General features: G+C 38.6%; 1 protein-coding gene across 1 annotated transcript; it reads right to left on the reverse strand.

Annotated features, from left to right (window-relative positions):
• Positions 1–15,140: 15,140 nt before the first annotated feature.
• On the reverse strand, positions 15,141–38,995 carry LOC135482371 (neuromedin-K receptor-like). The gene is made up of 4 exons (XM_064762321.1): positions 38,111–38,995; positions 21,417–21,517; positions 17,502–17,592; positions 15,141–15,952 (listed from the first exon to the last, which is right to left on the reverse strand). Exons 1-4 carry the CDS (start codon positions 38,930–38,932, stop codon positions 15,728–15,730), a joined length of 1,239 nt encoding a protein of 412 aa, XP_064618391.1. The 5' UTR covers positions 38,933–38,995; the 3' UTR covers positions 15,141–15,727.
• Between the last annotated feature and the right edge of the window lie 33,094 nt (positions 38,996–72,089).

Consider the following 72,089-nt stretch of genomic DNA (forward strand, 5'->3'; position numbering starts at 1 on the left):
TCGTAAATCGTTTTTATTGACACGTTTTTATTGATATGTTTTAAAACAAATCTTATCTAGGCGAAGGTACTTGACCTCTCAAACAATCTGCATTCTATTTCAGGTTTAAAGGTATTGAGATAAACACGATGTGGAAAATTTATCATCACTGAGGGTTTGCTATTCACACTATAAAAATGGATTTTTAGGCGGATCTGTTCTTACCTAATCTTTAAAGTGGGGATTTTTTGAGCACATCCACACCTTTTGAGCACATCCACACCTATTGCACTGAAAATACCGTTGTGTTTGCTGAAATGGATCTCACTGGTATTGACGTTGTTTTGGGTTTCCTTTTACTCATAATAAATGAACAGCCAGAAACCACTGGACAAGACAGGAAGGTTATAATGACGTCACATATATGGTTTATTGCATCATTGAACATGAAACTAGAATTGAACGAAGACAGTTCTTAAACGGTTTATCTAGATTATGAAATTTATCTATATACAGCAAGAATGTTTCTGAGTTCCTTTCCGGTTGATCCAGAGAACATTTAATGACAGCTACTCCCGCTGGCGTCTTTTATGTGTACTTACGCAATAGTCCTCTTTCTTGAGACAATGATTTCCGTCTGTCAGACTCCCCAGACCTTTTCCGCCCACGAACTAAGCAGCCAGGTAATTTCCATTTTCTCCAGTAGTAACCTGGAGCAAACAGAAAAGTGACACTGCTCGTGGTCGCTCTCTAATATCCAATAACAAAGACACTTGCTAACCTCACCCCAACGACAGCGTACCGATATCAATCCCCATGCAGCTGCTCAACTACGCTTCCCCTTTCTTACCTTACCCATTTTGCAGCATTGGCCAAAACGTAAAGGGGGACAATGGTAGATTTTGGATTTATATTGCCGTGAAGCGGAGTTTTCTAATATTTATTTACTTTTTTGGTGTTTAATACCATACTCAAGGGTATTTCACTTATACAACGGCGGTCAGCATTATGGTACGAGAAATCCCGCGATGTCTGTACGAGTAAAGAATGAAGCCTCGAGTAATATGACAAGCGCCTGCTTTTTGCCAATACGACAAAGTAAGAACAAAATGATGTCCTTATATGTCGCCTATTAACTTTTGGATGCCAAAATAAATCACATATGATGCTTTCTACGAAGAAAACTGTGGATTTGTACAGCGTTCATACCCAGCCACAAATAAACATTGCTCTGAGATAAAGCTATTCGCTATGCAAATTACAACAGTCATGAAGTTTTGAAGAATTTGCCCTCCCTAAAACCTAATGATGTTATGTACAAAGCTGAACTTCAATTACAAACCTTTCCACCATATTTTGGCATGTGAAAATTACAACACAATACACAACCTCTTTAAAGTTCAAAAGTTCAACATTTTTAATACTACCAAACATTACCGGAAGATACTTCTGATACCATTTTGTGAACGCTTTGAAAAATAGGATTATGCTCTATATCCCAGTCTATATCGCCACCGTTGACTTTAAAATGTATTGTTATGTACGTATACCCCGTCCTATTTCCTCTATACTGTTTTGGTTGTACGGTCGTGAACTTAGTTTTTGATTGAAAATAGATCTTCTTAGTATTTGTCTGACACGCCCATTATGACTGACCATTGGTGTATGAATGATTGCCACAAGGCCTGGATTTCCTGCAGTGTTTTGCAGGTGTCACAGCAATACATGTCTTCAACTGTGGTTGATTAAAGTCATAAATCCAGCTGAGACGATTTAATTAGCTTTAACTCCTAGATGACAATTTTAACTAAAGCGTTGAACTATAAGGATAAAGATTCAGAAATATTACCTATATCTAAAGACCTCGATGACTGCCTGTCTCGCTACCCGGCTTCCTGGTTACATCCTGGCTAATTTGCTGTCTCCCCACCTCATTGTCTGCCTGCTTCGCTGCCTCGCCACCTTGCTGCCTTGCTGCCACGCTGTCTCGTGGCCTTGCTACATTGTTATCTGTCGAGGTGGCAAAAGGTAACAAACAGGAAAACAGGATCTACATCAAACTAACTAAACGTTAGCGAAACTCTGAGCCTGGTCATACAAGAGATAACAAAATTCGACACTTGATCATCACAAATTTAGTGGAAGTAGACCATGTAAATCATTTATTAAAATACATTAGAAGTATCTCTATAAATTTGTTTTGTCTTTGCTAAAATGACCTTTTTCTGGATATTTGGTCATGGCTGATTTGTCGCAAAGCTGGTACAGCCGAATTGAAATAGATTCAGTCATTAGTTCACGATTCATTCATTAACAACAGTTGAGTTCAAGTAAAGATCGAGGAATCGAGGCATTGTTCTTGTTTGTAGACAATATGCCATCTGGACACTGCGCCCAACAAAACAGCCCCACACATTAACAGATCGGGAATTTCGAGGTATGTTTTATGTGCTTCTAATATCCTCTACGGGGTCAATTAATCTTTGATAAAGCAAAAAAAAATAATAATAAAGCTACACACCGACACAGTAACACGGTCCTCTCGTTTGAAAGGTACTGAAAAGCACTCAAGTAAAAGAAGTATATATTAAACTGTAATTGTCTGGTCTGTAATACGATACATTAAATCGTATACAAGTATATCCATTTGTACAATTAAACGTTGTTAACAGCAGATGTTCCTCATTCAAGGATCAAGTGGCAGACGACAGCTCTGTCATCACATTTATCATTCTGATAGTTTGATTGGCTGCCGACAAGATGCTACCCATCAAATACTTAACCAAGTATAAGTTTTTATACTGATAAAACGCCACATACCTGTTTACGGTGATTAAAACAATTTAATAGTTTTTCTTGTGTATTATTTGTTTTCATATATTACTGACACAGCCGACAAATAAATTATAATGAATTTTTTTTTACTAAATAGGGGCCTCCTTGGTCAAGGGAGTTAGCACGCCTGCGCGGCGCAATGACACAGGAACCTCCCACCAATTCGGTCGCTGTGAGTTCAAGTCCAGCTCATGCTGGCTTCCTGTCCGGCCGTACGTGGGAAAGTCTGGCAGCAACCTTCGGGTCGTCGTGGGTTTCCCAAGGACTGTCCGGTTTCCTCCTACTGGCAGCTATCGTATAATTCAAATATTCTTGAGTATAGCGTAAAAAAATTAAATAAATATATAAATATTCACAAAATATTGGAGTAATTTTTAACAAAAAGAGACTGACAATGAAGAAAAATGTTTCACACCGTACGATTTTCGACAACACAAACAAGACCAAAGATTGTGGTGAATTTATATCCTCAAATGCAAAAGAAATATAGAGAAAAATTAAGACATGATCGGAAGAAGTCAGGTATGACAGCCAATAAAATAGGGGTGGGAAAAAATAGTAGGGTTGTGTGTGGGTTTGTAATTAATGATTGAGATTAAGCAGAAATCAACTCTGCCTTGAGCGTCACAAGCCGATTACCATTACCCTACAGATTTCGTCCGTCACTGACTACTGTTTGGTCTAATTTTGGATCCAACCCCAACGATGTAGGTTTGACATTGGCTAAATATCCATAACGCTGGTGCTGGGAAAAGCGCTGGTGGCAACATTGGATGATTTGTAATCAGGCTTACCTCAGAGTTCGTGTCCCGCCATCCTGTACACTATTTATTTACAGAGAGCCAAGGGCAACTGTCGGCTTACAGACACAGTTAGCATCAGGACTAGCCTCCGTCATTTACTCACCGTGGTATCACAGGCTTGGATCAACTAAGTGGATAAGTCGACCTGATGATAGCCTAGGGTCAGAATCTGGGCGTTCTCTTGTAATTAAGTTACCCTTGAAAAGGTACAGAGACCAGCAACGATCGCTCTCTGGTCTGACCATCTTATACCACCACAAAACTCATGACGCTACTTATTAACCATGGCTTAAATAACTAACATCTTACCACTCTTATACCTCCTGAGGCCAATTCCCAACGCAACAGAACAATAAATGTACAGCAATATATAAAACATGTCTAGTAGAATCGTAGTTCTACTATTTCATGTGTGAGCAGGGATAAGTATACATATGTATATAACACGGTATCCTTTGTCATCGCTGTTTCGGAAGGAACCCATGTGCTGGACTATGCGCACATAATTGAATTTGTAATTCAACATTCAACAAGAAGTGTCTTGAATCCTCACTGCACCTTGAAAGAAGCCTAACGATTGATCCCCACTAAAATTTAAGCGATCCATGAGTTGTAAGACTGTAGCTGTATTCTCACCGATCACGCGTGACCACTTGCCAACTGTCACACCTTTGTCGCTGCTCTCGTTTTATTATATACTTTAGTATTTTATATCTATGACAAATGCATGTATATATAATCACTCTGGCCGTCTATCGCCTACGGTGTACAAGAGCAATTAAATAAGTGAAACCCTTTGGATGTATTGTTATAAAACGTCGGGGTCATAAATACATCTTTATGAAGGACTGCTGTAGTAGAACTCAGAAGATGGATTGCTCTGATATTTACGTGCCTCAAAGATACTGTACGTTGTACTATCCTGAACAGAAAGATTATTTATGAGTTGTATCAGATTTTTAAGCGTTGCATACTTGACCCTCGGTGTTATAAGAGAAAGACATATCATTAATCGGGATCAAGCTGCCCAAGGTCATCTGAATTTGCTTCTATGTTCAGTTTATTAAGTTTATCATGTGCTTACTTGAGTTCTAACTAAATGCTCGTTCTGTTCAATTGTCTGCCAGGAAGACAGTGGAGACGTGAATCTTATATAAATCTTATCAAGGAAGATAACGCTTTCATTAAGTTCACAGTTGCGACATGACGTTACCGGCCGATCGATCACTCATCGGCAGACTTCGTACCTCGGGGCATTGGAGGTACTTCTGGGGCGCCAGCAGGCTGTTCCATGCACTAACCTTCGTGTCACACAACCGAATATTTTCCCAGTACGGTGTTGGAGTGTTTGGTTTGTACACCCTTGCATCTTTTCTGAGTAACTAACTTATTTTTGAGTTAACAAATGCATTTCTGGGAGACTTATTTACCTTTCCCGCCTTTGGCAATAGTAGAGTTGTAAAAAAACGACCACTGGTGTATATTCAAGGCCAGTGCTCAAATAGAGGTTAATATTTACCGGTGAAAAAGACTACTGTGGAAATTTTTATCATTTTCTTTTTATTCATCACACGAAATCAGTACGTGAAAGCAGAGAGCGTGGTGAGCTATTCTTTGAGTTGTGGTACATCCCAGATTGGTCTGAAAGCCGATATTTTCAACAGATATACAAAAGCAGTTATGTGTATGATCATTTTTATACGTCAAAAGTCACGTGTAGGCTGGTCGATGATGTTTACCACCTATAATGCTTGTACAATTCTTCCTTGTGTATCTTTGATTGTTACTCCTATTTGTAGTACTCCCAAACTTTCTTGTTTGATGGTACAGTGAGCGGGGAGAAGGCATTATAGCAAGCCTACGCAATGCAAGCAACTAGATCATTTTATAGAACATATATCATAATGATAAGATTTGATAAACACATGCAAACTGGCATATATAATAAAAAGCTTCAAAACCTATATTTATGGTTTCAGTACCGAAATACTTTAAAACTATTTTAGCTTCAGTCTGTGTCATTTGTTTTACAAATAAATTCACCTGGTGGATTGGATGAGCATGCTTTGGGTGATACAATGTTGTCAGAGAGGACATACAAATACACGATAACATTTACTTAATGAACATAAGGAAGGCGACATTGATGCCTTATGATCTTTGGCAGATACCTGGAAAACGTCCCCCAGGGGTCACCACTTCTATTCCGACTGCTGAATAGTGTTTATGTTTCCAACAAGGATATACAGACTTTTTCAACTCATTTCACCAATGAGGCTGTATTTTCCAACATATCCCCCAAAACATTGCCTTAAGAACCGACCATGGCAAGATGTAATGTATACTAATTCGTGATGTACACGCTGAAAAAAACTTTTCAGTACTTTCATCTTTATGTTTAACTCCGCCAGCCTTGAGGCTAAATATAAAATATTCTATTGATCTTTGCCTTGGTCAAGGTCTGAGGCAAAATATTAGCTCTTCAAATAAAAGCAATTTTGGTTTTACGTGTACATAGCGGTTTGTACAATTTGCCTTCCAGCAAAACCATAAGAATTTTTTTATAGAAACTCAATTGTATACCATTTCGTCAATTTACATTTTCATTGAAACATTCAAAACTGTGAACTGGCAAATGAGTTCCATTTACTAAACAATTGGCATAACTCCGAGAATTGGAATCTATACCAGCTAGCGGTAAAATGTTCATGTCGCCATCATGTGTACAACAAAGAATGCATAGACTTCTGTACATGTAGGTGTTAAAGTGCAAAGTGCATACGGGGACAAAACAATGCACAGTAAGATGACAGAAACGCAGACAAAAGTGAGGAAGAATTACATGCTATTAGCATGTGTTGAACCAGTTTGATTCTGCCTGGATTGAAGCTGTCAAAATGAAATTAAATACCGTGATACTTTCTCAGAGTTAAATTAAATTTTTATTTAAACAGTTCCTCACGAAGAATACAATATAAAAGCATTTTTATTGACAGCCTCGCTGAATGTCTTTAGCTTGTGTGGCACACATTCCTATCTATTCCATTTATTACAAAGATCAGCGTACCTTGCTTTCTCAAGAGGATGTTAAATCAATAAAATTCCAGCAGGCATGGCTTTTGGTAATGTGGCACTTCTTCGTTCACTTCAAATTTAGCCCTTATAGATCCGTAGCTTTTAAAATTCATAAACTGTTTTATTGTATTGTGGAGTTTCATCTTAAAATATGAACTATTCGTCTTTTTATCGGAAAGCACATTTTAAAATAACATTTGAACTGTCGATTGTTCACAGATTTTAAATCACCCTCAACCTCCGTCGCTCGGTGTTGATTATTCATTGCACACGAAGACGCAAAAGCGTAATTCACAAATTAACTGCATGATCAGCTGTACATCTTTAAGGGGAAAACAAGACCATAATTATATCGTGGCATAGAAAACTCATGTTTTGTGATTACAGCGGGCATATTGAGACAAATACTTCCTCGGTGACACATCTTCTGGATACCTACAAGTGTAACAACATTAACCCAGCTGTCATTCCTTATTTTCCGATTGTATATACACCAGGGAGGTTTTCTTCCAGTATATTCCCAATCCTTTGTCATCTGGATTCGTTTTCCTTTGTTGTCACTTTTCACACCTCCTATTCCCCGTCATTGTTGAACATAAACCTAACCAATTCCAGCCCCATCTATAAATCAATGTAAAAAAAAACAACCAATTTTTATCATCGCGTCACAGAACTGAGTGGTAAATGCGCAGACGATCACGGATCTACATGACAATTATCATCAGCTGAGCTTTCCCATGAATCTATGCCTCGAAGAGAGTCATGTATCAGCCGTAAACAAAAACGTACGTTCCGGATCAATAATCGCAAAACGACGTTTAGCTCAAACCACCAAAGAACTAAGGGTGTATATTAAGTACAAAATTAGGACGGAATGATGCAAAGAGAAGTAGTCGACAGGCCAGGAATATTCTAGGAAAATGAATAAAATCAGTATCTAAATCTTGTACCATGGTAGTATATAGGCCTAAGTTGTTGATAATCCAAATATGTATCTCAGCTGCGTTTTAATTGCAACTGGTCATATATCCAAGGTGGCAATCTAATTTAACTCGATGAATATAAAGCCCCTAGCCTCGGGTTATGCGGAATTATACTCAGTAAGCAGAGTACCACAGACTTTGGATGCTCTGTCCATATATGCTTACAAAAGAGTTATACTTACTGTAAAACTGTAAGAAACTTAGAGTGAAAGGCGTTTGAGGGAATGACACACCAGTTTTCTTCCAGTAACAGCTTGTGACGTTGGTTGAAATTGTCACATAACACACAGAATTTAACAAATGGTATAAGACGAGATATGTACACTCTATATTCAGGGCCCTTCAGTATACTGCTATCCAGGTAAGGATAATTTACAATGTGAAAACTGAAGTCTGCGAGTCAGGAAACCGTCTTGGTGTTTGTACAAATACAAGTCCAGATAAAAGAGTATATCACTTTCTACATCATTTCGCATATTTTTATCTCGAAGCAGACCGATGCCAGTACGAATATATCTATATCCCTGCATCACAGGAAAATCGTGCTGATGAAACGTCAAAGCAGTATGCTCTAAAATATTTCGCATATATAATGGAGGTTAGGACTATGGGCGGCGTGAGCAGAATGTGGCCAACAGAAAACAATCACATGTCTCGAGGTACACTGTAGATCTCCCATTGTGTAGTCACAGACAAATTACGTGTATCAAGATTACCTGTTTCATTTTCCTGTTTTTAATATCCTATATTTGCTATTCCCCTGCGTCATGCGCTTTGGGGTATCCGGGGAGGAAATAGTAGGGCCTCAACTCTATATACAAGCTTGTGGGCTTGGTGAACAGAATAGGCTCTTCAGCGTCAAATGCCATGTTATAAATGAATAGTAAAATGAATGAATAAATGATTGCTTGGGGTTTAACGCCGTACTTACCAATTTTTCAGTCATATGACGAAGGGGAGTCATTAGGTGTGTTTACACCTATTGTGTCTTCTTGTGGCACAGCGAGTCCATGACGCCAAAGTGCTGCCGCCACTGAAATGCCATACAGAAGACACCAGACATGACACCCCAACCAGTAAAATTATACTGAAACCGGGCCAACCAGTCCTGTTTGCTCCAAGCTCTCAGTGATGAGCCGACCGGTGTTTGATCCCGGGTCTCCCGACTTCGAAAATTAGGCCTCTAAATTAGGCCACCGAAGCGGTCAGCTATAAAAGCCTTCTCTGTTTTCTGCATTCTCGTTCCGAAAGCCTTAGGTGTTTCCTGATTCTAATATTGTCTCGTCACGATATGGCTCATTTCTTCAATTATGGCTTTATTTATTTATTTATTTGATTGGTGTTTTACGCCTACTCACTTATATGACAACGGTCAGCATTATGATGGGAGGAAACCGGGCAGAGCCCGGGGGAAACCCACGACCATCCACAGGTTGTTGACAGACAATATGGCGTTAAGCTCTGACCATTCTTCGTTCATGTACTCATTCCTGTAAAGCCATTGTATAAGTGTGAAACACTAATAAAATAATTAAATAAATTGAAAGTTTTGGAGTAGATATCGCAATTTTTTTTCTTTAATAAATACGTTCATGTAATGTGCAGTCACTTCGGCGGGCAGATTATTAACGCGTATTCAGGATTTGTAGAAAACATTTTTGAAAGCCCTTAAGAGCGTGTAAGCCTTAAAAAATGTTTTCATCAACGAATTTTTTCACCAAATTTCACCGATTTTTATCACTTCAGGAGGGATTCTAATTTAATTACCTCGATGTTCACCAGAGTGTTTTAAACTAAAAATTACCGCTTATACAAGGCAATCCAAGGTGAAATAGACCTATTTGTCAAACATAATTAAGTGTATCAACTTATGTAAGCTGTAGAAAAATAAGTAATAATATTTAATGTACTGTATAAAGTACCAATAATCAGCAGACCATTTTGCCAGCGTATTGTCAGGATATTGGCCGAATTGTTACTGTTTGACAGGAATGTTGGTCACACCATTTACACAACTTCTAGCTCGGCACTTCATTTATTTTATGGAGTTAGCTAACTCAAGCAGAGGCTCAATTGTGTTTTTGTCAATAGATTGATCAAAACAAATTTCGTGAAACCGTCCATGCTATCTGAGGAAACGGATGTGGACAGAGTGTCGCCAACGTGAGAATAAATATCATTACTGAGCAATGATCGCAGGACTTTAATTTATTTCTTACAGCCAATCAGGGCCACTTTCATAAGGTTTCGTAAGCGTACTTCTAAATATTGGCGATACTTCATGTCACCTTTTAACTGAGAACCGCAATGCATACAAGTCTTTTGCTTAAAAAATGGAAAAGGAAAGCTCCTCGGAAACAAATCCTGAACATCCAGTAAAATCTTTAGAGGCCCGAATGACAACCATTGCAATTTTGGTGTAAATATACTAAATATGTATGAGTCGTGATTGTGACAATTCGTGCCGAAGTTCGAACACAATGAACACAATTCGTCCCATTTGTGTTGACAGAAGTAAACAGATTTAACTCCTTTTTCGAATTACTTTCAATGAGGTCCTTTACCATTTCTATATCACATTTAATGTTCATTACATTTGATGACAAAAGGGAATTTTGTGTAATCTAGACAAGTGATCAGTATTTGCCATGTACTTCCAAACATAGTCATCTGCACACTGCTACGCTGGCTGTCTGACAGGTGGTGGTGTTGTACCGTGTCTCTCAGCACATGGGGGTTTTACGCATGTCAGCGCCCGGTTTGTTACTTACGGGAATAGGCTTAACCCAATATCCCCATTTGCCTGCCATGGATTCAACCCCGACTTCTTCGTAAGTTTTACAGCTAACTGTTTCCGAAAAAGTTGCGGAAATACGGTACACACACATCGTTGTCATTTGACTGAAAATTGTTAAGTACGACCTTTAACCGAAACATTCATTCATTCATTCGTCGCTGCTGTTGGTTTGTTCTTGACGCTGTAGTCTTTTATATGTAGTGAGACAGCCCTCATTCATGTTCAAACCCCGACATGTGGTATGGCCTCTCATTACGGTGTTTTGCTTGTAAAATGACACCTTTGGACATTCATCGACTCTCTTCCTTTCGTTTATCACGGTGAATCGTTAACTTAGCATTTTCTTAATCCCCACTGCAGAAATATTGTAGGAGAACAGAAAACAACAATGACACCATTGAATTACTATAAGCCTAAATTTAAACGTTTAAACATAAAATGTTTAAATGATGAAGATTAATTTAAGTTTAAAGCAATTTATTGCAAAGGAAGATACAATGATAATAATATGAGCATAAGTGAATGAATTGGAGGGAAGTGTGATTTTATGAAATGAGTGTTGCACAGAAAATGTTATTAAATAGTTATAACTACACTGGCTTTCAGCTAATACTTACTAATAAATAGGAAAATAAAACACAGTATATTCATGTTAAATTGGAAACTGAAGAGCACGATAACCAGAAAGAACAATAAAAGAATTTCTGCCTGAAGCAAATCTAGGGAGTGTTACGGACAGACATACAGAGTAATTCCTGTATAATACAAAAATGGATCTTTCAGTATTTATCTACTGACTACATCCAATTTAACTAATATTCCATTAAGATTCTATATATTTTGAAGACGTATTTTATCAGTTACACTTGTCCTTGGGAATTTGACTTTGAATATTGTTTTATGGGTTGACGTCCTAAACTGTGATTTATTGATACTTTGCTCAGACATACCATCTAACTTCGCTGTGCAGGGCATAATAGATTAGTAAATAAATAACTTTAGTGTCTGTACTCCACACTATTACCATTTTCACCATGTGATACTTATGGCCGGTAGGCAAACACGTTGTATGTCTATTTAGTGCTTAGATTCCCAGAACATCATGCTTATACTCACGATGGAGTTTACCAGAAACTACAGTTGGTACGGCGCTTAATACGCTACCTCAAAGCTCACTTAAAATCAGTGTTTATGAAATTGATAAAATTTAGGCATAGTTCACAAAGTTCGTGTGATTTAGAACAGATCTTGTCTTTGTCTGGGAGTATCAGTTTAACGGTGATATTTATTTCCTGTCTGAGAGTAAAATTTAAATAAGATTTGATCTGTTGATTGATCGCCGATTTTAAACCAGCTTACGCGTATGGTTGATTTGACAATTGCCCGGTATTGGTTATTCATTGCTTATTGAAGTACAGAAAGACATAAAGGCCTGGTTGCCTTGACTTCACGATCAGCTATAAACCTTCTAGGCAGACAAGATGAAAAAAACAAGACGAAACGCATATCCACCCACAGAAAAATCATCCGTTTTTTGGCAAATTCGCAAAGCTTTTATATTATTGAGATGAAATTAATGCGGAGGATTGGTCGTCCCTTGTGGCACATGTTTCGGCTACCCAGGGGTATAACACCATCAACTCCAGCTGTTAGTCTTCATTTTTAGATTTGTATATATCAGGGAGGCTTTTTATCAAGAATATTGCGAATCCTTTTCCCACCCAGATTTACTTTCCTTTCCTATCAATTTCCATAGCTCCTTTTCCCCGTCATCGCTCAACCTACACCTAAGAAATTTCTAACCCATCTATAAATCAATTTTGGAACCAGCCATTTTGATAGCGTCAGGGTATAGCGCCCGCAGACCTGAATATTTACAGCTTTGACGATCATGGCTCTACATGACAATACATATGAACCGTGGTTCATCTGGTACACCGGTACAACATTAATTTTAAAGTGCTGAGAGATTTTTGCGTTGCTTTTGGTTACTATGCATATTTCCATTTAACTGGCTTTGGTGTCGTTCCTTACGAAGGGCCAAAACGATGGCCACTCCCTTTTTTACTGCAGTTATCACAACTCATACCCAGTGAATGAATTAAGTCTTAAATATGAATGATTATGGCTTAACGCCATAATCATTCTTTATGGCTTTTTCAGTTATATTTCTTAAATAATGATTGTCCAATACACACTGTGTTCAGACCACTCTCGAGGTGCCTTGTTATGCATATATGTATTTATTTATTTGATAGGTGTTTTACGCCATATTATGGTGGGAGGAAACCTGGCAGAGCCCGGGGAAAATCCACGATTATTATGTAGGCTTATATGGTATGATGCACTGTTTGTACCCGACCTAGTCTGAGACCGTTGCAAAGGTCTAGGTTTCATTTTATACATCGTCTCTCTCCACGATTAGTCCAGCTCACACCGGCTTCCTCTCTGTCAGCAACATGCAAGTGGTCGTGGGTTTCCCCCGGGCCCTCTCTGATTTCGTCTTACCACAATCCTGGCCGCCGCCGTATAAGTGAAACATCCTTGAGTACGGTGTTCCACACCAGTCAAAAAAATAAATAAATTCAATCAGCTGTCTTGACAGGCGTTGGATGATGTTACATGATGTTGATATACATGCGTTAAATTTATCTGTTTCTCTCTATAACATCGATGTACAGACTAGCTGTGGAAGTGCACATTAACAAAAACTAAATTCCAGAACATTCCAATTGTTTGTGTCAATTTATAGACGATTCTTCTCTCATATATTAAACGGGACGGTCAGTTTACCCTTCATTTACAGTGCACTTTCACAATTCAATTGAAATTTGAATTGTCCATTTCATTAATGGGAGAAGACCATGCGTCTTTCTGTGGGCTCGAGAAATATTCTGGTTCACAGTGGAACGTTACGTACCACTATAAGGTATTTGTGGACTGAAGTCAGTTGTGTTTGGATTCATTTTATGGATATACCTGGGGTACCCACTGAGTTTCAAGAGCCGACTATCACCAATGTTCGTAAATCATTCTTCCGCAACTGTCCTCGTAAATCACGTCCCCTTATTGTGCTTTGACCCAAGAAAAACTCAGAATTGTGAGATACAATGAATTATGAAAGTGGCCAAATAAGTTCTTATTTGTTACAATACGATGTCAAGTGACCGGAAGGTAAAATCTCCGATTTTCATGCCAGTGTTGGAACGTATAAGAGCGTGCCTTTTATGTATCTGGCTTTACAAGAGACAGGCCTCTTCTGTCTTAGGTATTTAGCAACTTATGTAAGCTACAGAAAGGCTGGTGTTTCCACTGCCTTCCACAATTCAAGTGACTAGCGTGCCATATTTGCCAGCGTATTGTCGACAATATTGACTGGATTATTAGTGTTTGGGTGGAAATGAAGTCACGTCACACAAAATCTTGCTCAACACTTCATAATGTACTGTAAAAAAACACTAGGTTTTATTTTATGCAGTACACGACCTCAACCGCGTGCATTGTGGTGTTGGTGATAGATTGATTAAAGCCAGTTTTACTGAGCCGTTTCCATTGTCTACCATCATGGACGCTGCAAGATTTCAGTTCTTGCAAAGAGCCGTCCAGATGATTTGAATAGCACAAAGCTCACGAAGTTCTTACAGCCAATCTAGACCAACTTTTTCAAGGATTCGTAAGCGTACTTTTTTGTGTTCCCTTCAAATCATGGCGTGTAATACGTGGACAGAAATGCGTACAAAGACTATAAAAAAATGGAATAAACAAGCTCTTTCAAAGCGATTCCCAAGCTTCCACTCAATACTTAGAACATGTGGCAATTCTTTCTCCGGAGTAGCGAGTGCCGATCTTTCCAATTTTCCGCCTGAATATACGCTTTGTGTAAATCGTTTGGGAAATCGTGGGGAAATTCCAGACTTTAACTTTTGGTTAGTTCCTGTATACTTGGAACAGTAAACAAATGCGGCAATACGTTGTCTGTCTCGAAAACAAAAGCGAACCTGTCCTTGAATGTGAAGAAAAGTGAGCTCTATTTTATGTTTTCATTGAGTTTAAAGCCTAAAATGTTAGACATTTACTTATCTATTTATTTAATTGGTGTTTTACGTCGTACGACGAATATTTCACTTATACGACGGAGGCCAGCATTACGGTAGGAGGAAACCGGGCAGAGCCAGAGGGAAACCAACCACCATGCGCAGGTTGCTGACAAACCTTCCCACGTACGGCCAGAGAAGAAGACAGCATGAGCTGGACATGGATTCACAGCAGCCGCATTGGTGTGAGGCTCCTGGGTCATTGCGCCGTGTTGGCGTGCTACCCCCCTCGGCACGGATTACCTTCCCCCTCCAAACGTTTGATAAACAATACTGTTTGGGAAGGAAACAAATTTGACAAAAATCAGAACCGGCATAAGTGTAAGGCCTTACAAAGCTCTCATAGCCTTACATACATGTACATGTAACTACGATGGTGGCAACCGTTTGTATGTATAACGTCGCTATGATTACGTGTACGTGACATGTATCGTGGATGTTGTAAGATTGACGAGTATCAAAACATTTCAATTCAATCAAAGAAACAACAACATGTTTTCGCTATATTCATAATTACGATAACGACAAATCAACATCTCATAACATATTTACAATTCATTATTTTTTACCTTAGTTAACTGCTAACGAAATAAATGATCATAATTTCATTTAAAAACAACTGCAATAAAAGAGCGAACCCCGCCTAAAACCGTTTTGATAATTCCTTGAAAATAAAGACGGTTAACACCATCATATTTCTATATATACATACATATTATTTTCTTGTTACATTGGAAAGTCAGAGGGTAACCAAAATAATTAAGTTGAATGTTGCTCATAAGTTTGTTCACAAACAAGCAAAACAGAGATCTTCCAATGATATTTAACGCAATGACATGCCTTTGTGTCTTTCATGAAAAAGCTGTCTGTTAGCTGTCTGTATAAACTGAGTTCATTTCGTTCAATGTAACCAGGCCATATGACCTCATTTACGAAGAAAGATCTGCACAACGCATAAAAAACGGCCACTTTATCTGCAAACACAACATCGAACATAAACGTTGGGTTGTTGGCCGAAGAGTGTGATGTCTTCGATCAACAGATACTCATTGGCGGTGATGGAGGCTACTGAGATCCTAACTTATTGTTAGGACTTCGAAAATAGTGAACAGGGGTGCAAGACTTTGTCACATTTAGTCTGTCCATGCGTGTCTTCACGAACTACAGCAAACTCTGCTCCGTTATGCTGGTTGCGCACACGTGTTTGGCTCCACCAATTCGGTAACGTCTGGCTCGGGATCTCGCGAGACGCGACTCGTCGCACGTGGCACAACGTCGTGACGCGCTGAGACTGTCCTCGGAATATTCCCAGATGTCCTTCTCTTTGTGACAACAGCCACATGGGCAGATGCTGAGCAGAAGAAGGAACTCGCTCTTAAACTTTTCCTGAAAAGATACACAAATAACCCCATTAAATTGCGGAAATTCAAGAAAATTTAAACACATTTGATTGATACTAAGAGCGATGGGTATCTACCTTAATATTATAATCAAACAAGGTTCCGCTAGCATCAGTAAGCATCACGGATTGGTGTGTAAAGATGATTTGCTAGAGCTTTTGGCAAACCGGAAGTAGCCAAGACGATAATGTACTTGGATTCAGTTAATGAAATCTCAGTTTGCTGCACCATGGCGTCCATTTGCTTTTATCCCTATGCCTATATGTGGTTTGTGATTACCTTGAGTCTCCTAAGCACAGTGTCGTTTTAAGGTTAGTTGTTTCTACACCCTACAGCATATAAAAGAATCTCAAAGAAGAATCGAGTTAACTTAATGGGTTTTCGGAGGACACCTCCATCGAAGATCGGTTTAAAAGAAACAAAGTACTAATACATCATTCAGCGGGTTCCTTTTAGTATTTTAGTATCCATATCATCAATCGATTACAACACAGAACAGGCCTGCAAGCATGAGCTCATCAAGTTTAACAGTCGGTCATCTGGTCTACACAGTTTACTGTCTGACTGTGGGGAAATGTTTCAGGCTCCCAGCATAAAATTATCTGCCGAAATCGTGATCCAGTTGATCTTCTCAGTTATTATCAGCTAGGCCTTCATGTATTTATGTTTTCTCTCAAGGAAACTGTTCCGAGAGGCATTATTGTAAGGCATGCAACACAGCCTTGACTTAAAGGGACGGCAACCATCGATGATCAGACCTGACAGGTTTAAGAATCGATTACACGACGTCTGGCGACTCACACGAAAGGGTACGGATATCATCTGCGTCATAGGTTGTACTTACTTCTCAGTTTCAAAGTCTTGTTTTCTTTAGAGACTAATTTTTGTACTGAATCTTACATTAGAGTAGTGTCGTATTACCTCTTCAATGCAGAGCATCCTGAACGGGAACATGGTTTGTACTAGGGTCTTAACCAAGAAACAACTGAGTGACGCCAAACGCCTGAGTGTTATTGAAATAAATCTGGCTTCTCTAGTCCGCTCTGAATGGCTACAGTCAAAAGAGCCACAGAGTACGGAAAGCAATATTTCCTTCTTATATATACCTCTACTTTGTCGTCACCTGCACGCCAGATCTAAGCGATAGGTGTCACAACAAACTCTACAGAATCAAGGTAGTTAAAATATGTATATGTATATAAATGGTCTCCGTTTTTATTCATCAAAGTTGTATGATACATAGTTCTTTATCAAAGATTAACAAGTCATATTTGTGAAGATAGAGGGCGACTGCAATGTAAGATTTATATCATCGAACGAACAGGTCTTTTTAAACGCAATAAATAAAGTGCTTAAAATATTTGTTTATGACTTCGTAAAAGTAAAATTTGCCGACATAAACTATTATATATGTTTTATTAACAAACAGCAGATAGATTCCGATAAAAAAGGACACATAACTGTTAGCACTAAGTAACGACACTTCTCTATATTTAATGGTCATGAATGTAGAAGTGTGAAAAAAATCTACTTACGTTTAACAATCCGTATATAAATGGATTGTAACAGGAGTTACTCATCGCCAGCCAGTTGGAACAGAACCATATGATGTTGATGTAAGGGTATCTGTTAGTAAATGAGATACATTTATTTATTTGACTATGCAGCACTAAAGATTTTTTTTCACTTAAAAATTAAAAAGAGGTAGAGACAGCCGTCATACGTGGAGTAAACCTCTGGCCTCTGGCAAATAACTGGCTAACTTGCACAATTGCAATACAGAGATTTTTAGCTGGAGGATAGCCCATTGTACAGGCCATATTGGAGGAGGACATTTGATCACCAACTAATCATTTAACACTGTACCTAAACAACCTTATGGGCTCGCGGACACTATGTCCTAAGCTGGCACTGAACACACAATTCGTTTGTCCTCGTGATTAAAAAAACAAGCGCGGCTCCCACCCAATAATACATAATATGTCATACTTCCATGTACATTATAAACTCAGTGCAAACACATGAGCAGTTAAGATAAACCTGAAATGAGTGGAACTGGCAAATAACAGTCTATACAGTCGTTGCAATAGTAATGGTCTCCGCCTAATGAAATGCTTGCAACAACAACAGAACGCCCTTCAGCAAAATTTTAAAATCGTAACAGCAACACACATTTTTCGCAGTTCCACAAAGGCTGACATTACCCTACAATGAACAACAACAGATTAACACCGATATGCCATTTGTTCAACGCTTTTTTTCCCTCTCCATTCTCATATATTTTTTATTCTCATATAGCGCCTGATACATACTGCCTTCTCGTCTTTTTCAACAAATCTGTGAACAGTATTGCTTCGCCAGTATGCTAGTTCAGTAAGACACCTCATGAACAAAGGAGCAACCAGAGAGTTGTAAGCCCTATGGATCACGTTTTATAACTATCCCAGCCCCATTTATTGCCGAAAGTCCTTAATACATCTGCTTAGGTAAATCCTTTTAACCCGGGAAGGAAAAAAATGCGAAGTAAATCAGTGGATAAGGCAAAGCATTGTGCGTGAAAGAAAATGATGTCGTATTGATGCGCCCCCACGACCCAGGAGAACCTCTTTTACCACTCTGTTTGACGCGCGAAATGGACGAAAGCTTCATCCAGATTACTCGCTTCCGTCTAGAGCCATCAATTCCGTCCACCAGGGTTCCGGTTAAGTTTATGACTGCCGTTAAAGATTGGGCAAGAGGCATAAGATAGGTATTAGGATATCTGCGGAGTTCCAAGATTAAAGACTTCTTGGTCGATGGCGGTATACCACGTGAACCGTGCGACCCAGCACCCAGACTATCGGCCGTTCTAATGAGCTACTCTAACACAGACCTTACAGACTTGTGAATATCTCCTTGATCAGCTCATGCCTTGAAAGACTTCGTCTGGCTACTAAGTTACGGTACCTGGCGAAAAGTATAGTGATAATCTAAGAAAACAGAAAATGAAATTAGCTTCTTTATTGGATTAAGCGCCTTGATCTATTCCTCTACAAGGCCAGTACCTTAATGGTGGTTTATCTGAAGGCTATAATGGCTGAGATAACTCGATAGGCCAGAGTAGAACTGTGTTATTACCGCACCTAAAGAACCGGCTCTTAAGCCAGAATGCGCACAAAGCCATTACGTTGTCTTGAAAAAAGGATCCCTGATAGCAAATTAATACCTGAAAGATTAATTTCCCTTATCGTGTAAAACATGAAGCACGCCAGTGTATCCGAAAACCTTGATCACGCTGACGGAGTAATTGCATGATGGATTAATAGACAAAGGCTCTTGGCACGGTAAGGACTTGACGTAATGCTTGTAATTACGTAATTGTACACCTATACCCTGGCTGTAGGTAAAGAAAAGCATTAAATCTGCGTTCACAGAACACCCATTACATGGTCAAAGATCGCCTCTAATGTATGTTTTAGATAACTGGTTAACAAAAGCCGTATTTATTAAATACATTCGTCGACGGCACTTTCCTTACCTTTTCCTTACAAATAAAAGATCAATTGATCAATTGATTAATGCATTAATTAACAATATTCGTAGCAGCTTTAGGCTTCTCTAAAATGGATTCATGATGATGTGCTATTTCCTTGGAATTCAATCCTCATATATATGTTAATAGTTATGTTAGGAACATTTATGCTAAATTTTCAAACAAAGCTCCCCCAATAAAAATAGTTTTGATTTACAGACTTTCCAACTGAGAATATCTGAATAACAACGACAAGAATATAGGTAATTCGCCGTGATTTTAGAAATATTTAGGTATAAGAATCGCCCGTAAAGATTCTTACTGGTTGTTTTTAAGCAACACTTACTGTCTCCATTGTTTAATTCTGGAAACGTGCAGCTAAATAGGGGGAACGTCTAGGGTTTACATTACGCCAAAACGACGACAATCTAATGAATTAAAATTAATTTTGGGTTTGACCATATAGCAATGTGGCACAAGTTGTATAATGGAACCAAATTGCGATGATCGTTTGTGCATTCAACGGTTACTAACAGCCAGCGCATGTCTTTACTTCTGCATGATAAAAAAAATACTGATAAATACAGTGAGGTTCGTAACGTTGACAGTTTTGTGGAACGTCGTGCTTCACTATAATCATCCAAGAATGATGAGAACACTGATATACCATCAACTTACTGTATTTATCACACTGAACTTGTTATGTACATGCACATTTAAATGTGTAAAGTTCTTGGCGAAGGCTTGCCTGCACAGATCGTGCCGAGTGAACGTGTATTTAGAAACCGGGCAGATTTTAGGAAATAATGTTTATTTATTTATCTGATTGCTGTTTTACTCCGTACTGAAGAATATTTCAGTTATACGACGGCGGCCAGCATTATAGTAGGAGGAAACCAGGCAAAGCCCGGAGCAAACCCACGCCCATACTCAGGTTGCTGACAAACCTTCCCAAATTTGATTTGTTTTGTTTATTCACCAATATAATATACAAAACATAAGATTCATATAAACATACAGAAACATACTGGCATGAATAAAGCTCCATGGAGCTTGCTCTATCCCATTAACATACAATTTGTATATAATACAGGCATGTGAACTGTGGTGATTATAAACATCGTGATTATCTGTTCCTGTGAACAAAGTAAATAAGTAAATAATATATACAGGCGCTTATAGTAACTACTATCAAGTATATTATTGTGTGTTAGACTAAACGGAATATTAGTGCTGCAGATTTGAATAAAGAAATTGACTGAATATTGCGTAAGTATGAAGGTAGTTTGTTCCATTCCCGAGTGAGTGAGTGAGTGAGTGCTTGGGGTTTAACGTCGTACTCAACAATTTTTCAGTCATATGACGACGAAGGAATCACTAGGGTGCATGTACGTATAATGTGCCTCCCTGTTGCAGGGCGGATTTCCTCCGCTCTTTTATCTAGTGCTGCTTCACTGAGACGACTTACCGAAGGCAAGTAAGCTGCCCCGCCCGAGCCATTATGCTGATACGGGTCAACCAGTCATTGCACTATCCCCTCCATGCTGAACGCCAAGCGAGGAAGCCACAACTTCCTCTTTTAAAGTCTTAGGTGGGACTCGACCCAGGATTGATCCTGGATCTACTGCTCCCGAAGCGGACGCGCAACAGGATTTATGAGGGCTTCTACCCTGCACTATCGCACTGGCAATAATATTATGGTGCCCCTAACCCTCTTGTTAGGCGAGGCGCATATATCCAGCAAAAGATGGTCGGTGCCTTCAGCAACGTAATTCTCTTCACTTCCGAACGAAGGGAGATAACCTAGTCAACAGACATATATGGTAAAAGATACAGGATACAGGAATATACTCATCCCCCCCCCCCCCCGCCCCCGTGGACTGTAGCTGTCCATTGAAAATGGGAGTACTTTGTGTGAAAATGGGATAAGAAGACTTACAGGTTGACAGCAGGGTAGATTGCTGAGAGTAAGTGGTATATCTGCAGCGGCATCCAGCACAGCACGAAGAGACACACCACAATTATCAACATTTTCACCACCTGTGGAGGAAAAAATGCAGTTTGTAAAATAGATATGTACATATATACATATATACCAACATATTATAATGAATTTCCTTCTGATGTAATAATGCTGAAATGCAGCGCCAGTCATCAAGAGCAGAGAAATGTTTTTGTCAAGACTTAATTATTTGAATTTAGAGCAAACAGATTTAGGAGTATGGGCATAATGATTATTAAAATAACTAAAACTATATTCTGTCCATTTTGGTCTCTGAATTTCAAAGATATTTTGGCATTAAGCAGTACCAAATAAGAAATGCCCTAATGAAATAAGCAGTAAGGTTAAACGAAACATATGCCGTTGAAATAATGCTAAAAATTGTATGTTGTACCATAATCCAGTAGCACGATATTCATAGCAGAATAACATAATTTACACGATTGATAATATAAAAATCGCTAGAATTTCATCACGCGTGTTCTGACGCGTTTCATGTGTGGCATTATTATGAAACAACCAGTAAACATCGGTTCACTGACACACACTTTGAATGGACCGTAAGATCAAAGAAGCTTCAGCAAGGGTAATACACGATATTTGATGAGCTCCTGACAAACACCTGACAAACGGGTGTGAACTGCTCATAAATATAGTCATAGCATCGACCAATTTCTCTCAGAAAATTGGTTTACATGACATTTAAGGGGGGAAGTGATTGGGTAGTAGCCATTTTAATGCTGAGCTATGAGCACCAAAGTCAAGCCAGGCAAATGTATATAATCGTTACGAAAAACCACCCCACGTTTCAATCTCTAATGCAAAGCTCTTAACATCGCGTGGAGACTTCAAGCATCCATTTTACTTCACAGAAGAAACCTTTTTGTTATGTCCATCGTATTTTAGAATCTTCATTGTTAAGACAGAAAAGCAGTGCTGGACTAAAGAGCTCTGTCAGAGGTTTGATAATGTAACAGAATGATGTAGACGGCTTACATACTCTTTTATATGCGCATTGTTCAAGCACTTGGTTGCACAAGAGCATTTACACTTAGATGTTGGAAAATAACTTGTGCATTGCAGCTTCCTTCTCTGAATATTGCCTAGACTGGTAAAAAGTCTTTTGCCGTTTACGGGAGATGTCACTTTGAGCACTTTTTGAGGCAAAGCCGCAGTTTTCCCGGTTCATTTGTTAATGACATGAGCTGGAAATCCTAGTTTTGCTGATGCTGTAGAAATTCTCATTTTTACTGCTTAAGCTGTACGAATGGTATTTGCATTTGGATAAATGCCAGATCTTCAGCCTCATGCAGCCCACGCTGGCTCATTTCATTAAAGCGTTTCTCTCTAGAGCCTTGACCATGGAGCCAGAAGTCTCAGGATCGAATCCAGGTTTGGCTGCCACGTTAAGTCAGAAGGTCTTTCGGGTACCTGCCGTACAGCGACGATTTACCCGACCGGCTCTGTTTTCTTCAACAATGAACAGACGTCTCCCTTCAGTTTATGTATATCACTACAAATTCGTCTCTTTTTACTTTTAAAAAGTAAAATCCTTGCCAAGTCATGTTGCGCGCTCTTTATAAGAACTTATGATCCCACAAGGTGAACGTAGTTCAAAACTTTGTCATTTAAATTTAGTAGCTAAAACTCTTAATCATCCAGCATAATTTCAGTGCAAATACTCTTACGGAGACACTTAATAAGCCAGTCTTTCGACCGATAAAACAAAAGCATCAGATGACCGCTGTTAACAAGCCACATGTCGGCTTTAAGAAAAGAAATGTTCTCTAGGGTATGGTGGTAAACAGGCTGTTGAACCTTCAAGATTAACAACAAGCAAGGTTTCATGCCCGTGGCACGCTGTTGGAGTACCTATTACAAACAGCCGTTTGAGAAATTTCTGAATGTTACATATATTTTGTTACAGTTTTCTTTACTTCGTTCATGAATACCAGTTGAGATATCGAAGAGACTTTCGTTCTTCATGAAGACAATTTGGCTGTACTTGGAGTCAGCCGGTTTCCGACAGAAAGCCTAGACATACTACATTCATGCCAACACCACATGGACCGAACCTGTCAAACATGCAGGTTCTCCTAGCCTGTGGGAATTGCCCACGCCAAGTGATTAAGTTTCGGCACCGCATTTCAGGTGCTTTGTAAAATTATGTAATACCGAAGCCTACTTTGTCAACCGATAGACGCTGGCATTCTAGAACTTTACGGAATTTCCTGACAGGCGGCGTAACTCATTCACGATATTCACCTTGCCTCAAAAAATCACGGGTTGTTAGCATGCTACAACTACTGAGAGATGCCTAACCAAGAATGGTGCGCACGCGACAGAACGCTTAAGACACCATCTGACCTTAACACTCATGTTAAAGAAATTAGCCTTTTTATCTATTTATGCTGAAGTTAAGGTAATGACGGCTTACAGTAAGTCTGTTTCTGTTTAATCATGCAGCAGCATTCTCAATGTTGAATTCACTCAGGGTTAATACAAACCCTGTGCGAAAATGCCTATAGGAATCATGTATAGCGGCATATACGCTATCATAGACTATGAAAATTTTGTCTTACAGCATGCTATTCAAGAAAGCCTTGCAAGGCAACGTGCTTATGTTTTCATTATCATTATTTCTGACACCATTGTGGTTTGATGGATTTCGGAGACAATTGGTCACATGATAAGCAAGACACATGGGAAGTGTTTTGAGTGATCTTTAGTACATTTATATGAACCCTCCATCACAGGTATGCAAAATAAGTGGGATCGGGTTATAGGCTTAATAGTTGTGTTCAAGTCAATCACGCCACTAAGTCTACAGACAGTACACAATCACAGTCGTCAACATCAAAGTAAATAAAAGGTAAGGGTTTCAGTCGTGCCACTTTCGACCATATCGCAAATTTATAACCAGACTTTTCATGTGTTACTTTGTCTCCCACTGGTCCTTCAGACAGGATTTCCTGGCCTACAGAGTTAGAAATTTATTTATATCTGCTAATACTAAGACCAAAACACAGAACGGTAACAACAAACTGTCCCATTCTGTGTGCTTCAGCCATATGGCGAATACTGGACATAAAAGCCCATGGAATGACTGGAATGTACCTTAAGTATAGGATTTTATGCGACACACTAGTAGTATCGAGGCCAACAAATTGTGGATATTATGTAAATCTGAACAGTGAACAGACATACAGACATATAAATGAACAATGAAACAAAAATGAGGCTGACATCGTTGATCCCTGGGCTTATTCTAGACACGAACGGCAATCTTGGTTGTTGGTTTTGTTTGCCTTGGTTGCTATTAGGTGATGTGTTTGTTAGTGGTTGAGTTTGGTTGTCATCGATTACCGGTAATTGCTGATGGTTGAGCGGTTGACAATGACTGAAATCATTCTTCTTCAGTTGCCATGAAATGAATTGGTCTTCAATCTTTCGGCTGACTCAGATTACTGGCCATAAAGGTGTGTTAATCGGGCAAATACTTGTATAGTGTTAGTTTGATCCCCTAGTTGTCATACTGATAGTGTGGGTAATGATAAGAGCCAGTGCCATTTTTCAGAATAAAGGTGTCTGTTGCCATATGCGTTTTTTATAGGGACAATTTTGGTGAAGTGAATTGTTTAAGCTACTAGTGTCAATCGTCAGTATCCATTTGAGTGTGAGGGTTGCGTTAGGTTACAAGTTTGTACAGCTCCAGGGAGTGTTGTGAGCGATGAAACCTAGAACCAGGTCTCGAATGATCGGAGCTTGGTGACAGTGACAGAAGAGGTAGAACTGATGCTTTGAAATCAACAGTATGAAGGCCTACACAAGAAAATTGATTGGTTTGTTTATCAGATAGCATGCTGTTATCCAAACCTGGCCATAGATTCTTCGATTCTAATCGCCAAGGATATAGGAATTATTATTTCATAATCGACAAGCATCAAAGGTTAACTTTGTGCTAAACGCCAGTGAACAATTGATTCTGTTGATAAGACGGATGCAACAAAACGCATAAACTCCATAACTCGTGTTTGTTTAGATTCAATAAAGAATCAAAGAACAAAGTCTGTCGGAAGTTAATGATTTAACATCCGCACAAAGGCAATGGCCAAACAGGCAGAGCAAATATATCTGAATAAACATAAGGACATTGGTTTTTAAGAATGTCGTACTTTAAACGCGCTTTGCTTCCTCCTGTGCCTTTGGTCAACAAAGGCAGATCGCCTTTTTTGATAAATCCATAAATAAAGCCTGTGTTTCACCCAGGTTCATACCAGTCCTCACATATTGAAAATTCAGCGTTACAAGGCGTCAACAGAATAATCACTAAGAAGTAATCAATCCCCGGTAAAGCTTTCCTAAAGGGCACCTGATCGCAAATCGATGGGACCTCTTATGTTTTCCCTTGCCTTTATGCTCCTCCACGAAGACTCCACTTGAACTGAATTAGTTAGGTTTGACCAGACTTAGGCGGGTATTTTTTTTAATCCCTCTCATGGCAATCCATCTTGATTTATGTCATGGGGACTTGGCCTTGCTAGAATTTCAGTTGAGCATATGCAGAAGAATTAAAACTTTGCCCCGCATTTGAAAGTCCACTCCACGATGAAAATCTTTTCACCTAGCCATCGAACACTGGCTATCCAGCGTGAATAGCTTATAACCATCGAAGACTGTGGAACTCTAGATTCTAAAACAGTTCTGTAAGATTCCTCGCCGCTAACAGTATTTGAAATGAAAAGAAAGCAGTTTTCTCGAAAACTAGCTTATGTCTGCCATAATGTATAGTATAATATTGATTGTGCTTTGACACAAATTTAAAAAAATTAAAATAGAGTAAAACGTATATTTGAGGTAATTTGGACAATTTAGGATGTGATGGACCTACAGGTATCTTTCTTTTCACAATTGTGTATACATATACTCAAATAATTATTTTGTCTAAATACTAAGATTATTAAATGAACGCCTACTTTTGTAACAATTTATTGCATTTAAATAATTAAATGTTAAACTCTCTTGATTTCGCTATAAATCCAAATTTCTTTTGCATCTCCGTAACATTTTATTCTACAACTAAAAATATTGAATGCGGGCATTCACGACAGGTGTCCGATCTGTTGTTGATGATTTTTCTTCGCGGTAAAGCGTAAAGTTTTAAGAGCAAAATATCAACAGAGGTAAGATCCTCAAAAATAAACAATTCAACACAGTCATATCTTATTTGAACAAGTGAACAAATTCTCTGTAAATCATCGCTGCAACGTTGAGTTCTAGACTGTAAATGAATACACATCCATCGTCTATTGTAACAACTCAAACGTTACAGACCGTCGGGTCCAATAGCTGTTAATACTTGTGAACCAGGACATGATGGGAAATATAGGACGTCAATCAAAGTCTACTTAGACACATAACATCCACTTTACATGTGCACTCTTTCCGTAATATTCATACATAAAATAACTGGCATATGAACTGAACTGAACCGAAATATTCCAGCTGTTTAATTACACACAATACTGGTTTTGTAGATGGCTTGACTACTGAAGGCTAACTACTTTATATTGAATGAGGGGGCATCTGGAGTGTGACAGTTTTAGACATCAGCCGCTGGTCCCTATAATAGTAAGTTCTAGGCGCTTATAGAACGTGTAGAAATGTGTACGAATTTTGCATGCATTTCTTTTTCGGCGAAAATATTTTGGTTTAAAGTAGACCCTATAGACACAGCCCCCCCCCCCCCCCTGTCAAAGTCATATTCATTATAAATTAAGCAAAATCATTTAGTTTATAAAAATTGCAGTATACGTGATTGGAAAATCCTATACACTCTGGTTACAGTATATGTAAACACAGAAGTTTTTCAAATTTTCGCTGGCCTTCGGATTTGTACTTTCGGAAAAGAGAAGTTAGTTCGTGCGGGAAGATATAAAAGTCCGTCATTCGCAAAATACCAAGTAATTAGCAAATGATACATGCCTCAAATAAACCGCGGTCAAGAAATTCAGATTGAGTAAAAGATAACATTCAGAGGCAGTCACTCTTGCGCTGCCAATATAAAAAAGTACTATTGACCAAATTCTGCCTCGGACCATTCTGATTGCTCATGCAATTAACCCGTTTTTATGTCTATCTCATGCAACATTTGCGAATCTCCTTCATGACAGCTTCTATTTACATTTTCAATTGGCATAAGAAATAAGACTGTCAAATGCGCACTGCATGTGGTTTTATCACGCTCCTCTTTCGTGTTTAAACGCAATATCTCGGATTCAGGCTTTTCGCAATATTTAAAAAAATTACCTTTCTTTGTTGAGACATTATGACGAAATTTATTTCTAGATTTCCCGTCCCTTTCTTTTGGCCGAGCCGCCGGAAGAGGGGTCTAAATAATGACAATTTTTTTAGGTTGAGTCGGTGGCGGCCGCTTTGCTGGGATGGTTATCTCAGTTGATGGAAAGGAACAGGCGGGGGTTCAATCCCTGCCTCCGCTTAGAACAGGGAATTTCACGAGCCTTGCCTCAGGCTTTCGTATTTTTTGAGTATGGAATTGTCATTTAGAAAAAGAACTCTCCTGCTCAACTGCTTCTAAAGATTACCTTTGGAATGACAGTCCACAGCCCAGGAATGAGCAACAAGAATAAACAATGAACACAACCTTGACGTTTCGAAATTTCAATTCTACCTTTCATTTCATTCTCAATTGAGTAATAAGCTGGGGATGGTTAGAGCCATCATTCAAAAGTCAGGGTGATGGCTGCCAGTTTCTGTAACAGATTTTCCACGTTGTGGGAGGGCGGAACAAATAGCTGGCAAGTCGTTCTTTGGTCATCTTTCGATTACGAAGGTTCCAGCATGACGGATAGAAACTTTTTATCGATCGCCTCTTGCAAGACTTCAAGACATGGTTTCAAGCTGTTGCATACTTAAGGTATAGCCCACAGCTGATTCATTCTAGTCGGCCAGACACTTGTCTTGAAAACCTCACGACTGGAGACAGCATTTCCAGAGGCGCATTGGTCTTTCCTGAGAATACGAAGACACATGGAAATGGCAAACCCTTTTCTACTATAACACATTACTTGTGAAAACGCGTAGTGTGACACTATACTTTAACACCTTGGCCATTTAAGATTTTTATGTTAACTTTGAATATTAAAGACCGTAAGTGTAGGTAGTCTTGTTGACTTCAGATCCATTTGGACATCTCTCACTCATTGATTAGTCGTGTTAATTTCAAGCCGTGATTTCGCAAGAGTAGGGTTTGAATTGAGCAAGCTTCATTGGTGTGTTTTTTGTTTAAATTTACGTCGAGAATAAGTCGTTTCTTGAAAAGAAACCCGTGTTGCTTTGAAAATGGTTCACGAAATGATTTTACAACTAAGTCCCTTCACATAGTAGTTTCATAGCCTGCAGAAATAGGAAAAAGCGTCTCATTAGATTTTGGCCTTTGATTTGTCTTTTTGTCTGTAAATTGATCGTACCCTTAAGACGTTCGCGTCAGGATGTTTTAATCAATAGTAAAAGGTAATCAACTAGAAAAAAAACCCAACAGAACAGAAGTATGTTTAGTCACATATTTGCTCACCAAATGCAGTTTGGTGAGCAAAAAAAAGGCTTGCATTCATTTATTTGCTCGAAAGCGGTATAGCCACAATGGTCGAAATTCATGAATTCATAGTCATTTCGATGTACAATGTTGATTAGCCCAAAAAGTTGTTTTCATTGTTTACATTAATACTTGAAAAGAATTTATGGACTTTTAATTTTATGAAAATACCAGAATATGTGCAATAAAATCCACCTCTGTATAGTTTGGCGTTCTCGCTGTTGCTTGACCCACAAAGACATACTGTACAACTAACAGTAGTGCCTATGACACAGGGCGGTCATTGAAAAAATATTGGCAGTCAGTTTCATGCGTGGGCGGAGGAAAGCGGTGCCAAGGGTAGACCATCTAACCTTTGCATATTACTGACGAATTTCCTACATGTGCTGGAGAGACTTGAAGCGTAACGGGCAAAAAACAAACCCGAGATTACCACTGGTGGCTTATTGTTACTACGGCCTCAAAATGCACTGTCCTAAACCCGGATTGATCCGGCAGCGGTTGGGAGCCGCTTCCGAAATGTTCTCAAAAAGTAACAGCAGTGAGGGAATAATAAATGTTGATAACAATAGTTTATATTTGTGTTTTTACTTGTTTTACACAGCATTTAATTTCATTAGCGTTTCACATCGCCCTTACATGATGATGGCGACTCTTAGTGACCGGAATAAACCCCCACCCTTCGGCAGGTACCTGACAAACCGTCTGACTACAGAACATCCCATAAAAACATACGTCATTGGTTAGAGGCTGATTGGCCAAGCCCAAGAACATTTACTCTATATTTGACCACTTCATCTCTCTCTTCAACCTGCGCTCAATGTGTTTGAGAACTATTTAAATGAGTGATTACTAAACAACCAGCAAAACCTACTGTCAGTACACAGCATCAGGTCATCCTATACTCATTAAATAAAGTTAAAGCTTTTCACTGTGAACTGGTTGTTGACTGGTGGTGCGAAAAATTATTGAAAATCATATAAAGGTAGCTTAATTTATATTAAATTTTCAAAAAGCTTTCACTTCTTTATTTGCCACACATTGTCACATGTTATGTGTGACATCCAGTTTTGGCTTTGTCGTGTAGTAGGTGTCTGACTGAAGGTAGATGAACTTTTTATTGCAATTATTAAACTGAGAATACTTTGTCGTAAACTCGTCGAGTGAGTATTGTATTGTCTGAGACGACACAATACGGTACGGTACCAAGCCTTAGAAAAACATCATTCTGTGTTGTGAGTGTGAAACGACAGTGCAGCGGTCCAGGTATACCTTTCGCAAGTATTCTGACGTAAATTTGCTGTCCATTCAACGAGAGGTACCGTAATGTATGGCCTTAAATTATGCATGAGAGCATCCTGGTTGTGCCTCATACTTGAGTGGATAATGATCTTTAAATCAACAATCTAACTGGCATACAACGAACAAAGGAATGGTTTTACAAATGCTGCTATCAACACAAAAATGTAATGTGCGTTCTAGCAAAAGTTTGTCTCTTCACGTCCATTTTTGTATTTTACTTGGCATTTAATAATATTATAACTAGGGTAAAATTTGTTGGCTTTTTGCCAAGCCGCTAAATATTGTTGATTAAATTATTTTGCTCTTATCTCTTCGTGGGATGTTCATGAAGGTTCAGTGTTATGTTATATAAATTTGGTATCAGTTTCTTATCATTGATTTAGACTACCCGGGAGGTACAGGATACAGGTGCACGGGAAAAACAATTTGAATCACACGTGCAATACGTTTACAATTTATGGATGGCACGTGTTACTATATATATAATAGTATATATGGACAGACATACGTACAAATGTAATTAATCACTTGCATATACGTTCTACAAAAGATCTGTCAACAAACACATCTGTCATGAGTTTGATATTCGGACAATTTGCCGTACCCATTACCGATATGCAAACAGCGAGGTTAAAGTTACTCGGACGACTGCTTTCAGCCGAACGATAACCCCGATATGTCTGGCGTACGCAGACTGGGTGGATAACTCTTAGCTAGTTTGCATGAGACAGGCTCGTGCCTATTCACATATGGGCCATGTTGGGACACGTTGGAAGAATACTAGTTCATGGAAAACGGACGCCCGCTGGCCTAATCTAGTATAAAATGATTGCTGAGAAAGCCCTGGCGTGGCTATGTTTGGGTGCAACATTCTAAAGGTCTCCCTGAACTCCTTCAAACCAGGCAGAAAGCGTCAAAAGACATTCAGAACAAACTATAGTTTCTTAAAAGAATCTCGGTATGTATACAACCACGGACCACAGAACACACTTTCTCTTTCTATAAATATTTTACTGGCCTCGATAGCACAGTAGATCCAGGGCTGGTTGACCCATATCAGTATAATGGCTCGGGCGGGGCGGCTTACTTGCCTTTGATAAGTCGTCTCAGTGAAGCAGCACTAGATAAAAGAGCGGTGGAAATCCGTCCTGCAACAAGGAGGCACATCACATGCACTCTAAGGATTCCTTCGTCGTCATTTGACTGAAAAATTGTTAAGTACGATGTTAAACCCCAAGCACTCACTCACTCACTACAAAAATTTACTTTCATGTAATCTACTTTCACCTGAAATAAATGAATCGGGCAACTAATCTCGGATTGATAAAATCTAGTCTCAGTGATACAAAACTGCGCTATTAACTGATTTGTCTGAAACTGCTAGTATACGAGTATTATTCTCCGCTGAAGTTGTTTAAAGCATTCATTCCTTATGTGTTTATGTAATAGCAATACTTGCGACATTTGGGAAGTTTCACTAATGGAGAGGTATAGTCTGCTACAGTTAAGATCACAAAATATTAACCAGTAAGGTCCTTTGTGTGTCACTAACAACATGTAATGTTACGTAAGAATGCCACATCCATCAGGGGCCGCTGTCACAATGTTTCGTAAGTATTATTTGCTATAACTGTTTGGGGGAAATCACGTTGTTCAATTTATAATGCCCAAAGAGCAGGTGATTTAGGCGAAAGAAACTATAATAATATGATTCAATAAGTTGTAGGAAAGTGAGCCCAGAGCAGGGTAGTTTAGAGATAGAACCCTTTAGTCGTTAGACCTTAATAGAGGAAGTTGAGCTTGGCGTTCAGCATGAAGGGGATAGTGCAACGACTGGTTGACCCGTATCAGTATAATGGCTTACTTCCCTTCGGTAAGGCGTTTCAGTGAAGCAGCACTAGATGAAAGAGCGGTGGAAATCTGTCCTGCAACAATGAGGCACATCACTCTAAGGATTCCTTCGTCGTCATATGACTGAAAAATTGTTAAAAGCAACGTTAAACCCAAAACACTCACTCATTTGCTTTTGTCGTTAGAGGTAAAAGAATCCTGTCGTACCATGTGACTTGTCAAAAATGTCTGGCAAATTTTGTTGACATTAATTTTCCCATCATCTGACTGGAAGTGTTTTGGAGGTAAATTAACACAAATTTTCCTTCTTGCAAGCGCTACGTTTCTCAATTGTCTCCATCTTTCGTCCTCTACAAACAACTTTTTTGAAACTTTCTTCAGGCGCCCATGTTATGTAGTAAATGTAATAAAAATAGTTGCCTAACATTTCTGACAGGTGACAGAACAAGATAACTTTTTGCCTTTGACAATAAAAGAGTTCGAACTGGAAACTTTATAGTAGGCATGGTTGTGACGTGCAGGTAAAACTGCGAGTGCGTTGTGAAAAGGGCGTTAGCTCTTGCTGCCTCAGTCGAGGTTAGAGGTTGGAAAATTTGCCTGGAGTTCGGAAATGTGCTTTGATTTCCCAGAAGATTGGACTAGACTTTCCTCCACCTTTAAAAGAGATAGCCGTCACAGTAGTGAAAAATTTCGAAAGTAAGACATAAGAAACTAAATTAATCTTCGAATTGTCTAATTATCTAACCACCGAAAAATTCAATTATTTAGCTTAAGAACGGAACATTGCATTACTCAAAAATTATTTAGGAAAACCATAATTAGTTTTGGTACATTTTAGTTTCTTAGTTACATGTAGGAAATCACCATATTGATGGTGCTTGCACTCAATGTGATTTGATGTAGTTGTTTTTTTTTTCTTCAGACGCATCCACAACAAGAATGCGTGTCTAACTTATCCCCAATAAACCAGGCTCAAATTCATCCAGCACACTCAACAGTTCATATTTCACAACAGGGTGACATCTTTAACGAGGTTACTCATTCTTTGATTGACTGATTGATGTTTAACTTATACGACAGTGGTCAGGTGTATGGGTGGAGAAAACCGGAGTATATATGAGGAGTAAAACACCCTGGTTTTCTACTTGAAACCGCAGCCGAAACTACGAGCGCTAGATTCCAACATGCGACCTTAATGGTCAACGGCCTGATGGTCTCGACCGATACAGAATGATGTACAGCATTATAAATAAAATTAGTAGTATCTAAATGAACATGCTAACAATGACCTTCTTTCAAAGCCACAAATTATTCTTTGAATGAAGCTACTTTAACGACAAAAATTTAGAACATGTTTGAAATAGACTACTACTGTTAGCAAGAATCCATAGTTTTCAACCTGCTGAAAAGTGCTTATGTATCTAGAGGGACGGCGCTGGCGCAATAATTACAAGGAAACCTCTAATTGATCAGGGTTTCCCTTGGTACGGTTTGACGTGCCCTGATTAATTGCATCGTGATGGATTCGGGCTAACTAGCACGCGGACTGGTGAAAGTACACCCTCTTCTGAAACACAAACCCGCCAATGACATTTGACGTAATTTGTGGCTAAATGAGGTAACACGCCTAACGTCCGCCCCTCGACGTTTATTTGTACAATTGGAAATGAATCTGTTAATAGATAAAAGAAACCAACGATTAGTAGTAATTACATAATGAGTCTCTCGGGTCTTCAATTGCTGAAGTGCTCAGCAGAAATCTATTTCCTCGGTCTCCCCATATGACAGATACTCGCTAAGAGTAGAGCTCGGTTCCAGTATTACCTATAATTGGTGGTATATTTTAACGCCGTGGAGCGTAATTATTCATATAAGACGGTTTCTCTGCGCCATGTGGAAGTTTTCCCGACAGTTATGCTCCACAGGTCTATGAAGTATTTGCACATAATGTTAAAAAAAAAGACAACGAGGAATCTGATAATTCCATGGGAAGTCCGAAGTCAGTTCCTAAATTATAACAGTTTTTAGGGAAGGTAGTCATTTTGTTAATAACAATATCACACCTATTGCAATAAAAAAGGTAAACGCTGATGATGATTTCGTTTTGATGCGGGCTCCATTCTAACGAATGATGTGCACTAAGGCTAGACGAACTTAACACAATTAAATATCATTTAAAATTGATATTTTTAGGTAACTATACGTCGAAACGGACATTCTTACTAACATTCCTGGTCAGTGTGGCAACGGCCCCTACCATGTGGACAAGATTCCACACAATTGTGATGTCAATCCTTTGTTTAACCGATCGCTCCTTTTTCAAGAATAGACGGGTATTGCACTAGTCTTTGCAAGGGACAAACAGTCATCAGGAACCAGCTATAATGGAAACTCACACGCAACGTGTATGTAGCAGAGTGACAACAAAAACAGTTACGAATCTGTGGCTGTCACAGTGCGAGAGAAGTACAACCTATTTTCTCATTACTTATGACAGTACGCCAACTTTAGAATCAGTTAATTGTTTTGCTGTCTGGAATTGTTGTATACCAATTTTCAAGCGTGTATGGATGCAAGGTAAGAGAATAAATTCTTACTTCATGTTATATAAACGGCCTTTGTAAAATTATGACCAGTAAGAGATCACTCACATTAGTAAGCAATGCACCCAGGATGGGACTTGCTCATTACATAATCTTACACATCCAGTGTATGCTCCATGTAGTAACCTATATAGAGTACAACCGACTGAACCCCCATTGGCTAAAAGCTCTAATGTTGTTGCACTGTAACTTCATGCAACACCGTCACGAAAGATCAACCATGGTACATATTATGTTCAACTAAATAAGCCAGCACTGATTGTGATGTAACGTTTTTGTAAGATTTGTTTGAAATCACCCTGCGCGATTCTTTAAAAAGAATCGATAGTTGTTACATTAATATAAACACGTTTAAGTAGGAGAAACACGTTGAATTAGGAGAACAGTTGGTTCTTGAAAGAGGCTCGACGCGGTACTCTTCAATACATAATATTATATCACGTTTAAACAATTTGCCCATGTAAAGAATATCCTTTAAAATTTATTTTATCAGGATTAGAGTTGCTGACAGCGAATATCTCCGGGATTATTGTAAGTAAATTACACAATTAACGTATGTGAATAAATTGAAAAATATCAAGCGGACGAAATTCGAGTGTGGTGAATACATTAACTGTGATTTGATTTCAAAATATCTATGAAAAGAGCGTGTTTTCTATTATTTGAATCCCCTAGGTATTTTGGTAGTGCGCCAGTAGGCCAATAGTAAACTAATCTGTACTGTTTGTAAACTTCTATATGTCAATAATCCCCAGATCCTGTGTTAGTGGGTTAAATTTTCCCAGAGACGAAAATTTGGGCCAGTTCTTATCCATCTAAACTGCGCACAGCGTGTAAGTGTGCATACACTGTCAAACTTTTACAAGATGTCCAAGGAGATTGTAGGCTAATTAGTTTATCGCTAGATCAACTCGGAGATACATTCCGTTCTTTGTGGCTGTCACGGCTGTTGTCAGGTGTGTAATCGTGGTATATTAACTTATGTGTAGCCGTGGTAGATTAACTTTTATGCAGTCGTTGTAGATTAACGTGTGTGTAATCGCGTAGATCAATTTTACATATTTTGGGAAGGATCGGACGGAATTGAACACACGAACAAAGACATATGCAACTAATATTTTTGATAACGGATGTCACAAGGGAAGCGTTAATTGTTGAGAGGAAATCAGATGATCATTTCAGATGAAACTCAGATGGATATATATACATAATGGGTCGTACAAGTATTGGAATGTACATAATGTATGTATTTTTTCAGTAAATACATATTAGTTTCGATATAAACAGTGAATAAACGATTGATCGACAACATTTCAGCCACATTGCGGCAGAAGCTTTTTTAAACCAATTCGAAAAATTGAAAATATTCACAAAGGAGAAAGACGTTTCTATACATAAAGTATTCCAAATACATACCATTGCTTTTTCAAATGTACTCTTTGCTTTGTCAAATCTCCTCTCGCTGTTCAAAATGTGCGAGGAAAAACTCTCGCTTTACATATATACTCTCTCTTTACACATAATATATATTTATGTATAAAAACCACATAAACAAATTTTAATATGCTTAAAATTATATTTAAAATGTAATCGAAACATCCCAAAGTCAGCTGTGCAGAACACCCGCTTAACTCCTCCAGCAAATCCCACACAACCTGTCAGCTAAGGCTCGATGTCAGATCAGCCACCATGGAACAAACTGTGTGGCCATGTCCCGATAAAAGGACCAAATAGAGTTTTAAACAAGAAAGACATCTTCTGTTCACGGGGTCCATATGGGAGAGGTATATAGGTTAGTCACCTTTCACACCAAACTTGTACAGAACATTGAGGTTTCTTTGTACTCAGGAAACCCCAGGGAATACATGTCCTGTTTCAAAGACGATACGGGAAATGCCTTGTGTGAGCATGAAATAACCTCCCGTAAAACACACACTACGCTAACATTACGATAGTAGGCTGGCATTTTACTACAACATTTGTTTAAGTACAAACCTGAACTGGTTTACTTTCAGTATTGTATTTAAAAAAACAAAATTTGAAAAAAGTTTTAGAAGGTTTATGTGCAAATGCCACTGAACAGTATTATTGTTCTTTTAAAATGGCAGATGTATTCATGACATATGGGTTACCATTCTCGGAAGAAAGGCGATGCAGTTTGACGAGATAACCTGGTGTATTAGACGTTTTCATTGACCTACACAAGACTATTTTTGCCCGGCAATTTTTGCTATATATTTTCATTTCTAAAAATTTTAACATATCACTGTTACATCTTATCGGTAACACTAAATTAGTCGACAACACAAACCAGTCACTGTCACCATGCTGTGTACGACTGTGTCCACGGCAAGAAATGTTCTCCTACTTTGGATCACAAAATGACTTTATCAATGTGCGTCACAGATGTAATGCATATTGTAAGAAAGTCTGCAAATGTATCCAATGAAAATGTACTCCTTTTGGACATTGCCAATCTGTCTGGCACTAACATCAGCGATCACTCCACCAGACTGGATATTTGAATGTAGTTGACGAGATACATACGGGTCAATTATTTGGTACGGATTTACGATATACTGCAATGTTTATGAGTAGCATTTAAATGAATAATTAAAATTATTGACTCCAAAATTAGAATGCGGTGATAGAGCTACCGGGTACATAATATTAAGAAGCGCTTTACTTTAGACAAGTTCACACAAATCCAAATTAACCAATCCCATCTTTGTAACTTTGTCACACAATCAGAGAAGTTTTTTGCGTGATCGTTAAACATTCTATACAATTGAAGAAGACTATATACGTTGAAGAAGACAAAAACTTTGAAAACATGTATTTTGACTTTTCACTTAATAAGTGACTTTGTTTCAATGTCTCATCATGCCTAATACGAGAACACTTAGACATTCAAAAGTAGTTAAATAAAACCTTCTAAATTAATACTGACAGTGCAGTGCGTGACCTGAGAAATACAAGTTTCACATGCACAAAAGAACAGAGAGTTTTCAAATGAAACCATCGGGCAAAGCGATTGTTACAGTGAATGTGAATAAATATATACATGCGAAGCTTTTTTCATACATTGTGTCCGTCGTAAATATAAATTGTTGTAAATAATTGTCAACAGGACATATCTTGTATTCTAATGTTATAAAAATTTGTAGTAAATCTGATTTTCCTCTTAAGAAACTTAAAGACTTTAGAACTCTGCTTAATATCTCAGAAGATATTTAATAAGTTGTTGATATCAGACTCACCTTTCGTTTGTTTCTGTTGATCATTTTATCCCTCTTATCAACAGCGCTGCCTGGTGTCTTGTTGCCCCATATCCTACAGCCAATACGGGCATAGGCGAAGGTGATAATGGCCAGTGGTAAGACATATTGCACGGAAAACAGGTAAATGTGATAAATGACACCGAAATTAGGTAAATCACTGGGCCAGTAAGGCTCGCAAAACTCTATAAATTGTCCAGTCTCCTGGGAGAGTATCAATCCAACTTTCTGAAACAAGCAAACAGGCAGGCTGGATCCCAAAGCGATCACCCAGATAACGCAGGTGATGATTTTGGCAGACAGTCGGGACAATCGAGGTTTTAATGGATGAATTACCGCGAAATAACGGTCAATGGATATCATAGTCAAAGTAAAAACGCTGATGTTGACAGAGAGAGTTTGTACGAACGGAACGAGAGAGCACAGAAAGTTAGGCAGCACCCACTTTTGGAGGAGAGCTGCTTGGAACTGAAAAGGTATGGAGAGAGCTCCTATCATAACATCGGCGAATGCCAGGTTGGCGATGTAAAGATTGGTAACGCTTTGCATCTTTTTGTTTCGTACAATAACAAGGATGACAAGGCCATTTCCAACAATAGCCAGCAAGGAAATTGAACCGTAGAGGAAAGCCAGTAAAGCAACAATCCCGGGGGGTACATCGTACATATCGTCCCCAGAGAATGTGCCGTTCGTGTATGATACGTTCCCCAGGGAATCATTTGTCGTTTGGTCACTCCAACCATCCTTGGCAGAGCCGTTTTCCCCAGAGTTACCCAAAGATGCGCTCACACCGGTGCCGTACATCCCGTACCTCCAGTCCTCACTGACACCACTAGTTTTGTCCTGGCGTCAGTAACTTGACCACATCACGTTGTTTTTCCACAGACCAATCAGATGGGCCAAGTCCTGTCGGGTCGCCAATGAAATTGTCTGTACAACAAACCCTTTTTCCTCTCGCGCGTGCCTCAGTCGTAGAGCGGAAAACTCAACCGACCGTGGAGTGTTGTGTCAAACAGTGACCGAGTAGCAGAAAGGAACAAGCTCCCATGCTCTCCGCATCTGAGGAATGTCGATCGAAGAGTAACACAGCCGAAGCTTCACACTGCTTGGTCACTGCTCTCTTTTACAATAAGTGGTATACAGAGTGCGCGTTGGTTTAGGGCTAGTTGCCTCCCGCTGAATGATCTATCGACGCTTCCCCCACCAATGAATCCACGCCTCCTCAAGCGTTTGCAACAGCAAAGAGGATGCATAAGCCAGTCAGTATGAAAATAACCGATTTTTTAAACAGACAGAACATTGACAAATACTAAAACCTGACAAGTCGAGTTATTAATATCTTGTAGTCGACGGAATTCGAGTGACATTTTACAAAAAGATTAAGTCTTTTACTATATTAAGGCCGCTAATTATAACCCTGTCTCTTCAAAAAGTTCTAATGACAGACATCAACATTCACCGAAATTGAATTCCTAACTATATCCTTATAAAGTAAGGGAAATAAGGGTTTAATCTAATCACGACAAATGTGAAAAAAAGACGATCATGTGATTAACTACAAAATATTGCTGGCCTATATTCTTCCCATCATGAAGATCATCTAAGAATCCTCTGCCTTCTAATTTATAAAAAAAAACCTACGAAGTTAACAAGCCATGATTTTATTGGTCCTATTGAACAAAACTGGTGCAATGAAAAGCCTTTAGAAAGTGTGCATGTTTTCTCATCTGTGACAGCAATTTCTTTTAATTAGTTTTTCCCTTTAGCAATTTGTTTATGACTGGTTGAGTTTTTACTTCTGCGTTATCTTTGCAGTTTTGGGACTTTATTCTCCCTTGGGTGCCACTGTTCCCTGGCGGATGTCTGATATGTGAATGACAAGCGTATAATCAACAACAATGTTTCCAGGGGTAGATTTCAGATGTTTTACATTCAACATCCCAAACGGTGAGAGTAACGCTTCTTTCATCCTGCACTTTAATGGCCTGGGAAAGCTAATGCATCGCGACCCTTCCCTGCGGCTAATCTCTTCTGCGCTAACAGGCTACACGGCGAACATGTCAACCAAAGATCACGCCTCTTTTTCACCTTTACCTTTTGGAGGGGAATGTCAAAAACTTCTATTAGATCCCATATCATGTCTACGAGAGGATGGCTAGGTTTTATCTAACAGTGTAGAAGTTTGCTGGTTTGAAATGTAACAGTCATAACACGGCAATGATGAAGGTTTAAATTTATGTTTAACATATGCCTACCTCCATGTGTTGGCCATTCGATGAAGAAAGGGTTGTGTTCAAATTCATTTCAGCCTGTCCTGTCCGCTATCTACCAAATATCCATATTATCGTTTTTAAAAAAGATACCGGTAGCACTCATTCAGACTTGTGGGTCGCCATTATAACACACAGCCTGATGGCCGAGTCCTCTATAATCGACAGTCCATTGGCCTACCAGTACCTCTGCATGCAAGATTCCTCTTTTGATACATCACTCATTCATGTGGCCTGCTGGCCTACCGCTCTAACATTCAGCCTGTTGATCTAGCGCCATATCCTGTTGGTTGTCCTACCTCTTAATCTTTCAGCTTCATGATCTACCAATTACTCATTCAGCGTGTTGGTCTACCACTCAATAGTCTAGCCTGTGTTGGTCTAACACATAATCATTCAGTCTACCACTTTATCCTTCAGCTTGTTGTTCTACTACTCTAATAGTATCTGTTTGTCTACCGCTCAAACCTTCAGCCATTTGGCCTACCATCTTATAATATAATATGGTAAAGTAGTACACAGTGTTGTAGTACAAATCCACATCCACAAAATGTGTGTATCAGCAGTACGCAAATAATTTCCAATGTTAAAAGTCCACAAATTATATACCACTGATACACATGTCATTGTGGATGTGTACATTGGTACACAGTCGTTTCCATAGAGCAATAAATCATTCAGCTTGTCTTCTACCACTCAGTAATTTCGACTGTTTTGGTTTACCACTCAATGATTCAGCATCTTGGCCTAACCACTTCATCCTCCAGCCTGTTGTTCTGCTACCCTAATGGCACATGTAGCTGTCGGTCTTCCACTCATACATTCATTCTGTTGGTCTACTACTTAATAATTCAGCCCATTGGCCTACCATTTCATTCTTCATCCTGTTGTTGTATTACTCAGTCGTTCAACTGTTGGTCTACCACCCAATCATTCAGACTGTTGCTCTACTACTCAGTCGTTCAACTGTTGGTCTACCACCCAATCATTCAGACTGTTGCTCTACTACTCAGTCATTCAACTGTTGGTCTACCACCCAATCATTCAGACTGTTGCTCTACTACTCAGTCATTCAACTGTTGGTCTACCACCCAATCATTCAGACTGTTGCTCTACTACTCAGTCATTCAACTGTTGGTCTACCACCCAATCATTCAGACTGTTGCTCTACTACTCAGTCATTCAACTGTTGGTCTACCACCCAATCATTCAGACTGTTGCTCTACTACTCAGTCATTCAACTGTTGGTCTACCACCCAATCATTCAGACTGTTGCTCTACTACTCAGTCATTCAGCTAATTAGTAAAGTTAATTGTCCCGGAAGACGGGTAATTAGTGAGCCAGACTATTAGACAGTCAGCCTGACCATTGGTTAAAGGTGAACTCAGACCCACTGCGACGTCGTGACGTTGTTCAGAGCTTTATACAGTACATTGTGAATACACTACTTAAAACTAGACTTTCAAATATACATTCATCATTTCGGTTAAATCTAACCGACTATGCTGAACTGTGTTCCCGCTGCTGAATGTAACGTAAAGTTACATGTAGCTTGCAATCTTCATGTTTGACGAATTGAAAATGCCACAGTCTATAGTCCTAGACGAAAGTAGGCTCCGCGACAGTTATTCGGTCCTTTTCTCACATCTTAAAATTACACAATCTAAGGATATCTTTTCAAAACTGCTTTCAAGAATTCAAGTCTTCTCCAATTCAAGGTCTGATAGTAGCATGTCAGTGATTTGTATATGATGATGGATCCTTCCAGTTGATTCAGAACATATCATTGTCAACGTCCAGCATTTCACCAAGAGACCATAACGTACTATTTGTTGTCGCCTGTATGCTTTACCAGTTAGACATTGTAACCAATGACACTATCATATTCATATAACCTAACTTTAACATACCAAGTCTTGAAAATGTCTTTGGGTATAAACCAAATTGTAGCGGATATACTAAATATTTTGTAAGCCGCTGTTGTAATATAACCTTGCTAATATATTTCAATTATTTAACTTTCTGTAAAAGCAGACCACGAGTTACGACTTAGTTGTTGTGGTTTAGAAAGGATTGCAATGTGCTTCATGTAGTAAATATCTTTAATCACTTCTCAGTTTGTTGTTAACCTGTCCAGAAATGCATGTTAAGAGTTCATTGTGTCTGTCAGTGTCCCACATATCAGCGGAATAATTGAAGACATATTGAGTGCAGGTAGCAACCAAGATAAGCACATGGAAATTGGCAAAAGTTCCCACATTATACAAATTATACAATCACATAGGGAGGATATAACAGCTCATTCTCGTGAATAAACCATCAGTTTGTTTATGCACTCCCCATAGAGTATCTCTTCAAGCCAGACGATACGGTTAATTTTACAGAAGCCTGGTTGTATTGCTCACTTAGATCGTCTTAACTTATTTATGAGTGCAGCATTTGTTCAACTGAGCTCGATCGTGTACATGTGCTGTTGCTACTCGCAGTCAGCTCTCCTCGATCCGGGTGCGTTTCATTAGCTTATATGAAAGTAATCTCAACGTGCCTATAGCTATGAAGCTCTCCAGTTCAGCGTGAGCCACTTAGTGCGTAATCGTGTATACAGTGAAGCTTGTGACCGGCCCCAAATTGTCTCGCTCTCGTCAATAAGTACCATGGAGATTGACAAATAGACTAAAGATACCGCTCGCTATTTTCTGTTACCCAGCCCCCCTCCTTCCCCTTTCCCCAGCAACCATACAAGCCACAACAGACAAGCGCAGCACAGGGCAATGTTCTACGTCATTGGTTATCTAGATAACAGTAAAAATTATAATTAATAGCCTTCTTATTGTGTCTAATTCCGCTTAACCTGGGGCTAGGGGTTGTCTATTCATCGCCACTGTACATGAACAGTTGCAATCGAAGCACAACTGAGATACAATTTTTTTTTTTATCGACAACCTATATGCTAGCATGGTGCACGATTTGAATACTGATTTCACTCATTCCCCTAGAACACTCCTTGCGTTTTTTCCAACATCACTGAAAATTGCTAACAACTTTACTTTGCATTGTATCCTACAGTTCAGTGATGGTTTGTGTTAAACGTCATTAAACGTCAAACGGCTGGTATACGAATGTCTGTTTCGACGCAAAGTTTCTTAGTATTTTTATTGACCTTTCAACTCCAAATTAGAGTGCTTAATTAAAATCACAACCGTTGCCATTTGTTTACCTGAAAAGACACTTTTAGAGGCAGGTGGCCGTGGAATGTTGAATCCTTGATATTTATGTCGCCTTGGATTATGATAGACATCTGAGACGGTCATTTGATTTCACTGCTCATAAATAAGCAATAAGTGATCCGATTTGACAGAGCTGACAATGTACAGCCAGGCAGACACATCGTCAACAGTGACAAATGATGCTAGCGGAAAGACTTCACAATTAACTAAAGGAGCATGACAGTTTTCTCATATGTATTACCTGAAATTTAAATCACAACTTGTAATGAGAGCTTATTGAGTGTGTTGCGATAAAACTTCCATCGACTGAAAATCGAATAATATATCTAATTGAAGAACCCGTAGAAAATCACCTGGCTCTCACCTGACCCAAAAGATAGGGCAATGAGGGAAGACCCAGGCTGGCCAACATAGTTACGCTACGAGTAAGGCAAGCAAATCAGTTTTAGTAAAACTAGCGTTCATCAGCCATTATGACATTTTCAGGAATAAAAACAAAACTAATCAAGATGAAATATCATATTAACGCTAAGACATTGGGAATGGCCATCAGAGCAGTAGGGTTGAAATAAAATCCAGAAGAAGATTAAAATCTTAGGGGAAAATAAAACATAATACCTGAAAATGTCAGAGCGATAAGTAAAACACATAATAAACAAACAGACTGGTGGAAGACACTTAGTCGAGAAAAGCCATGTGAACTCCATAATCATGTATTACCTCAGGTAATACCTAGGTAAAGGAAGGAGATTTCTTATGTTCTCAATATGCAATATATGATTAAGTTTGCCTTTATTTTAAAGACAGTTGATGTTAAGTCGCCTCTCTGTTTACCCCAAACTTGTACGTAAATTAACGTCGACAGAAGGAGTCAAGGAATAACTAGGTAAGTTGATGCTAACATACCGTACACACAATGCAACAGCCCTGTGATTCTCTTCTGATTGATATCAGTGACGTCAGCTGATCGTGTCCTAGTTGTTTCAAGGTACTAACCTATTAATCGTTAGGATACACAATTAGGACAAAATCGGCCTTGGACTGGGAACTTTTAGAACTCCCAACCCCTCCCCCATTCTTACAGCATATGGGATCGAGGTAACAATATGCGATCCACAACACTTGTGTCAGTCTGTAAGTCACCTCCGTTGTAGACAAGTTGATTTCAAGCCGTTTAATGAGCATGTACGTACACGTGGAAGAGTTTGTCAGTATCTTGCCAAGGGTCTGGGGTTTACCGTGGCGCTTCCATTGTCACCGCCTTTGTATAAGTGAAAATTGCTGAGTATGCGGTTAAACAACGGTAAAATAAATTAACAAATTCAGATGTGCTTCTGGGATTCCACATTGCCACATAAATGTCTCCAAATCAGAACTGCTTGAACCTGTTTTCCTGGGCTGGTATTTATCAAGCAACTTAAAAATCAAGTCATAAACTGCAAGTCCTTCAACAACCAAACTCAGAATAGGAAAGGACTCAAATTTTGGTTAGTTGACTTTGCAGCAGTAAAAACATTAGTTAACAAATTTAACACACTCTAGAGCGAAACATTTTAATTGTAACTGTGTTTGAATTTTTGACTGAAGTCTTAAGACATTTGAAAAATACGGGTCCGGGTGTAAAGTTACAATTTCTCTTAATAATTTCTTCAAAGTGGTTTTGACTCGAGAGCGTATGTAAAGATATAAGATCTTCCATTCACTTTGGTCCCAAATTTGTTTAATGGAGATGTACGTTCCTTCCTTTAACTGTACTGGCAGACCGAAGGAAATGTCACGTAGAGTAAATCGATTATTCTTCAGGATAAAGGGGAGCGAGGCTTCTAGCGATCGTAACTACTGCTGTTTTCCTCACGATAAAGGTGTACGCTTGCCTAGGTGGTTTAAATCGTTCATTCAAAACTACTGGTTATTATAAGTACCGTCCAACAATAAAACTGACCGCCATCGTATACTTGAGTATGGCCTTAAGCAAAATCAGTCAAGGAATCAATGCATTGGTTGATCTTGTAAGTGAACTAGCGTGTATATCGAAGATGATGTTTACTACTGAGCTTGGGGACATTTTCATTGATTGATTGATTGACTGATAGCTTATTATTCACCATTATACTGTATATGTATATATCTTACAGGTGTTTGAAACAATATTGGCGAGAGTAAAGTCCCATATAACTGGATCTATCCTAGATTTGTTCTGAATTTGTATAGCCGTGGGTTTATGGTGAGTTAAAATAAGCGAAATGCTGTAGAATATTTGAAAAGAAAAAAAAGACAAAACAAAACGTAAATAATTCATTTATGCTAAAGTGGCATAACACCGTAACAATATAGCATATTTTTCAACCTATTTTAGATTCTTGAGCGCAACGTTCAACACCAATCAAAACCAGACATGTAAATAAACCTGTTTTGCTTCAGTTCATATAAAGGGCGTTATATTTGTAATGTTGGTTTAGTTGACAATTTAGGACTTTGTCGAAGATAGTAGTTTATTCTTTCGTTCGTTTTAATAATACTCAGAAGATTCTGTTCCAGAAGACAGGAACAATTAGAGATTATTTAATGAAAGCAGCTTATCCGATGATTTTTTAGCAGTACTCATCATAATCTCAGCCATGCTAAGCGATTTTAATAATAGAATATCGTTGAGAACTTATTTTTGTGGCGGGACTGAGGAGTCATTCCTGTATTATAAGGATATATAATGTCAGTCTTCAGCCGTCTTTGGTAAGGGTATAGAATGGATCTCCCCTCGATTCCTTAAAGGAAAAGGTCGCATAAAATGAATAACACATCCAAAGGAAGACTATTGAAGCCTATGCCTGAAAATACTTTTATGTTTTATTTTATTTTTTCATCACCGAACTGTTTTCATGTGAGGTAGCCTTTATTACCATACTTGCTATACTGACTCTAACTAAACATTTACATTCAAGTTTGAATAACAAAACAAAGCAATCATGCAGATGTGTTTATGTGTAAGAGAATGGGAACCTAATACTAAATACGTACTCCAGGGCTAATCAAAAATGTGCATGCGACATAAAACTAATAATATGTCCCGGAAACCCCACTCCGCAGTGTAAAAATTTGACTTCAATTAATTAAATGAAAACAAAAATTAAAATAAACGTATTTTAAGTTGTTTTAAATAGTTTTTCCACAACTACATTCTTATGTTTTCCTTCCCTTGAAATATAGCAAACTATTGGAAAACAAAAAAGCTGCAACTCAATAAATGTTGAAAAAAATTTGCCAGAGGGACTAAAATGACCTCTGCATAAGCAAATGCAATGTCAGTTTAACCTCCTGGGTGTATATTGCCTCAGGCTGACATCGTAGCTAATCTTGGCAGTTTGAGGGATTTTGTTTGTGCCCATGTGTTTTTTTTTTTTGTACGATGAACTCTGGACAATGCTACAAGGAGGTAATTTTTGTAAAGTATGTCAGGCACTGAGTGAAATATTGCTGACTTTATGTCATGTGAAGACTCGTAAGCAACACGTCCCTAAAGGGTTAAACATTATCAGACAAGAGACATTTTGAGTTCTGCGAGATGATGCGACCAAAGTACGTCTCGTGAACCTTAACGTGCAAACAAGATTAAAAGCAGTTATTTCGACTAACATCCAACCACAAACACTGCTTGCATAGAGTACGCCACCGAAACTTGATTTACTGTGAATATTTTCAGTTTTATCACAAATAAGAACCCCCACAATCTCAATCTCAACATATTAACTCTAATGCCCCACAGAAAGAGTCTTACAACGTTCATCTGGATATACATTCATGATTACAAAACCATAACGTAGTCTCATCTGCTGCAGGTTTCAGCTTCAAAAGGCAGATTAGCTCTCTATAAACATTCCTGTCCTTTAACTGAAGGCCAACTTAGCGGTTGGTCATATGGAATTTGCATCTATTAACGCGGAAGTCAAAATGTTGAAGGATACCTACACAATTTGGTGAGGAACGTATGCAGATATGGAAATGATACGTATCACTTTGCATGGTTATTTTTTCTTATCCAAATAGCTTTCTTCCGTAGGACTAATTTGAGAACTGAGTTTCTTTTTTTTTTGGTTTTGGGGCGAATTGTGCAGACTGAAGGATAGATTCAGAGCTTGTTCTTTTTTTACTCTATTATGAGACTGAACTGCTCTAAGTAATTTCCAATCTACGTCATACTCAATGTTTAGGGAGCCTTTCCCTGTTAAAGTGCAGCTCATGTAGAAAAATAGGGCAATCAACTCACTGATATACATTCACAGTCTGGTCACAACGAATAAAGACACTATCTTGGGCATAAATCAACTTACAATCTAGTATAAAAGATTAAGTTAACCATTTACCACAAAAATAGAAATATTTTTTCTCAAATTTTGCTTGTTTGCACCAAGGTCCCATTAACAATGAGATCGGGGCAATCTAAAGATTCCCAGTTCAAGGCTGGGATTCAACTCACGCCAGCGTGCCAGTGGTTGGGAATGTTACACCTTAACTCCCCAGCACGTCTTGCTCGCACTCCCCGACCGCCTTTTCTGAACATACCATATTACGAACAATGTACAAGTGTAGGACTTGTTGAAGATAAGTGAATGCAATGAATGAATGACGGGTATAAATTTGATTCACCGGTACAGAAATTAACGTCATAAAAGTATGTGTTTTTGTATTTTTATATCGTCTTCATATAAATACGCGAAACACTATATTGCTTTAACCAGGCTGAAACTAAGCTGAAATTATAGGAAAACATGGGGGAGCCACACAAGCTGAAATCTTTCCGAAATGTCTGGAAAATAACAGCCCATTGTTTGGCTTAACAAATCAATGCAGAGACCAATGAGTTGACTTTGGCGTTCGACGTCCTCACAGCTAACTGTGCTGATCATGTACAAGGTTTCAATTAATTCGCCTCAGAATAGTGAGGCGTTCCGCACGAGAAATACAGGCACGATTCTTAATCAAAACAAGCCAGGAAAACATGATGGTGGCCACAGCCACCAGACCAATTAACCGAGCGTCTATCTTGATATCCGGAAGAATTCTTGGAAATAAACCCACTGAAATCTGGGGATCTGCTTTTAACTTCATTTTGTGATGTCTAGTGAAAATGGAAGTCCACACTAGTTGGTGGTGATCCGTATAATCCCCCAATGAATGAAAACTTGCACATAGCCTGTGCATGTTAGATACCATAATCCTGCGATAGGTTTAGGCCCATTTGAAATAAAGGACAGCTTGCCAAACCCGCAAAATCAGTATATTAGATTTGTGCATCTAGTATTCAAAACAGAATGGTTATGATTTTGTTCGTGTTATATGTTTCGGTAACATTGGTAATACGTTTTAACAAAAGTAAAACTGGAAAGATATCTCTAATACAAGATCGACAGACAAATGGCGTGGTTTATACACTCGAGTGTGTCTTCTTATTGCTTCACCATCTGCCGAGTGGTTTGGTGTAAGCTATGAATTAGTCGCATGATAACATAGAAAAAGACAGAAATTCGGTGGCAGTCAGTTATCGGACAAACCCTTGACTGGTAATCAGCGCTATGTTTACACAAGGCGACGAGCTTGCCAAACCTGGACAGCGGTATCTGAGAGTCCACAGCTCGGTGTCAGCCTCTTATCCCTTGATGAGCATCGACCCATCCCAGATAGCAATCTGCTAGAAGGAGAACCGCTGTACAACAGGGCTAATGAACGTGTGCGGCTATGAAGTCAAGTCAACAGAAACCATTCAGATTGCAAGGATAACTTCCAAAAGGTAAAACCCAAGAATGGAACATTAAATTGACATCAATATGCTTGCTATTGATGACCTATAATGTGCGTCACGTCTTCGTTCCATAAGAGATGATCCTCTAGTTGGAATTTGTTTGTACTGCCAGTAAGATGGTAATAAGATCGAAATATTGAAAGCAACAGCCGCACGGAATTTAGACGTTCAATTAACTGCACATTAGACAAAATACAAACAAGCTGTGTATATTCCAGTGCATGTACTACCAAATCTTGTGAAAAACAAGGTTTGAGTTAATGCTGCGAATGTGTATTCCAGACCGTAAATCTTCTCAGGAAGGCCACAAGCACATTTTATTTGACATCAATACAACAAAAGCATCTTATTTCAACCATGACAATGCAAACTACTTTGTTCTGTTACAGAGCGCAATGTAATTTATTGAGCAAGGTATCCAAACCACGAGGAAAACAGGGTCCGCGTTCAATACTGGCATTGGGCCCTGGGATTTGTAGATTCACCAGGGTCTCGTTGCAGAAGCCTTATTGACAATATACAGTCAAGGACGCTCACGCGGCCGTTTGCGTTGCCCGGCGTTCATTGAAGGCCAATTGTTTTCCACCACTATGAAATGCAAGTCTATGTAAAAGATTTACAGATTTACAGCACGCCAGCACGGCGCAATGTCCGAAAAGCCTCCCACCAATGCGGTCGCTGTGAGTTCAAGTCCAGCTCATAATGGCTTCCTCTCCAGCCGTACGTGGGAAGGTTTACCAGCAACCTGCAGATGGCCGTGGGTTTCCCCTGGGCTCTGCCTTGTTTCCTCCCACCATAATGCTGGCCGCCGTTGTATAAGTGAAATATTCTTGAGTACGGCATAAAACACACATCAAATAAATAAATAAATAAATAAATAAAATACAGCACACGGGGTCATACGAGAGCGACAGTGTGATATTTGGCAAAAACTGATAACATGTGTGAATTGCCAAAGGTCAGTGGTTTAGTCAGAGCTTTCTTCAGGCTTTCTTCACCCACAAAACTAGCCATAACGGTGTAAGTGAAGCATTATATTTTGTATGGCGTTAGCGGTGTATTAATCAATGTATTTTGCTATACCGACCTCGAATGTGGCCAAGTGGGCTTACTTGAATTTCTTAATTATACGTATGTTTCTACAAGTGCATTTTAATTAAGTAACACCAAATATCAGCTTCGTCCTTGGTATGTCAAGTCAAGGATGTCTGGCTCTTAGTTTTGCAACGATTTTATAACCATATTTTATTTCATTTTGATCTCGAGCGAAGTCCAAGTAGACTATGATGAATGGTCATTTGTCTCGCAGATCTGATTTTGTGATTTCTGATTTAGAGTAAATAGTATATTTATTATTTAGAATTCTTTGATGTATGATACCGGTTTCCGCTGTTAACGGTGTCTTGTCCTTTACCCATATGGACAAATGTCAGTGAATATCAGACTGGTATATAGCTGTTAATCGTCTTGGATAATATTACAGATATTGAAAACTGTTTGGCAAAAATCCTTTGTTGCTAATCTAATCAAATTGTGGCCTGTCAGTAAGTATCAGACTCGTACTTTTTATAGTGTACATTTATTCTATAGTTTGAAAAAGTCATAATGTAATGCGCTTTATAAATTTTACTAACATTATTACCAGTTTTGCACGGTAATGAATGCACAAACGAGTCTGATATTTTGTCAAAGTAATTATTTGGGTTATTTTAGAGTAAAAGCAAAAATGTGATTGGACTTGCGCTGATAATTTTTTTGTTAAATTTGTCCAGTATATCCTCACTAACTAACCAGTCAGCTAAGCGGCAAGGTAAATTTGTACCGGAATATCATTTCAAGAGAACGTGAGCTTTTGGGGATTCCACAGTATCATTCAAACTTGTCGACGCGTCTTGTGAGGCTTTAATAAAGGTACAATCTGACTCCATTGACCAACCAGCTATTGCCAAGTAATGAAAGTTTACCACATCTCCAAGCGTTAGCCGTTCAGACCAAAGTGGGACGCCTACGTAACAAAAGTTCAACTACGCATGTGATATGAATTGAACACATATGTTTCACTCATGCCGATGATGAGAACACCTCTCAGTTCTTCACTGTGATAAATGTATACTATAGTACCTAAATGCATCACAATTTGTCAACGTCACTGGGGTGTGCGACCAACTAGACCAAATATCGTCCATGTTTCTACCGGCTAATGCGACCTGTCTGTCTAACTATGCCAAATGCTGCGCCAAACATCTTTGATTGATCTGAACGGGTTGTAAGATTGAGTGATATTTTATTAGCAAACTTCGGACACAAACATGACTATTTGTGGGCCGGTGTTAATTAATGGAGATCCATTAAAGTTTGTCAAACAAAAAGGTCAAATACGCCAGGTTTAAAGCAACGAAATGGTCATAGAAAATTCAGACACGCAGCCGACAGCGTTAAGGATTGCCCTTGTGATAGGTTTTTGAGAATTCCCTGATGAGAGAGGATGACCGATGGCCAGTGTTATTTGCTAAAGTACCGTACCGGTAACGTACAGATAAAATGAAATTCATTTATAAAGGTTATACTATACTAAAACCTTTGCAGTCAGTAACTGGGTTTACAGTTAAGTCAAAGCATGTTGAACTCAATATCCATCATGCCACTGTTTTTTTTAGTAACTATGACGTCACCCGAGGCAATGGGTTCTTGCCTGACTTTAACATTATAAATGAGGAATATGGTTCAAACTTCATTTTCCTTGCAAGCACATGAACTTTCATCATGTCCACGTGTAGAGCTTGTGTTGTTACGTGTCACTAACGAAAAGCAATTTTTGTGGCGAGTGTGACTGATTTTACACAGTGCTGAATATAGGTGACTTGCAAAAAGAAATAGACTATAACATAACGTTTTATCAAAACATAAATCTGAAGCCCTTATTCAAAGCATAGCACATAAGAAAGTCCTTTAATAATAATATTCCTTGTTAATTATTGAAATAATTATTTCTTACCTAATTTAAAGCCATTAACACCACCAGAGCGAATAGAATTTTCCATTTAGGTAATATTATTCATTTTTAATTCATTCTCAGTTGATACTGGTGTAAGAGGTTAGTGAGCCCAACACTCACACCTGGCCTACGTGTATGTGGCCATCACAGACAATGACGAGATTAGCCAGGAATGATAATTCAGCATTAAGCAATGTCAGACATAAACCAGACGTACACCGAACTTCTGATGGGTAAGTTTTTTCTCTTTTGGGACAGACGTATTATGTTCTTATTTCATCTGTTCTTATTTCCACTACTTTATGGAGACATTTGTTTCTGACGTGAGGCGTTCACCGTGTAATGCAGAGCGCGCCTAGGCTCTCACAGAAGAAGCTGAAATCATCACATCGGTTTGGGGGTTTTATGTTATTTCTTGTCTTTTTGTGTCTTGATACATGGTGTGCCAAATTCAGTAGTTGTGTAAGATGTACCTATGATTTCTGAGTGGTAACAGCGGCAATGAATCATCCCTTAAATCGGAATTTCCGGAATTCCACTATGACCTTGAAGTCTTGCATCGCTCTCATACCTTGACAATTTGCTTTGTCCTTATGAACGACAGTCTAGCTTTGAAAATGTTTGTACGGTACAAAAGTAAATTGAAAATTGAATTAGATGGTTAGGTTTAATAACTTTTTTCAACCTTCATGTAGATGTGCATCCAGAAGAATCGAGGAATTTTGTTGGCTTGTTTCCGTGAAGTTGTTTGATAAATTAAATCAAATTAAAAAAAATATCTTCAGCTTATGAAAGCTTACGAATATTATAACTTAAAGGATAAAAGAAACACTTGGTTTTTATTTCCTAATATACACTTACATAGGTTAAGATGTGTTTCAACAATTAAACGTACAGTACAAAAGTAAAAAAAAGTGTGAAGTAAAAAAAGTGTGCTGAATCTACATTTTTCTTCAGGGTTTTCGGTGAATTACGTAGTCTGCAATGGTGACATCAGCGCTGATAACTGTCAAAACAGCTCTGTGGTGCAGTTCCCAGTAAGTTCATCGATGACGTTATTTCCGAAAATTTCTTTGACCCAAAATACACATAAAATAGAGAATTAGTTATGTTATTAAGTGATATAAAATATGTCTCAAAAGTGAATCTTTTCATTTTCATTGTTTGGCATCACTTTCTTCATTTCCCGTAAAACCATAATCTGGTCACTGGAACCAGGGAGATTCCTTACTTTTTTAAATTATTGATGTTTCATATCCTTGACCCAACTTGCTACATGAAGATGCTTCTGTTCTGTTAGGTGTAAAGAACTGACCTGTTCTGAAATAACTAACCTTACTCATATCATTAACTAGAGTTTCTACACAAATGTTCACATGTTATGTCAATATTCATTTATTGGTCCGTGCTCATAACTCTTCCTTGAACTGCCACATGAATGTTTCTCTCGGAAAAAGGAATACTGTGAACTGTGTATTTGAAGTATCCGTTTTTGCAAAGAACGGCTACCAATTGGTCACGCCCCAGGTTGTGATGCAAGTGACTACTCACCACCAAGGCACCCAGGTTAAGTGTTTTGTACCGGATACTGAGAAACAGTCCCCTGGAACTGGCTCAGGGATAATAGTTGACCTCTCACCACTGTACATGTTGCACTAAGAACAATTTTAGTTTGCCATTCTCTTGCACGCTCTGAAACTACTTTTAACCCTTCATGGCTGGACTTTGTACAAATCAGTATAATCAGACATATTGTTTCGGCAGAAGCGAGAGTCGACTAAGGAGTTTGTGGCCTGTAAGTGCTCGCGCCCATATTAGCGTAGTCTAAGAGAACTGTGATAAGATGATCTGTCAGTTCTAGTGTGCCGATCACCATTTTGCGAGCCCGCAGATTTGCGTCCAATCAAAGGAAACCCCATATCCCGGCAACTAATCAGAATTCGGATTTTAATAGAAAGATATTTATTGAGCGTCATTTACAACTTTACCTAAAACAGACAATGTGATAGTTTACGGGACTGAAGCCACTCAACATGCGATTTTATAGCACAATGCGGTAAAATTGACACGCTGCAATATTAATGAAAATGCTTCACGCATCACCCAATCACCACCCTCCCTAGCTGCTACAATCACTCTAGAGCTTATCTTAGACAAATAATTGTTTGATGTATGCCAGTATTTATTTCGGGCTCTGGCTAATTTAAAACAAAGACGCTGACTTATTTGTAGAGATTCACGCTATCCAACAGTGAATTTGAGTGAGTTATTAGTGATGTTTTAGGATGTTTCAATTTAGCATGTGTCCGGCTTGTCGAATCAATCAGGTCAGATAAACACTGTTGTATGGATTCTCTTCATCCGGTGAAATTAAATCACGTTCTCGCAGTTTATCGCCTGACATGCGTTTTTCAGCATCGGTTTCTAATTTATCAATCTTAGATTCAGGAAAGCCAGGCTTCAAAAAAAATTAAAGCGCTTTAAATTAAATATTGACTAAATGGAGTTTCACATGGGAGAGCGTATGCATTTTTGTAGGTCTGCAAAAAATGGGCAGCATTAATTGAGCAATTAACGAATGTATTTTCCTGGTGTGTTGACACAAGATCGCTATGAGCCAACTTTTAGAGGAAAACTTAAGTGGCCAATGGGGTACTTTCAATGGCGGAAATTTGCCTGTGGACGCTGATGCTAAGAATGATTAATTTAACAGGTCTTTTAACACACTATCAAGACAAAATCTCGGCCCAAGAACAGAGTCACGGAGATTTTAGCCTTTTCTTAAGGAGAACTAAAATAAAATTTGCCACATCTTTCTCACATACATTACACTCATAATCTTAGTGACCTATCTCGTCATTCTTTACTGGATTACCCACTTATAAATATAGATTCATTCTCCGTTAAAACAGCTTCGTGACCAAATTATCAAGGAGCCAATTAATTGACAGAAATGCCTGGGAGACAGGGAAAATCCATACACAAAATATCATTGGGCGGTTTACGTCATGTGATCCAACTGAAAGCTGACTGACTTATCAAGGGTATTAATAAAGAAATGTTAACTTGAAAAATTGATCAGAAACATAGGGTTTTTCAGATGTCTGGATAAGCTTGTATGTTCACCGACTGGCAGTGGAAAGTCACTGTGCTTTTGTGTTGGCGATTGACTCGAAGTCAAGAGAACAAAAACAACAGTCGATCAACCAATTTGGCCAAAGACTATTATACTATTGTTATTATATTCCTACCAGTCAGCAAGAGGATAAACTTTCTACCAGTGTGTTTCCAGCGGTAAGTGTGATGAGTAATTTAGTCAGGGACATATTTGCCCCAGTCTGGGTAAACAGCTGATGTGTAGCTGTGTTTCATTGGTTGATGCAACTTTTAAAGGTCCATGTCACAGGAAATTCCCGATGTTTGACCTATAACGGAGAAAGGGTCTATATTTATCGCGTGATCGAGTAAAGAATTATAAGATAGGCCAGTGATATCATGAGTGTACACATGCATGTACGTCTATTCAAAAAAGAGTTCACCCGTACATAAGTTTCCTTTTTATATTTTAACTCAACTTACGCGCACTTCATGTCTACTACACTGTGGCAGTTGTCATAATTTAGAGTCATTCTTGAGATTTTTGCAGTTTACTTTCCATCTTTTTTCACTCACACCTACGTGCATCGGCATCATGTGTGCTACAAATTAGTCAGATTAGTGGCTTAATGACTGCTGATGAAAAACATACCATAAAAGTTTGCTCTTAAACTATACCTCAGTAAATTGTTGCTTCAGGCTATACCTCAGTAAATTGTTGTTTTAGGCTATACCTCAGTAAATTGTTACTTCAGGCTATACCTCAGTAAATTGTTGTTTTAGGCTATACCTCAGTAAGTTGTTGTTTTAGGCTATACCTCAGTAAGTTGTTGTTTTAGGCTATACCTTAGTAAATTGTTATTTTAGGCTATACCTCAGTAAATTGTTGTTTTAGGCTATACCTTAGTAAATTGTTGCTTCAGGCTATATCTCAATAAATTGTTGCTTCAGGCTATACCTCAATAAATTGTTGCTTTAGGCTATACCTCAGTAAATTGTTGATTTAGACTATACCTCAGCGCCTTACATCGTGTAAGGCATAGGGCATGTTATAAACACATACATGTACAGTGCATGTCATATGCATATTTTTGGGGTACTAAACCTTTACTAGATGGGCTTTTTGAATTATAGCGTACATTTCACAATTATTGTGTAAAAGAAAAGTAAATATCACTATATATCATCTATGAATTTTGTCCCAGTTCAAGGACCTTTTGCATCTCGTGCAAAAGATGAGAAAAAATCAACTGCAGCTTTGAACTTCATTCCTATCTCGTTTTACGACTTAAAAGATCGATATTTTAAAAAAGTGTTTATGACTCAGATATTTAAACAGGTTTTATGTTGGCCAATAGGTGTGTGAGTTTGGAGATAATCCTTTGCATTGGGACATCCCCCTCCAGGCATTTCCAGCTGGTGTTAATGGATGCCCTTCCGGGTTGGTAAAAGCTTGCACGATGGAGGCTACACTCAACCCGTCTGTGAGAAAGCCCAATTAAACTAATCAGCTTACGCAGCCATCTCAATGAAGCAGATTACCATTTTCTCCCTAGTCAGAAAGTCGCTTGGACTGGATGACCGACATCCACGAGTCCTTTTGCCTCAATATCCGCAAACCTACCGCAGTTGCTAATTTTAAACACTAGTTATTCACAATTTGTAGATAATTTTGGAAATGCCGAAAATAGTTCGGCTTAACCGTGGATTAGCGGTTATTTTTTTTATTAAGGCAAAAAAACATACGGGCTTCGTAGACTTGATCCAGCTGTTACAACCGGAGTCGTCTTAATGAAAAGTACACGTCGACTACACCCTTGCTTCAGGGACTACTTGTTCCAAACGTTCCCTAGCCCATGGGGAGACTGCTATCAACATTGATAGACAGTTCCAGATGATGGTGTTATTTGAAGCGTGACAGCCGGAAAATTTGTCAGGGTTAAGTATATAGAATGTCTTAGTTTCTTTATCCGATTGGTCATTAACGCAATACTCACTTTATTTAAATCGTACCAATTTGATTAAGATTGGTGGTTGGAACCAAGATGTCGTCACTAAAAGGAAATCAACTGGCTCCGACGAGGTTCCTGACGAGGTTTTCTCTCATTAGCGCTGTCGGAAACCATTGCGCGCCTCAGACATGTTGACTTGGGTTTAGACGTCAGCAGGGCTATTTGAACTGTCGCTAAAATGGAAAACGGAAGACGGAGACCTTACATGTTAACATTTGGTAATTGAACAGACATTTTTACTGGAGACGGCTTGGTCTTTGTTCGCTAGTACCCATCAAATCCATAAGAAGAAGTGGAATAATTCGACGAGAACGATCTGTAATATCCTGAATGGTTATTTTTATTTTTAATGTCGGTATTCAATATTGTTGATTTGAAAAGAAAAAAGAAAAGAGTAAGACACGAGCACTTTTTACCTAATTCTGCACCGGATCTCCTTAAATTAAGAATAAAATTTCTAAAAATGTTAAATTCAGTGTCAACGTTAGAATTGATCGGTCCTGCCTTCCTCGAGAAAATCGCTCTTATAATGTTAAATATTATATTATATTAAACTCATCTAATAGAACAAAATATCAAGTAAAACTGCATCAAGGGTTTTGGATACAAATTGATAATTTTTCAACAAAAGAATTTAGCACTAATGTCAAATAAAAACTCGAGTAATCGAGTCATTTATCGATTAGTTACGATGGCTGATTAAAGTTTTTTAAATTAAATTAAAGTTTCTTGGAATATAAATTGAAATTGGGATACATAGAATTAGCCTCAACAAAATGGATGTAATTTTTAATGTTGACAGCTTATTCTAGCAGGCGTGAACTGAGGAGATTAGACAATTTTTAATAGTCCTACGAAATGAATGCAAATCACGAACCATCACCCACTGGATGGGCATAGGACTCAGGACTCATCACTTAGAGATGGACATACCAAGTATTGCTAGCCCAATAGATAAACATATCAGATCAACAATCATTAGTCAGTAGGTGATGATACCAGGTAAGGAATTATTAGCCTACTGGACGATCAAAGCAGTTCAAAATGTGTTACATGTACTTGATGAATGAACATATCATGACAAGAATACTAATCCATTCAATGAACCTTCCAGGCTAGAAATCGTTAGTCGCTGGATGAACATACGAGGTCAAGAATCGCTAGCATACGAGATGAACTTAGAGGTCAAGAATCCTTCTTCAACGAATGAAAAATACCATGTCAAGAATTATGGACCAATTACAGGAACAACCGTCAGCATAAGTCATATCAGAACTACAGTAATTTAGTAATGCGCTGGCTCCAAGAAGAAGGCAAATAATATAAACCATACAAGGAAGCAAAAATGTGACCATGAAAGTGTTCCACAAAATGGTGAAGACTAAAACACAGGGCAACATGATGCTTATGATGATTGATGATTGTGGTGTACAGCAAATGCAAGGGTAAAAAGGTGAACAAAAGTGAAAAGATAAAATGACAATCGTCGAGCAAGAACAGAAATTGATGGAACAAGAAATGGTAAGACAAAAAGAAAACGTTATTGGATTGTAGGTCAGGTTAGAAGGCCATGATCTATTTTTCATGCCTTACTCAAGTATGAACGCCTAAAGTTTAGCAGACGTCATGTAAACTGCTATTCATCGATGAGATGCCACGTAATTGGTAACATTCGGATCGTTTTAAATTAACCTAACAGCCGGCTTCATAAAATGGATTATTAATTCCAATTTAATATGCTTTCTTTCATAACATGCACGTAAATTGCAAAGAATTGCCGTTGGTGTATTTTATTATTTCTTCTTATTGAATAACACAGCTGTAATTGTTCTATTATAGGAAAACGGCGAAAAAATATGAATATAGCAGCATGTAAGATACATGCTGCTATATTCATATTCATTTTACTCACTATAGCTCGCTTTATTTCACCGAAACAAATATGTCATTCTCAAATTATATGCATGACTCTGACACTCAAAATTCATAATTGGGTCGATTGCCGCTTTATCTGAAGTAAGGTTGAAACAGTGTTGAAACAAGATGGTCACATTGGATATATGAAGAGCTCCAAGCAATAGCGCTCTGCTAAGCATATTTTGATTACACAGTTTGGATACCGATTTAATTCATTCAAATAGAACATGCCTTTCCCATCATTGTAGAAAACTGTTACCTGCTTCTTTTGCATCAATCCATCCTAATTTCGTACTTTATATACTTTCTTAATTCCTCGCTTAATTTTAATAGTTCTTATGATTATTGACCCAGAGATCCTTTATAGATGATCGGCCCCGATAGCTCAGCGGTCGGTGGCGGTAGACTCCTAAGCCCTCGCCTGTTGTTCAGCATTCAAGGGATAGTGCAACAACCGGTTGACCCGTATCAGTATAATGGCGCGGCTTACTTGCTTTTCGGTAAGTCGTCTCAGTGAAGCAGCACTCTAAGGACTCCTTCGTCGTCATATGACTGAAAACTTGTTAAGTACAACGTTGAAACCCAAGTACTCACTGACCCCTTTATAGCTGATGGCTGGTACAGGAATGTTTGTTTTCGCCTAGAGTTCTGCCTCAACAGACTGAAAGTAAAATATATCTATTTATTTACATGATATATATTTGACGTCGTACTAAGAACTTAAGAGGCGGGTCAGGTGGGGAAAGATCACATTTGAGAGAAAATGACCTAAAAAACATTATTATAGATTATTTTATCTATTTTCTTGCAATAGAAGATGTTATTGATCAACCTTTATATAAGCATCTTGGCTTTAGAACACACACTAAAAAATAGCGAAATGTATACGTAGCAAATGGCATACAATACAATTACATAACTCAGATCTTAATAACAAATATGTAAACTAATCAAAAGAGTCTAATCGCAAAGTTCAGCATTCTGTTATTAATCCATCTTGGATTTCCATTTATGGCCGTAAGGTCTGGCAGCAACCTGCGGATGGTCATTGGTTCCCCCGGGCTCTTCCTGGTTTCCTCCCGCCATACTGCTGGCCTCCGTCGCATAAATGAAATATTCTTAAGTACGGCGTAAAGCACCAATCAAATAAATAAATAAAATAAAATTCATGGCCCAGTTTCTTTCAGAAAGCATACCACTTGAATTGATTGCGTATTGAATGTGATGACAACACACCAATTTTCTTATTTCTGCACCAATGATCTTATGAATAGTAATTAACATCACTGCACTTCTTACCCTAGTTCTGGTTAAACCATGGTGCAGGATATGTGTGTGTGTGTGTGTGCGTGTGCGCGTGTGTGTGTGTGTGTGTGTGCGTGTGCGTGCACGTGCGCGTGCGCGTGTGTGTGCGTGTGCGTGTGTGTACTATTTAATTATTATATGAATAGTTACAGTAAAACCCCAACTGAGGTAAATTTGCATCAGACCAGATTTCACCACGGTTACGTGTGGCCATTTTCTAAATCGCATACTGTCGTCGCAGCTAGGATTTCACCGTCTATAATGTAGCCACAGAATGTGCGAACAGTCTGGCATGGTCATTCTTAGAAGTCTGTTTACACCAACCACTCAGAACCGAGCTTCCAAAGACGTTACCCTGAGCTAGTGCCTGTAAACCACCAAGAGCTTAAGCCATTGCTGAATAAAACGAAGATAGAGATCGCGTCGTTCATTCATAGCGGAACACATTAACATGAACCTGCTTCTATCAGAATAAATATACAGCCGATTAGTATAAACGATTCGATTTTACCACAAGCAACCCTGGCTCGCAAGGGGGACTTTGCGGTAATACCCCGGACGGAGCTTAAATATGTTCCAGTCACCAACAGATGCAAATAGGACTGGACGCTGGCACGCCAGCAAACACAGCCAGTGGCTAACATAGGAAAAACAGTATAAGTCCTGCATGAACGATCCCTCAAAGATATTCAAAATCCATAACAATAACAATTGCTTTGGTCTGACAGAAGTTTGAAAATGCTTAAAGCGTGCTCTTGTTTTCATTATTTGGATTCAGTGGGTTTAAACCTGAACACAAAAGATCATTTATTAGAAAGGTTTATACGGATTTGAATTCAGCTTAATGTAATCCAGTTTGTCGTAACAGAAATCTTGTGCAAAAAGTAATTAGTAGCTTCTAGTGTTGCCGAGTACTTAAAGTGATTATGGAAGTTTTGCTTGTCTTACCATCTTATGGAAACAACGATGAATTGGAGTTGTTTGCTTTTATGGTTGTATTTTATTTTATTTTTTTGTTTTTTTTTTGTTTTTTTTCGTTTTTTTATTATTTTTCTATTTGCTTTCTTTATGGCACACTCAAGTGTACAATATTTTATTTATTTATTTATTTATTTGATTGGTATCTTAGGCCATACTCACAAATACATGTATTTCACTTATACGACGGCGGCCAGCACTATGGTTGGAGGAAACCGGGCAGAGTCCGGGGGAAATTCACGGCCATCCGCGGGTTACTGGAGGAAGTTATTTGAAAATCACTTCATGCCCACAATGATTATATTTCACAATACAAATTCATTATGGGGTACAACCTACCATTTCACGCTGATAAATTAATCATCGATAATTCGTTGATTGATACGGGGAAAAGCTTTCAGGTTTTTTAATTGTAAAAACAGAAAGGGTTTGTTGGCTATTGTTGGCACCCAGGGCAGGACGAGTGTGCCCGATGCGTTACGATGGCCGGTATCTTCATGTCAGCCATCACGGTCGTGTTATCAACTCAAAGTCGTTTTACTACATGTTTAATATTAAAGCCATTTGACAAATTCGTGTTTCTTTCACTACTTCTATATAGTTACACTTCCAGGTACTGTCGTAATGTCTTGTTTGGCGACGACATAAAAACATTCAACATATATGCCATATGCATGGTCCGTGCAAAGCACGTGTTAAAGCTAGATGTCAATAATGGAGAAACAGTAAACCGGTGGAGCACAATGATGAATTATCGACAATGATAAATCTGTTTTGTGTGGACGAGAAACATTTAGTCAGTCCTATGCAACACAGGGGATGTATTTCAAACCCTGACAGGCAACACCAGTGATTTTAAAACTTAATGTATTCCTCTTCCTGATAGAAGACAGTTTTGTAGTTCAGTCATTGCTAAATGAATCTTCGGTTGTCAATCCCTGATTAACATAAAAAAAAAAACGATTTAAATGTGAGATGCCCATTAAACCTGAGTTTGCTATCAATCTGTATGCAATTGCAACGAAAAAACATTGAGATTTCAAGGAATCAAATGAATTGGTTTTATTGCTTTTCAACATAAGTACCATGAAATATTAATCTGTATTCAACAGAAATCAGACCTGCGTATTGTATTAAATGAGATGTAATTAAGTTGTTGAGATGTTTATACTACATCGGGCTAGACACATCAGTACAGAGGCTCGTTGTTCCATTCTTTGTTGATACAGAAACCAGTGTGAAATGAAAATATTCTGCCATGTCTCAATTTTACATTGCAAGCCGGAATCGAGCTATAGTACCACCACATAATGAATAAACATCTTCACAACGTTTTCAGGATTTATTTCTTGCGAAGCTGAGAGAAATATGGATTGGAAACATTTCTTTCACAACGACACTCTAACGATATATTTCTAAGGTACTTAATTAAAAATCATAAAGAAATGATTAATCTATCTCTAAAAAAACATGTACACTTTTACAAGGAGAATAAAGTGCTTATTGTAAATGAAATAGTTAAAGAATGGTTAATAGACAGAAATAGTTAAAGCAAATGTATTACGATTTAATATTATTTTAAACATGACTGCGTGATGTGTAGTTTTACAAGGTCTGCTTGTAACATGTTTGACAGCAGCTCTGTTTCAGAAATTGCTAACCAGTTATAAATGTAGCAGAATACAATGAAACATCTACGTACCTAGTAACTGTAAACTTTTGCCGACTAAGCCTGGTTGTTTCATCGAGAATTATACAGGATAAGGCCGTCTCCGACGTCCTCTATAAGTGACTGGACTTAAAGATAATTCCTACCAAAACCCAACACGACTTTCTGTAAATCCCTCAATGACAATGTATTGAGTGGATTTACAATGAATGTAGATATTTTTGTGATTTTAGTTTTGTTAGTTTTAAAAGTTAGTGCAAGTATCTTGGTACAAGATCTTGCTCCATCGGGATTGCGTTTTGATATTTATAGCTTATTTCTAACCTTTGAGGCGTATAAAGGTTGAGAACAGGATTTAATTTAGAGTCTGCCTTTCGAGACTGGCACAATGCTGATACTTATCACACTCTGACTGAGTAAGGATTTCTCAGCGAGGCAGCATTGAGGCCGGACTACTAAAGATCACACCAGAGTGGGTTGTTCACGTAACGGTAAAACTTTTATATTTATTTATTTATACATTTGGTTGTTTAACGCCATGCTCAAGAATTGCTCACTTAAACTATGGCGGTTAGTTTATGTGACGAGAAAGTGCCCGGGGTAAACCACTGACCATTGGCAAGTTACTGACGATCTATCGCGCATGGGACGCACAGCATATTGTTGAAGGGCGACTGGTCTTCAACGACTGTGTAAATGCCGTTGACCGCGCTTATTGCCACTAATGTCTCCCTCCCACAAACAGAGAGCAGAGGAATCTACAAACACCAGAAAAAGGCCGTAACACCTGTCCATAGCCGGTTTGAACCTGCGCCACGTATGTCCTAACAACAGACGATGAATGTCTGGCACGAGAGAGGACTTTGGTTGTAGGATAAAGTCAGATGAACAGTTTGATACGCAGATATCTTCGTCTAACGCAATCTGACAACAGTCCCAGCTAGTCTCATGATTAAATACTAGATTTGTGAAGTAGGTTACCTATATATATATATACCACCGACAACCCCAGCAACGATGGCAAAGTACATGTATCCAGAAATCAGGGTTGGGGTGTATACTAATTGTGTATGGCCTGAAGGACATTTTCGTGGATGCAGAGTTGTGTACGAGCTGGTTAAAGAGTACCTTCTGCTTCAGACATGGGGTGAATTACCGCCAGCATCACTGGTAATTATCTCATACAGGCCACCTCGGCCAGGGTTAATGGTTATCTGTCGTGTTTTGTGTTCTAACACAGCACACTAAGTGTTGTGGCCATGGAGGCATTAAAACCAAGTCACTCGTTTTTCTTTCTTAATAAAACATTCAAATGGACGGACAACGGGCTGTGCAAAAGAGAGATTTTGGTTCGGCACAGAATCTATTTACCCAACGAGTAAACCTTAAACAAATTGAAAATATCTGTTTCACGTATGCTACATGAACACATTGCAATATTTATTACAGAAAAAATACTAGAAAACTCCAATCCAGCAGCAGGTATAATGACTGAGTCTACAAGCAGTTATGCACTCTGGCAGATAACGTGTAAAATATTAAACACTCAAAAACCTTATAATTTCTTAGGTATTTCTACAATTTTGACTTTAACCACAACTATCTCCAAAGAATCGACCTAGACACACCTTCTATGGGCCAGGCTTTAAGATATGGGGAAACTGTTTGTAAGTCCCGTATTAAGGTTTTACAGTGGTCGGTAGCTAAAATGCGGGGGTGTTTTGACTGATTGGACTCGTTTGACACAAACCTGCGGAATCAATGACCGCTGCGATGTACAATAGATGGCAGCTGACCGGGCAACCGCCTTCAACCTGTCTGTTTGAAAGGGACGGTGAGTAGGTGCTTGGAGCTATATTTATTTAATCATTTACTTATTTGATTGGTTTTTGACGCCGTAGTCAAGGATATTTCACTTATACGACGGCAACCAGCATTATGGTGGAAGGAAATCGTGCAGAGCCCGGGAGAAACCCATAACCGTCCGCAGGTTGCTGCTAGACCTTCCCACGGTAGAAACCCAGCATGATCTGGATTTGAACTCACAGCGACCGCATTGATGGGAGGCTCCTGGGTCATTGCGCCGCGCTGGTGTACTAACCCCCTCAGTCACAGAAGCCCAGCTTGGAGCTGTAAGTCACACGCTTGTCATACAAGCCATGTCATGGGACGCGTAACTCCTTGCACTATACGGTAATTTATGGCTTCTTCGAACTTCACATGTTATTTGAGTTGGCTTTTATGCCGAGAATGTCGACCGTGGGCCCTACATCACTGAAAATTGACGACTGTTTCTCTCTTGCATGTTATCAACTTTGTTTGCTATTTATTTAAGTTTTTCTCATATATTCCTTTGGAAACTATTGGTTCAGGTTGTTAGTAAATGGGCTCGCGATTATTGACTTGGAACTCTTCTTTATCGTCTTTAAGATGTACAAATGTCGGACGCTTAGATATCCTAGGTTTCATTTGGTCGAACTCTGGTAACTTGCTACAATTCAATTTTGTCCTAAACAGACCATTAATATTCTCTTTCAAGCGAACTGCTCTTGTTGGTTGTTAAAGCACTGGCCTCGTGAGCAGAAGATTTTGAGGCCTTACTGGTAACGACACTGTCAGTTCCAGCTGTCAAAAATATACTTTTCTATTCAACTTTTAAGGTCCATATAAACGCACAGTTTGGTATATTTAACGTCTACGCACATTATAACTTGATCACACTTCCATAAATTATATTTGAAGTGGCTGTAAGAAAATAAATTCTTGCCATACCAAACACATGAATGTCATCTGTAAAGACCTGAGCTTCTCTAGAGATTAAAACGTCATTCCCAGGACGTAATTTGCTATAACTTTGAGAGTAGTAGTGTCTTTTCCCCAAATATTTAGCCTTATCTGGGAGGCCTTTTATCAGCAGACCCACAACACGGTCTGGGGACAGTTCAGAGGGGTGTCCCAACGTAAACAAAAAAGAAGCAAAGTACAAAACACAAAAACATGTCACATGGCGTAGGTGGAGAAGAAGAGGGTAAATCCCCAAAGCCGAGGATTTAAGACTTCCGGCAAGCGGATCATGAAGGCTTACTGAGCAGGGAATTTTCAAAATAGCCCATGTAAACACGGTATACCCTGTAGAATTTACTGTAAACTATTCCTTACTGTGTATTGAAGTTCGAACAACGTGTAGTACTTTGTACATACCTGTTAACCAAGCAGCCTCACGAATGCGATCGATGTGAGTTCAAGTTCAGCCTATGCTGGCTTCTTCTCCGGTCTAGAAGGCCTTCCAGCAATCTGCAGATGATCGTGGGTTTCCCCCGGGCTCTGCCCGGTTTTTTTCGGCCACAATGTTGATTGCCGTTTTATGAGAGAAATATTCTTGAGTACGGCGTAAAACTTTAATAAATAAATAAATAAATAAATAATTCTATTATACTTTGGGCACCAACGTGTCTAAAACCAGAGACGCACGCTTCGGAACATACCGACCCCACAACTCGCGTCACCAAACCCCACCTTGAACGAATCCATTTTAAAGTAATTTTAGGCCTCGAACGCCTGCAGTGTCTCGTTCTAAAATTTCAACACTTCCACATTTACCGGTGTAAAATCAACAACAATGACTCCATAAAAAGTAATTATTTCTTACATATCATGGACAAAAGTGTTAACTGGCATTCTTCTTACTTCTTACCGTCGTATAAGTGAAATATTCTTAAGTAAAACACCAATCAAATAAATAAATAAATATTTCCTTTGATTTAAACTGACCGATCACAATGATACCGCAATGTACATTCCGTAAAGCTAAATTATGTCTAGGACCAAAAACATATTGAGATTTCATTAGTTTGTTTTGTCACATTTCCTACAGAAGAATGTTAACTCGTATAACTTATTTCTCGGAACAGTTTAGACTATTTTATTACGTGAGCACTTTTTATTAAATGCCCATTTACGGGAAAACTAAAATTCATATGTTCAAAACTGCAGATGTTCCAGACTATCCTGAAAGTAATATAATGACACTTGTAATCTGTTAATGCTAATACAAGTTTATTGGCATGCAAATTAAAAGTGAAGATTAGAAATTTTGTTCCATTTGACGAAACAGCTGCTTTGCTTCCTTTTAGAACACATACAAAAGATGCTAATCTCAAAGATTATCGTTCTGGAGCAATGTGTCAGATTGTTCAGAAAGAAGTGACATCACGCACTTTTCTGTGAGCTAAAGAAAGCATGAGCTATTGCGGCAAACACCAGTAATAAATAAAAACCAAAAAGCAAACGTTTCTTTGGGGACTCAAAGCAAGTGTTTAAACCGACATATTACGGATATACAATTGAATGCTTGCTTCAGAGTTATTTAGACGACGAAAAAAACAAAAATACCTTCTACTTATTTATTTTTATATGTAACTAGCTTTTTGTGCAGTCCTCAAGAACATTTCACTTATACGACGACCGCCAGCATTATGGTGGGTGAGTGGGTGGTCAGGATCATACCAAATCTATACAGCCTGGTCGAATCACCTCTGAAGATCAAACACCGATTTCAGTAACTTTTTGCTATTATTCACGAGTGGATTGCAGTCGAGCGAGGCAGAAAGTTGGCGTTTTTATTCCGCAAAAATACATTGCACAATTCGGCCATTCACAGGGGAGCCATTGCCCACAAAAACTAAGCGAACACTCGACACACAAAGGATGCTATTAGGCCAATTCTTACGAATTCTGAATGTTCCGCCGAATTTATGATTTTCAAAGCGTAGGAGCTAAATACAGAAGAGTTAGTCTTATGCCTATTCTGATAGTGTAGAGTTCAGCATCTGATCTAATGTATTGCAATCAATTTCCTACCTTGTGTTGCAGCTTATTTTTCACGAGATATATACCACTAAAACTCATTTCGGACACAATTCTTAACCAGCATGTCTCTTGCTGTAATCTTTGATTAGCGCAGTGTTTTAGTGTTAATCGGTTCTTTCCACAATGTTTTACCAGAGCTATTGCGTGCAGCGATTTGATACTTTTTGAATTTGAGCATAAAAGTCATTTGGCAACAATAAGTATCAAAAACAATGTGGTATAACATTTTTTTAAAAATTTTCATCACATGCATCAATTGTGCCAAAATATTATAGCCATTGCCTGTTTATAAAGATGTAGACCTGACTCACACGCAGGCACGTCAAACGGCACAGTATAAAGGAAAATCAAGACTGAAGGGGAATATTATTCTATTTCTAGGAAACCACCTCCTACCGGTTATGCCACTTATAACGCCATGAAAGAAGAAGATGATCTCAAGGCTTATCCTTATAGTTCAACAAGCCAGATTGTTTTAGAAAAGAACTGACGTCCTGCACTTGTCCTCAAAAAGATGACATAGAACATAAATAATGGTTAGATCCGAAACACTGACGACTCGTCATTACTTGATCCTTCTAAAGGCGTGTCTTCCACGTGTGTCGTGTAGTCATGTATGACTGTTTCAGTGGCAGTCGTAAAATTGCCACTACCGTGAAGCGTATATCAGAATTGCAAGCATTCAACTTTTTTTCAGTCAGAAAGTTTCCCTCTTCGCAGAGATTACACTATATAGATTAACTCTCTCAAAATATCTGGGTTTGAAAATGGGTTAATGGGCCTTAGTAACCTTTGTTGTTTGCCTTGTTTGGGGAATTCCAAACCTAAGCCGCAGATCAACTTTACCGTATAGAATGGCTATGCATACATAATGCTTCTGATCATACAGTTTCATCGCATTAAATTCTTAAATTTTCTTTCAAGAGAAAAAGACACTTGAAAATAATTCTTCTGTGGTGGGTATTTGGGACAACCTCTTTGTATGTATTGTCTTTGCATAATGATGTTATAAATGATGATGTAACACATGTTTAATATATACTTGTACTAGAATTTTGTTTTTTCAGGTAACAATTGTGTTCGGCCTGGATTTTGATCATATTTATATTTTTAATATATTCGTAAATATTATCGCAAATCAGATTAAATGCGTGTGCAATATTAAGCACTATACCATCTATGAAAGGTAGATGAATACCTTACACACGTGAGACTGATATTCATTCGAAACGTTGAAGCAAGTTGAAATAGCAAATTGACATTCATCCAAGTGCACAAAAAAAGCAGGCATTGTGACGTAGCAGGTTGACGAATTTACTTTCATATAAATTTTAATACACATGCATCACATCCTTTTTTAGAACATTATCATTGTAGGACGATACATACCCAGAGGTGGCCTCAAACACCCAACATGCAAAAATATTATCAAATACACTTTCTTCCTGAAAGGAAAAATCAAAATATTAGGGACCATATTTGCAATAAGTTTTCACTCTCCTATTTGATTTTGACATCATTTTAATGTTTTCTTCTCCTTTTAAAAGCAACTCTCGGTTGCAAACAACTGTGAGAGAACGCTGATTTTTGTGTAGACTAATTCCTTGAGTATACTTGAGTAAAGGGCTTCGACCTAACGTGGGATTTATTTATATATTTGTTTGATGGGTGTTTTACGTCGTACTGAAGAATATTTCACTTATACAACGGCGGCCAGCATTATGGTCGGAGGGAAACCGGGCAGAGCCCGGGGTAAACTGACGTGGGATTAAAAAGCGTCCAAACAATTTGTAAGCATCCAATAAACAAGCGAGAATACAGCAAGGTGATTGCTGGTTTTATTTTCCTTCCCGACTCAAATGCGCGAAGATTACTAGGTAAATTGTAACTGTAAATTGTTTTAATAAAAGAGAGGAGAAAAGTGGTCATTTGTATATTTCATGACGAACAAATAACTTTCTTTTCAGAGTGCTGACGGCCTAAGATTTTCTGGAGAGCAGATGGACACGTTAAATGAGCAAGCACCGCAAACTCCCAAAGCAAAATATTCCAAAGCCTAAACATTAGTTTGTACAATAAAATGAAGCAAAGCTGTTTTTCTCGAGATGCCAGGTACATGTATAAGGCCTAGCCTATTTCTAGAGCCTGGTTGAACTAAATTTCTACAGATCAAAGAAAGCACTGGGCCAACTTACCTGTCGGGAATCATGGAGATCAATATCGATTTTTCTGGGATTAACATGTGACCGGGTATAACGGCGAGGCAACATCTTGGTTGGATTTGTGACATGGAATCAATATCAATCTCAGTGTTGGAAAACACATTAGAGACGTACTGTTAGCAAGTGGTTAAAACTGGAACCAGGTTTTCACATGGGAGTCAACTGACCCAAAGTTATTCAGAACATAAACGTTGGCACACTGCATTCGTTGAGCCGTGAAAGCCAGTCAGTACAGCTTCAAAATCTTGGGAATTTCACACATTTTTCAGAGGCTACATGAAAGTTCATATTTTCTTTACCACGTGCATTTATGTAGTTAATTTGTGTGTGTGTGTATGTATGCATGTATGTATGTATTTATGTATGTATGTATGTATGTATTTATGTATGTATGTATGTATGTATGTATGTATTATGTATGTATTATGTATGTACAGTGTGTGTGTGTGTATGCGTGTATGTGTAAATGTATGAATACTTGGGGTGTTTTACGTCATATGACGATGAGGAGTCATTAGATGCGTGTATATATACCTGCAGAACGAATGCTTACTATGGCTGTAATGCAATCATTATCGATACCCATATTTTGAGCAACTGAATAGACCTCACTTACATAGCGCTCAAGTCACCATTGTTTCATTTTCACGCTGTCTAACATGTTTTGATAGGGTTTAATCCGTGTAATAAATTAAATAGTCTCGAACTATCGCCCTTAAAGAGAAAACAAGGCTTCTCATCTCTCCATATAAACCTGCAAAATGCCACGATAACGAAAATGTAATACAGACGCTAACGGTATAGCTGTCAATGACTCACGTCACGTATTTTAAGGTGGACCTCCGTAGCCTAGTGGTTTGCGAGCTAGCGCAGCACAATGGCCTCCGTAGCCTAGTGGTTTGCGTGCTAGCGCAGCACAATGACCTCCGTAGGCGAGTGGTTTGCTCTCTAGTGCAGCACAATGGCCTCCGTAGCCCAGTGGTTTGCGTGCTAGCTCAGCACAATGCCCTCCATAGCCTAGTGGTTAGCGCGCTAGCACAGCACAATGAACCACAAGCTTCTCACCAAAGTGGTTGCTTTGAGTTTAAGTCTAGCTCAACTTGGCTTCCTCTCCGGTACCCAACAGTTGGCCTTGCGATTGGGAACTGGACTTGCGCAACTGGGATTTGGCCTTGCGATTATTGACCTGGAACGTCCATCTTGGTTGATGGCTGGTGTACACATGTAGGAAAGTCTGTTTCAAGGCATAAATCCAAGCAACTCCGGATGGCCATAAGCTCATCCGGGATCTGCCTGATTTCACCCTACCATGATGCTCGCGACTGTCTTATACGTGAAGTACTCTTCAATACAGAGTAAAACATCAGTCGAATTAATATTCTACCTCCAGGCACTTTTCATTTCGTTAACTATCCATCAGTGGTTTTTATCGTAATTAAGGGTCAGCAGTTTGTGTTTTTCAGTCCCCTCTGGACTCGGCCGTATACACTTTTCAAATAGGACAGTACAAAAAAGTTTCGCCACTTCAAAACAAACATCTATCCAGAGTACTTCCAAAAATATATGCGACTTCTTTTATCAGCATGCCACATGTACAAACATCCTT

The sequence above is a fragment of the Liolophura sinensis genome, chromosome 1, assembly GCF_032854445.1.
Source record: "Liolophura sinensis isolate JHLJ2023 chromosome 1, CUHK_Ljap_v2, whole genome shotgun sequence".
NCBI classification, from domain to species: domain Eukaryota; kingdom Metazoa; phylum Mollusca; class Polyplacophora; order Chitonida; family Chitonidae; genus Liolophura; species Liolophura sinensis.

Excerpts from the sequence above, each read along its gene's own strand:
- LOC135482371 (XM_064762321.1), bottom strand. The coding sequence starts at position 38,932 with ATGTACGGCACCGGTGTGAGCGCATCTTTGGGTAACTCTGGGGAAAAC. Across the intron at positions 21,518-38,110 it reads TCAACAGAAACAAACGAAAG|GTGGTGAAAATGTTGATAAT; the intron begins GTGAGTCTGATA and ends TTTCCTCCACAG. Across the intron at positions 15,953-17,501 it reads TTATATACGGATTGTTAAAC|GAAAAGTTTAAGAGCGAGTT; the intron begins GTAAGTAGATTT and ends GTATCTTTTCAG.